This window comes from Scardinius erythrophthalmus (assembly GCF_964197995.2).
Source record: "Scardinius erythrophthalmus genome assembly, chromosome: 1".
Taxonomy (NCBI): domain Eukaryota; kingdom Metazoa; phylum Chordata; class Actinopteri; order Cypriniformes; family Leuciscidae; genus Scardinius; species Scardinius erythrophthalmus.
In genome coordinates, this window is record NC_138221.1 from 25,199,601 (window position 1) to 25,271,689 (window position 72,089).

A 72,089-nucleotide genomic window follows, 5' to 3' on the forward strand; every position below is an offset into this window, starting at 1 on the left:
AATATGACCGTCTATGGCCGAAATAGGTAAATATGTTAATTCGTTTTTTTGCCTTATGTGTAATTTATAAGAAAAACATTTTCAGTGAAAATACAGACACTTTTAGGAAAAGTCAGGTACCAGCAGGATTGTATTTATTTTTTCAACAAAGTTATTGCAGATATAAAATTCAAAACGGTCAAAATGACCGCCACGGCAGTTCGAGTGTTAACATCAGGTGTTTTCAATAATGCTCAATCATCACTCAAACAATCACTTAATTATCTCATTAACTTTAACACTCTTGAGTCTGGAGCCAAATAAACTCACAGGAGAGTTCATTTAACACTGGAGTTTTTGCTGTGTGAGTTCATGGGTGGAATAAATATATGGCAGGACTTTTACTTTCTGACCCCTGGAATCTCCACCTCTGGTTATAAAACAGGTTTGTACTGGCAACACTGTTGCCAGTAGTTTACTGTAAAATCTTGTTTTTTGGGTCACCATTGTGCAGAAGAGTAGAGCCTGTGCTTCAGTCAAGGAGAAGATCTACAAACATTGATGATGTGCTGCATGTTGCTTTGTTTAATAGGGGGTGCCTGTGTAGTTGCTAGTCCAGTGGAAATCTCTTTATTTACAAAAGTTTTTTAGTGGTCTCAAATGGAAGTTGTTCATTATAATACTTTGCTCACGTTAATGATGCATTATACATTTTAGTTAATACATTTAAATGACAGTTGGTCAATTTAAAGCAGTTGGTTTCTGCAAGTGAAATTAGTTTTAACTCAAGTTTTAATTTGGTGCATTTTTACAGTAACATACTGTAGATTACAGTAAAGAACTGTACAATTAACAGTAAATTGTTGCCAGTATTTTACTGTAAAAAAAACTGGTAAGGTCTAACATGCGTATTGGAAAGCAAGACAAATTTTTTAAGACATTCATCGTTTGCAATGGATCCAACATATAATGCCATAAATGATATGAATTTCAGACTTTCTGCTCTGATTTAAGACCTTTTTAAGGCAAAGACTAATTAAGATACATTTAATGTATGTTATGAAATGCACAGTATGTGGCAGTTTATGTAGTTTATCATGGTACAGGTATTCTATTATCTGGAATTTCTGTAAAGTCTGTCTCTCAAAGACCTTGTAATAAAATGTGCAAATTATGTCCACTGACCTATTGTTGAAATAGCTTTTTCTGGGAACATATGACAAACCACAGTTAACTAAGTTATTAAAGCAACAATGCACATTCATATTTTTATATTGACAATCAAGGCAAACGACTGTCTGATTCTGATCCTTAAAATTGCCACCGTGGAATTATAAGGCTCTAGCTTAATTCTGAGAAGTTTTGAAATATTGAGCTTCAAAATTTTGCATTCCATTCGACTTTGTAAATAGAACCTTTTGTTTTCTAAATAAAAAGTCCCAAAATGTACACAGCATAAAAAAAAACATCATACAATGCTCACAGAATGAAAATATGTGAATAATTCAATAAAAAAAAATAATAAAAAAAATCAGATAGAACCTTATAATTCTAAGGTGACGAAATGTAATCAAACACTGAATATTTGAAAACAAACTCATTAAGTCAAACCTGAGAGTGGGAATCTGTGTATCATCTGCCTGTTTTCAGAATTCCATACAGCAAATAAAAGCTCTTTACTGGTATTTATGTAGACGTGTATAAACAATGCCTGTGTTCCTTGAAATCACATGATATACCAGAAAGTGAAAGTTTTCTTAAATTGCGTACAACAGGGGTTAGACCAGAAATCATCACATGGGTGGCCTTCATAAAACAGGATGAAAGATTACAGAACTGCTTGTCAAATTGCCAACAAAGAAAATACAATGCAGCACAAAGCTTCAAACCAAAGCTAACAGACTTTTGTTATAAGAACGTTCTCCAGCCTTCTCTGGATCCTTTTGTAGAATTACCTCTGACCAGTTTGCATTTCTGACATCATCTTCATATTGTAAATGATTGAATCTTCTAAATTACCTTTTCATTATTACTTTTTGACCAGATTTAGGAACTTTTGTTTTCCTTACAATTGCAATAAGATTGTGGTCACTAAAACCAACTGGCACTGATAAGCAATTTGAGCAAACTTGTAGTCCATTTATAAACATGTGGTCGATACAGGAAGCTAATCGAGTGCCATCCCTTTTTATACATATTCTAGTCGGTTTATTAATTACCTGATAATCCACATGCTGTTGCTGTGCTCATTAATTTGATTTTCCTAGGACAGTCAGAAGAATTCCAATCTATGTTGAAGTTAAGTAAGTTTCCAGATTCATACTGCTAGCATGATCTAACATATCACATATTTTGTCCAAATATTCACTATTAGCATTTGGAGGTCTGTAACAGCACCCTATGAGTAGGGCTTTAGATGTTTTAACCAAATTACTTCAATACCAGAATACATTAAATCTGGCATCACTTGGACAGGTATATGATGTTGAATATAGATAACAACTCCTCCATATGTATTCCTATCATTCCTAAAAATGCTGTATCCATCAATCATTAAAGTTGCATCATCGAATGTTTCAGACACTGCCAAGATGTGCAAATTATTTGGTCAAGTCAAGTCATCGTCATTTATATAGCGCTTTTAACAATGTAGATTGCTTCAAAGCAGCTTTACAGAGATAAACATATAATTTAAGGTAAGATTGTTTGGCTTTATAGCGGTTCTTTAATAAAGCTATTTTCCTGCTAAAGTTAGTTTTGATTGATTCGCTTCCGTCGCAACGATCATTTGTTATTAAATTAGGGGCCGCTAAGACGACACCATTCTCTCTACACAAACTTTAAACGCGAACCTGTGAGAAACGCTGATGGCGTTCACATGTGCATTAAGAATTGGTTCTATAGGTATGTGCGTTTGAATATATGTGCGCAGGTTTGTAATTCCCTACAAACCAAGCCTAAACAAAGCACTGGTGTTTCCTTATAGTTTTGATTCAGAATTTTATTTTATTTTATTTTATTTTATCAATTCGGGGTAGATACGCGAATTGAGTTTTCCCGACGACGCTTTATTTGGTTGCAGTATATCTGTTAAATCACTTAATTTATTTCTGGGGCTGCGTATATTAATATGGGCAATTTTAAGACCTTTCTTTGGTAGTTTATGTAACATATTAAAGATCATATTTCTTTGGATTCATACTGTTAGATTCTATATCGGAGCAAAACAGTTTACCAAAAACGACTAAATTAAACCACGTATATACATTCATACACATAAATTCAGACAGACAATTTTGTATTGCCACTCTAGTTGTCAAGGTTGCAATAAGTGAGCTGAACTCCTCTTGACTTCCATTTCCATAACATAATTCTCAGCCTAATTAATACATACAAATGTGTAATTTCTTACTATAAGCTGTAAAATATTTTATCTGACACTTAATGCTAACAAATTAGGCAAAACATTAACAGTCCTTAGTGAAAGGACACAGCTGTATTTTAGTTTCCACTGTCTTTATATTTAAATAAATTGTTTTCCTTGAATTCCTGAATTTAACCATTCAATAATAGATAAATCAATATAATATGTAATGCTATGGAATCAGTAATTATATCCTCAAGTTTATGTCCATATATCAATTCCCAACTCCTCGAGATGCATGTCAGGCAGTTCTCAATTCAGTTCAATTCATCATACCTGCATCTGATGCACTTGTTTCTGGTGCGAAGTCCAATCATTAGACTACTTAATTGCCAGACAGCGTCGGTCCAATCACTTGATTGTAGTAGATGTCTCCCGATTTCTGATCTTGGAAATATTTTGTGTCTCCATTAAATGTTATAATCAGTGTCGCCGGATAAATCAAACTGTGTTTTATTCCTGCCTGATGTAGTTTCATTCTCAGATCTTTAAACTGTGCTCTTCTCTTGGACATTTCTGCTGTTAAATCCGGAAAAATGTTGACATTCATCCCTTTGAAATGTAGGACTTTTTCTTTCTTTGCTATTTGTAAAATAGCCTCTTTCGCCGCATACCTCTGCATCCTGACGATCATCGGTCTCGAACCATGTTTTATAACAGGCCCCACTCTGTGCGCAATTTCCACTTCAGGTTTATAAGGCAGTTTATCTTTAAATACCTCATTGAAGAGGGACTCCATGGGTTTTCCTTTATCCATATCCATGTCGAGGCCAAATACATCGGAGGTTAAATCTTCGGCTGTGACTCTCCAACTTTTCAGTTTTGTCTCTCAGTTCTTTGTTTGCTTTCTGGAGAGCTTTACACACACGCTCCGCTTCATCCATTCTGTCGTGCATGCCGGACAAGCCCGACTCCACATCAACGAGTTTATCTTTACAATCCTTCATTCCGAGTTTCAGTACATCAAACTGAGGTTGTAATTTATTCATTGCCTCGTTTATTTCTTCCTTTATTATTGCACGGATCAAGGCAGCTAATTCAGCTTTATTCACCTGTGCAGCGTCACTTTCCATTTCACTCTCAGCTGATCCTCTCCCAGCTGGAACAGGTGAGGTAACAATAGGGTTGGAGATAACCTGCTGTGCTTTTTTCCTCGGCATCCAGTGATCCTTTTCCTCGTCTTTACTGAACTGATTTTCCTTTATGTCAATAGTTCTTAATCAGGAGGAAACTTTGGAATCTTTAATTGTTTTAGGAGTTCAGCGTCCTTGGTGTTCCACGCACTCACTCTCTGCAACCGGACATGACGTCTGGACGTGTCACAAGATCATTATAACTAACTGCACATAAATAAATTAAATGCACACCATCCATATACTTAAAAACTTGATCAGATCAGCACTTGCTGATTATGACATCATCAAGAAACATCTGATCACATTTTCTCTCCATAACAAATGTATTTTATTAAAATACAGTTAAAGCAGCCAGAGAAAAACTAAAAGAAGAGTAAAGGGTCAAGAGCTCAAATAAAGGAGCCATTAATCACGATTCTGGTGACATCAAATGAAACATTCAATGAAACATCAACATCTAAACCTCAGTTAATTCTCAATAAGAGCTTGTCTATGTAGATTCATGATGTCTAAAACATCCAAATGTTCAAACAAACTCTTTATTAAATGTCACTGGACTACATAAACACAAGTTAACAATACGTTTCAGTGTTCGTCCAAACACTCAGTTGTAAAAACACAGAAAGTAACTCTGGCAAATACACACCGACTACAGTCACATGTGACACATATCTGACACAAGTTGTGTAATAACACATTTGTGTGTAAAAGAGTTCAACACACTTCTGTGTAAGAGGTATAACACATTAGTTGTGTTAAAGGTAATACAAAATGTGTAGTCCTTATAAACACAGAGATGTGTTAAGAGTCGACACAGGTTGTGTGTTAAATTTGACACAACATGTGTTGTCCCTGAGCACACACAGTACATGTGTCAAAATCTACACAACATGTGTTGAAATCCACACAACATGTGTTGTTCCTGAGCACACACACTACATTAGGGCTGGGCGATATATCGCACGATATTGTTATGCGCATCTCGTCAGTAAAGCCGGTTCCTTGATTAGTAGTAAATCGCCATCACCTCCTTCAGATGGAGCGGCATTTGATATATTCTGAATAATCTTGACGTCTGTGTGTGCCTAAAAGTAAAAAAAAAAAAAAAAAAAAAAAAACTTTTAAGAAATCCTTTATATTATATAAAAAATTCTGGGCATTTATGCAGATTCACAGTTATGCTGTAACTAACAACATAAATCTAAGTCAGAAAGAAGGATCTTAATGAGTTCACTGATCAAGTTCAAATGATGAATGTCATAATATAACCAACACAATCAGATCACTTTATTCTTTGTTCAACTGGCGGTTATAACTCAGATACAGCAGCCAAACAAAATTTAAAGTAAACATATAAGGGTCAAGAGCCCAACTAAAGCAAACAATGATCGCCATAACGGTGGCTTACAATTTGTGATTTTCTCCTTCAGTGATTCTGCTTGTTAACATCAGGTGTCTTCAATAATGCTCAATCATCACTAAATTAATCACTTAATTATCTCATTAACTTCAACACTCTTGAGTGTGGACTCATATACACTCCCAGGAGTGTTAATTTAACACTGGAGTTTTTGCTGTGTACAAAGAGCCGTAGTTAACTGACAAGCTGAGCCATATCGCATTAATTATCACTGGCGATACGTCCGCGATATTGATGCGATATGGCTCAGCTTGTCAGTTAACTATGGCTCTTTGTTGTGAATGCCGCTCCATCTGAAAGCAGGTGATGGCGATTTACTACTAATCAAGGAACCGGCTTTACTGACGAGATGCGCATAACAATATCGTGCGATATATCGCCCAGCCCTAATGTATGTGTTAAAGTACTTAGCAAGGAGATCATCACTGCATCAGCAACTACACAGTTACTGCTTTTAAATAAAGCAACCGGCAGCATAACATCAGTGTTTCTCTGCTCATCTTTGACTGAAGCACAGGCTCTACTCTCCAGCACAATGGTGACCCAAAAAACTAATTAATTACACTAAAAGATCTCTCCTATATCATCTTGTGCAAAAACACATAAAACACTTCAGTTTAATATTTACTCTCCTTATCAGTTATTGACTTTGCATAACTTTCTTCTATGAACTTTCACTAATGTTTCAGTGAAATTAACTTCTTTTGTTTAATAAATCTGACTGTTACGTTTTACAGTATATTACTGTTTTTCCTTGATTTTACGGTAATCTACTGGCAGCTGGGTTGCTAGTAAATTGCTGTTTTTCTACAGTTTTATGATGTAAATTAATTTACAGTTGATTACTGTTAAAATACACTTCACTCTGTTTTTTTATTTTTTTTGACACATTTTAACTCTTTTAACTCCACTGCAAGTTTTGAATGAACACTTGTGTGTCCACACTACAGAGTGTTGGAGTAACACTGAAGCAGTGTTGAAGTTAATGATATAATTCAGTGATTAATTAACTGATGATTGGCCATTAGTGATGAACACCTGATGTTAACAAGCAGAATCACTGAAGGGCAGAGGAACAACAAGAAGATAAAAAAGAGAAACACAAGAACTACAACTGACTTCAGCCACAGAAAACATTACCCCCTGGTTTCACAGACAGGGCTTAAGACTAGTCCTAGACTAAAATGTAAGTCTGAGCTGTTTCCACTGAAATAAACTTGCACTGACTGATCTTAAAAATATATCAGTGCCTTTTTAGTTTTAAGATGCACATCGGTAATGTTTTTTTTTCTAAGCATGTTTATAAAAATTACTTAAATGTCCTAATTGATCTATGGTCTAATCCTGGCTTAGTCTAAGCCCTGTCTGTGAAACCGGGCCTAAATCTCTCAAGATTTCAGCAAAGGATGAATAAACACCTCCAAAAAAATAGCATTACCAGGGGCCCGTTCTCCGTACGTTGCTTAAAACATCCGAGATCAAATGAGACATCCAAGATGATATCATCGTGCTACTCATGATCTGGCTAATTAGGTTCTTCGAACACACTTGCCGGATATGATTAGTATCGCTGGATTGAGTTATCTAAGATAATTGCGCGTTCGTGCAAAGTTTAAAAGGGGACATGTATCGATAGTAGAAACATTGATCAGCAACGCTGCTATTGGCTGCTCAGCGTGGCTAAAGAGCGCGCTCAGTTTTTCTCCTCAGCAGAGCAAGAGCTAATAGTCAAAGTTTATTCGGAATTTTAATGTTTAATCAAAACGTCGGGGAACACCTCAAAGTCTGCAAAAGCCAGGAGAGCGGGCTGGCAAAAAGTAGCTGACAATTTAAATCCGTTAGAAGTGGCCATGTTAGATGTTTTTATCACTTAATAGCCTATATTTTTGTATTTTAATAATTGCATAATTACTTTGTTCATTGTAATGTCAGTCACCACACTAGAACATGGGAACAAATAAAAGTGAAGTACAAAAATATTCTACATAATGGTAATTTTTAGTTATATTATAGTCTCTTTTATAAAAGGCACTGTTAAATAAATGGTTGTCTGTTTATAAAAGCAACCAAGATAAGATCTTAGTAGCCTACACTGTAAAATCATTTTTTTCTGCATTAAATTAAGGCTGTATAGTCATTTCAACTGTTAAATCTTGAGTAATGATGAATTGCTTTGACTTGTGAAAGTAAAAACTGATAAACTTATGTTAATGTAAAAATATTTTGCCATGAGTTATTGATCACATTTTTGAGTGTAGTTCATTGTAATGACATTGTGTTTTCCTCTTTTGTGCACTTTTACATAATACACCAACACTTGTATCTGTTCCCAAGAAAGTGGTGGCTGAAATATGTGCAGTAAGTGGACATTTTCTAACTTTCCAAAGGAAAGAAAGTATAAGACTTTGTAATGTCCATTTGTTTTCATTGCACTGGACAGTGAATAAACCCTCTCAGATAACTGTCATATGGAGGAACTAGCCTACCTGCAAGTGCATAAATAACTTTTACATAAATTACTTAATTTATACTTGTATGCTTTATGGCTGCAATATAAAGGCCATTGCACACTGAGTCCGAAATTTTCGTATGCGTTTTTTCGTGTTCGTCAGCAGTAAAATTCGTCACGCACAGAAACCTTGCACACTGAGTCCGATGCGTATTTATTAAACCTTTGCGGAAAAAAACGCAAAAAATACTAAATGGATTCGTCAAGCAGTGAGGATGAATTTGTTGCCCTCTTTCTTCTTAAAAAGAGAAAAAGAAAGAGGAAATATTGGGTCCATCCAATCCTGAGATTGCGCCGAGAGGAAGGAGAGTTTCACCTCTTATCAAGGAGTTGCGAAATTATCCCGAGCGATTCAAAATTTACCTCAGAATGTCAGTGGAACAGTTTGATGCTTTGCTACACTGTTAGACCTTACCGGTTTTTTTTACAGTAAAATACTGGCAACACTGTTGCCAGTAATTTACTGTTAATTGTGCAGTTCTTTACTGTAATCTACAGTATGTTACTGTAAAATGCACTAAAACTCGAGTTAACTAATTTCACTTGCAGAAACCTTAAATTGACCAACTGTCATTTACATGTATTAAACTAAAATGTATAATGCATTAATAACGTGAGCAAAGTATTACTGTGAACTTATTTCATTTGAAACCACAACAAAACTTTTGTAAATAAAGAGATTTCCACTGGACCAGCAACTACACAGTCACCGCCTGTTAAATAAAGCAACATGCAGCATTTCATCAATATTTGTAGATCTTCTCCTGGACTGAAGCACAGGCTCTACTGTTCTGCACAATGGTGACCCAAAAAACGAAATTTTACAGTAAACTACACTGTAAAAAAGAATACATTGATTTTATTGATATCTAATTAATAAAAATGAGGCAACAGATTACAAGCAATATTATTAATTAAATTTAACAAATTAGAATTGAGTAATAATTAATCAAATTAATTCCTTAAAAGTTAACCATTTAAAATGAGTAAAATTTACAAAATATATTTTATTGCCAACATTGAAGACACCTGATGTTAACAAGCAGAATCACTGAAGGAGAAAACCATAATTAAAGTCACCATTGTGGAGATCAGTGTGTGTTTTAGTTGGGCTCTTGACCTTAAATTATTAACTTTAAGTTTTGTTTGGCTGCTGTACATGAGTTATAACAGCCAGATGAACAAAGAGAAAAGGTGATGTAATGGCGTTGGTTGTGTTTTAACATAATCATTATTTCACAATCATTTGACCTGAATCACTGAACTCATAGAGTCCAATTTATGAGTTAGGTGAACTATATTAATTATAGCAGCACTGGCCTTGTACGGCATAATATTTTTTAACTTTTACAATGTAAGGCAAATAATTTCTAAAAAGTTTCTCTTACATAAAAAGGAGACACACAGACATCAATAATCAGCCTGTGAATCTCAACAATGGTGACATTTATAAAGCATGTTGCAGTGCATTCTGGGTTCCACCAATCAAAACTCATTCATGGCTCCCATCATGCATTGCTGCATGAATAAATAATGAGCTTATGTTCAGAGGTGATCTGTTCGTCACCATTGCTGAGATTCATACGCAAAATCTTGATGTGTGTTTGTGCCTAAAAAAAAACAACAAAAAAACATATTTATTTATTTTTTATTATTGATTTGATCATTTGGATTTCATTGAAAAGGCTAAAATTATTATACTGCTGTAATTAATAAAGTTAACTTAACTCATAAATTGGACTCTATATGAGGTTCAGTGATTCAGGTCTAATGATTGTGAAATAATGACTTTGTTAAATCACAACCAACATCATCAGATCATCTTTTCTATTTGTTCATCTGGCTGTTATAACTCATGTACAGCAGCCGAACAAAACTTAAAGTAAATGATTTAAGGGTCAAGAGCCCAACTAAAACACACACTGATCTCCACAATGGTGACTTTAATTATGGTTTTCTCCTTCAGTGATTCTGCTTGTTAACATCAGGTGTCTTCAATGTTGGCAATAAAAGATATTTTGTAAATTTTACTCATTTTAAATGGTTAACTTTTAAGGAATTCATTTGATTAATTATTACTCAATTCTAATTTGTTAAATTTAATTAATAATATTGCTTGTAATCTATTGCCTCATTTTTATTAATTAGATATTAATAAAATCAATGTATTCTTTTTTACAGTGTACTGGCAACAGTGTTGCCAGTATAAACCTGTTTCATAACTTACAGTTTATTACTGTTAAAATACATTTTGTGGGTGTGTCTTTTTATCTTACACTGTTAACCCTTTCAACCCCACAGGGAAATCCACACTACAAAGAGTAAAAAGTAACATTGAGACAGTGTTGCAGTGAGATAATTAAGGGAATATGTAAGTGATTGTTGAGCATTAGTGATGAACACCTGCTGTTAACAAGCAGAATCACTGAAGAAAAGAGAAACACAAGAACAGAAAATAGAGAAACACAAGAACTACAACTGACTTCCAGCCATTACACATTATTACACTTATTATTAACCAGTATGACTTTGTTTCTGTCATACAGAAATTGTTATTGAAAATGTTTGTTTGAAGTTACCATTATAGAGATCAGTGCTTGCTTTAGTTGGGATGCTGATGCTAAAACATTAATTTTACTTTTGCTGCTTGAGCTGTGTTTTTGCAAGTCACATTTGTGCGCACACACAGTTTATGATTATGAATGATTGTGGTTGTAATGCTTATGATGACAAAATCATCATATTGCCTGTTCATTCACTAAGGAATTAATTCTTATTCATTCAGAGTTTTATCCTCGATCAAAAGTGTTACATTAGCACCACTGTGAAACTACAGCAATAAATTACTATGACTCATTTTTTTAACACATCATGCATAAACCAAAAAAACAGAGCTACACTATATTTTAGAAACACAGAGATAGCACAATTTAGCACATTAATCTCAACAATGGTGGCAATATTTCTTTTTTTTTATTATTATTCATGCAGCAGTGCATGCTGGGAGTTTTATATTATCCTGGAACCCAGCATGCATTGCGACATGAAACTTTTCACCATTGTTGAGATTCATATGCTGATTGTGGATATCTGTGTGTGTCTGAGCCAAGCAGGAGTAAAATAAAATTGAATGAACTATATGATTGTTATTTTTCAGAAGACCTGATTATAGAAATATTGATTTCATTTTGTAGATTCACAGATTTATGCTAAAAATGACATACCCATAATTTCAATTAATATATACAGGAAAAATCTGAAAATCAGATAGTCCAAGATGATTGTGAGATCATCACAAAAGAATAAAAACACCTTATCAACTACCTCTTGACTTTTTCTTGCCATATCAAATGTGTTTTATAAACTCACTGTTACAGCAGTCAGAGAGAGACGAAAGGTAAGAAGTCAAGGGACAAGAGACCAACTAAAGCAAATACTGATCTCCATCATGGTGACAACACATTTTATTATTAACTAAATCTCTGTTAATTCTCAACAATAACTTTTGTACATGTATGAAAGAAATAATCATAAACTGGTTTGTAAACTGGTTTCACACTCAGTGTTACTGGAAGTCAGTTGTAGTTCTTGTGTTTCTCTTTTTTCTGTTCTTTTTTCTCTGTCCTTCAGTGATTCTGCTCATCAGGTGTTCATCAGTTTCTCAATTCACTCTCTTCTTTTCATTCACTCTGTCAAGTGGACTATATTAGTGAACTAATGTAGGGAATAGTGAATGAGGGTATAGGGTGTGATTGGGAAAACAGCCTCTGAGTGTCGATTTTGAGCGCTGTTCATTTACAGTATATTCTAGTGATGGCCGGTTCGTGAACGAATCGTTCTTTTGAACCGGTTCTTTTTAGTGAACTGGTCGAACCAGTACACTAAATCGGACTGAATCGTTCGAAACAGTTCGCGTCTTGCGTCAGCGCTGATCCACAAGTTAAGTTACTCACTTTCGGACATGAGTCCTGACTGTCCCTTCGACTCAAAATAAACCAATATCCCGGAGTAGGCATATATGTTACTCCAGTAAATCCAACAGTTCACTGAACTGAGATATGTTGTGCTGAGAGAAGTGATGAGCACGAGCAGATACTGAGCATGCGCGCACTGCCGAACGTACAGGTACAGCGGTTCTCGGATCACCAGTACAGAACTGTGAACTGTTTCTTTCGGACGCGTTCGATACGGAGAACCGATGAGCTGATGAGCTGAGCATGCGTGCAATTTTTTCAGAGGGACGAAATGCATGTTTCTTAAGTAGCCTATTTTATTGAACATCAAGAAGTGTAACAAAATAAAACATGTTAGAAACATGTTTATCACATAGGCTACTGCCTTTTCACTGTATTATTTTAAAGATTGGAAACAATGAATGGATTATAAAACTAAACATTTATTATTATACTAAAACATTATTTTCAGGAACAGATAATTTAATTTCTAAGTAAGGTGATATACGTTTTTGACGTAGCCTAAACTCTTTCCAAGGTTTTAAAGGGTGCAAATGTTTATAATGTGTTAATCAAAACGTAACGTATTAAACATACTGGAGACATGCATCGAGTTTTTAGTTTTGTCGACTGACCTATCCAAGATGATTATGACGATGAGTACTGAAGTTATGATTACAAATGCCTTTATTTGAATGTATATTTATACGCCGGGATGATAGAATTGACGTCATTACGTGATGACGTAAAAGAACTGGTGAACCGGTTTTTTGAACCGGTTCATTGAAACGAACTGTCCGAAAGAACCGGTTCGCGGAAAAGAACCGGACTTCCCATCACTAGAATATTCCTGTAGGCTAGTTTTGTTTTCTAGGGTATATTACTGTTTTAATGGAAAATGGTATGATACTGTCTGAATTACGGCTTTTTTTACAGCAAGGGTTAACAGTGTAGCGATACTGGAGCCACATATTAAAAAGAAGACCACCAATTTCCGTGAACCAATCGATCCTGAACAGAAACTGGCAGTATGTCTATGGACGGACACACACACACACGCGGCCGGCAGAAGCGCTGGGCAGACAGAACAGCTGTATACAGGTTATATTTTATTCAGTGTCTTTGTAATCCGCATTTTGTTTTTCATACTTGTGCTGCGAGACGAAGTGTATCAACTTGTCAGACGTCATTCTGGATTTTGTCGTTCGCTTGTACGGTGGCTCTGAATTTTCAAAAAACCTCACAAAACACTGGCTGTGGATGCGAAAAACGCAGAAAATCGAACCCAATCCGATTTTTTTTTTTACGGACGAAAGTTTCGTAGACAGTGTGCAAGCATGATTGACATAACGTGAGGTCGAATTTTTTTTTTAATGTGCGAAAATTTCGGATGCGAATTTCGGACTCAGTGTGCAATGGCCTTAAGTTGCAGGATTCCACATCTACAGAAAGGCCTACAGAAGAGTCTGCACAGACAGAGGAGACATAGGCCTACAGGTGGGCAGTGTATAGCCAACTTTTCCTTTTTATTTGTTGCATGAAGCATGTGTCTAATATCACTTGACCACTGGCTTTTCTTTACAAAGAACAATTGAAATAAATGTAACGAATACGACTCTGGGTAAATATGAATTAGCTCAAGAATATGGGGAATCTTGGGAATATTAATATTTATGACTCATGGTCATAATTCATAAGTCGCATGTACATTTATTTTATCAATTATCGAGATTACCTTGTTCTATAACTATCTGACCAACATTTAATTCGTCCAGCGAAACAAATGTAAAATCATTACAGTCAAGAAGAGGTATTCACAAACTTCAAGAGAGTTTCATGTCCTGGCCACGGACACCCAACTTTCTGAGTTTATAAATTAAAACTACTGAATGTAGTCTAATTTCGAGCTTGTAGCTTAAATAAGATCTTTGATTTCATTGACTCATAAGGTGGATTCTTCAAACACAGAGGCAGTGAAAAGTATTTATGAATTTTAATAAATGCAAAACTAGAGATTATATGAGCTACGAATATAAACGTACGTAACAATGCAAACAATAAACAAACAACATATAACCAAACAATAACATAAGTGATCAGAATGAAATGAAAGAAAGAAAAAGGGAAAAGAGAAGAGGAAGAAGGGTAACTTAATTCACAGACCTAAGAGATAGACACCCGGAAAACAGCTTTTATCAACTCAATATAGGCCTACTTGCAGAATTCTGTGCTCTTTCTGGTGAGGCTGTAGAAGAGGCGCGCGTGTCCGGCTGGTTTGCGTCTGGCTTCGTCTTCTGGGTCGTTTCGCAAAACGATGTAAAGGCTTACTTGAATTTAAGTTACCGAGAAAGTTAGATCATTTCCCTTGTCGAAAGGCGATAGGAACTTAGTTGCAAAGAACGGCAGCTACGACTCGAACATGTGTTGGTCCGAGGAGAAGGCCTGAGCCTTTCAGATGTTTCTTGAAGCCGGGGAGAAGAGGAGATCGATGAGAGAAGAGAGGGATCAGAGAGTGTGATGAGGGGGTTTCTGCCTTTTAACAAACATCTGTTTACGCCTTCTCTTGGAACGACAGCGAATCAGATTGTCTTTTCTGAAGCGGGAAAATTCTCTTTGTGTGAAGAAGAAAACGCCTACTTTCACCATATGTCTTATGAGAGAAAGAATTCATATTTCTTCTTAAGATTGTACACCTTGAACAATACATCTTACTGTAATACTATGTGCGGGACTGGTTGAATTAAAACAGGGCGGTCAGACAGATACCAAGAATTACAGGTAGATATTGGACACACATAACATTATGTTCATATGCATCATTACACACAAATAAAGCTTGCTTAAACACACAATAAAATGGTCAGTATTTCCGTTATGGCATGTGAAGACACTTGAGAAACACAGGAATACATATCAAACATTTGAAGAGTTTTCTCTGAAATGTTCCATGTGTGTTAAGGTGTTGGAATGTTGGCTTGCAAAGGAGCTGGATGAGCTGCAGCTTTGGAGCCATAAAAGTTTATGACCAGGTTCGAGTTACAAGACACTATGGAGTGATTTCCTTTCAATGAATCTTCGGAATTAAAGATTTTACTCTAGCAAACCACACCTCTATTATAAATTTGTAATGAATGGTAAAATGAAATTTTACTATGTGGAAGTCCATATATGGAAATGTGCTTCAGTTGCATCTCGTGGTGGGTTTCTGGTTGAACGCCCACGTGTGTGTGTGTGTGTGTGTAATGTGTGTGTCTTCTGGAATGTCACGAGGCCAGCCGAACTGGCGCTGGCAAATTGCTCCTTGTGGGGCAATTATTAACCAGTACGGACACAAGACGATGTGTCTTCCCATATGATCACTTAACGCGAGAAGCAGATGTCGTTGTGGCTACATAAAACTCAAGGAACTAAGCATATTTGTCTTTTATTAAACATTTAATGAAAAGGTTTTTTATTTTTTTTTGGCAATGTCGTGTAATATGGCACATGCAACAATGTCACAGGCCCTGTCAGGTGTGCAACCCCTCAGACTTTTCAGACACTGAAATCTTCCCTTTAGTTAGCCAAAGTTCATTTCATTGTGTGCCCTTGTCCTGGCTAGAGCTGCATTGTAACTGGTTTGGGTCAGGGAATGGGGTCGGCTGCAGACTAATAACAAACACATAAATGCATTACATTACAAGTTTATGTAATGTATGTTAATGAATTAAATTAAGACAAGGCACATTTTGTAAAACAGATGTACAATAAGTGATCTCTGACGGATCCGTGAGCGTCATGTTTCCTGCCGGCGGCCAAACCACATGCTGACAGTGGACCGGGCGACCCGATGAAGGAGCCGGGACAGTGTGCACATATCGCCGGGATTATAATCATTCGGTCTATAGTGAACACTACACACTACCGCATTTTTCAAAGCAGAAGCAGAAGTGAAGTCCCGTCTCTTACCCTGCACAACACGCACACAGGCACGGAAGATCGCACCGTCCTTTTTCTTATTCGGAAACCTGTGGACTCGATGTCCTGACAGGCCATAATTCACAATCATTTACCACGACGATGATTAATTGAAATACAATAACCAGCGAAAACACACTGAATCACGACCGCTCCAACTGAACACCAACGATACCAACCTACTCCACACTGAGCGAACGCAGACCTGCAAACGACTCCCTCATGTGACGTCATATGACGCGATGGTGAAAAAAAGCGGTTTTTCAACACGGTCAAGGAAACTGTCACGTTTTCTATTAAATTTGAGCCCTTACGTCTTGCAAAACAATTTTTAATCCTGCATTTACTTTTCATATGGTATTTTCATACAAGGTTATATTAATTTTGAAAAAAGAAAAAAACCTACAACATGGGCTTTAAGGGCCATACACACCTGGACGAACATCGGTGCGCGTTATTCGCCAGCGTTTTTCAACGCGTTTTTTGTGTTCACACCCAAGCGATTTTCACTGACGATGAGCCGAGTGAACATGCAAATTCATTCCCTGACATTAGATGGCGCTTATGTAAAACAGAAATTAACTGAAATGAAACTCACCATCAAGGCCCATTTGCTCTGCAATACCACTCTATAACAGTTCTCTTTTTATCAAGATTTTTGTAGTCGCTGTCGCGTTTGTCATATAGTTCTTTATGTTCCGACACCAACGAGACCAGTAGCTCTACATTCATCTTGCCTTGCATCTTCCTTGTCTTATTTCTTCCCGGCAGTGTTGACGCTACTTGGCGTATATCTTCTTCGCCGTTACGCATGTGTGCTCAGCAAGACCGTTTTGTGTTTGAGCACCCCCAAGTCATGTTTTACTGTAACTTCAGAAGCTCCAGACACGTGAGTAAAAGCGACAATCTCATTGGTCAGATAGTTTTAGATGCGGCGCGCGTCAAACCAAAAAAACGAACCCGAGGCGTTTTTAAAAAAAATATGCTTTTACGCATGGCGTTTTTCGCGTCGGTGTGCACAGTCACATTGGCGCCCTTTGTTTAGTAACGAGGCGTTAAACGTCGGCGAATATCGTGCGCGAAATTCGTCCCGGTGTGAACAGGCCTTTATATTACTTTTTTTTTCCCACAAGAGGTCATACAAGACACCCAATATAAGATATTTTGATCTGAATTATGAGTTATTTTGAATTTAAGAATGTGAGGAATGTACTGAAATTACTATTTATTTATTATTTATTTATTGATAAAATCTAGTAATTTAAAGGTGAATAAAATAAAAAATAGCAAAAAATCTCCCCAAAAAATTTTTGCATTAAAAAATTTAAAACATATTATCAAAATGAAATAAAATAATTTTTCTGGAAAAAAAAAAAAGAAAAAGAAAAAAATATTATAGTATATAATATTAGGGCTTTATAATATATTATATAATATATTGTATAATATTAGGGCTTTGGGTCATTTTGACCCGCGAGGGAAAGTGCGAGAGAAAGATGAAGGTTAAGTCATGGGCGTTTGTGACCAGTCCGTCAATCATTTTTCTTCCAAATTAAGCCAGTTGAAAACCATGGAGTGATGCAAATTATTCTGGCCCAAGCACACTTTTAGAGGTCCACCCCTCATCCACTTTCTGCGTCCGCCACTGCAAAGATATTCTGCAAAAGTTTTTCTTCCAAGGTAAGATAAAACTTCACCATGTCCCTTCCACAATGAATCACTTATTGTCCTTTTACGACTGTTAAACTTAATGTATACCATTGCTAATAAACATTGTGTCATGCAAGGTCATATTGCAAATAATCTAGATAAATGTGAGAGTAGGTTTAGCGGGTGACGGTTGAGACACAATATCAACTGTACCTGGGTCGGTGTCCTATTGCGTCACATGCTGTTTACTTGTACAGTGTTATGAATAATAACAATTTAAAAGGCACATTTAGACACATACTACGAAAAGGAATTTAAAACATGATTATGAGGATACATAGCATTTTGTCATTTTACAAAAGATTCCATTTCAAATAAATGCTCTTCTTTCTATTCATCAAAGAATACTGTTTTTTTTTTACACTGTTTTCAACATTGATAATAATAAATGTTTTTTGAGCATCAAATCAGCATATTAGAATGATTTCTGAAGGATCATGTGACATGAAGACTAGAGTAATGATGCTGAATATTCAGCTTTGATCACAGGAATAAATTACAGTTTAAAATATATTAAAATAGAAAACAGTTATTTGAAATTGTCATAATATTTAACAATATTACTGTTTTTTTTTTTATCAAATAAATGCAGCCTTGGTGAGCAGAAGAGACTTCTTTTAAAAACATTAAAAATCTTACCGATCTAAAACTTTTGACTGGTAGTATAGTATGCAGTAACAGAGTTCAATCATAGACAATAAAATGCACAGCCATGTGTATGTGTGTTAGGCTATGTTGTGTAGTCTGTGTGTGGACTTTGTTTGTGCTATTCCTGTTGTAGGATGTCCTGTTTTAGATTTAGGACCACGGATACGGGATTGGCAGCACAGCTCTTAGAGAGGGCTTGAAATGGTAGAGGCAGGTCAATAAAGAAAGGTAGCTGAGGAGGTCCGCATTTCTGTTGCTACACTGGCCCGATATGTGAAAAGAAAGGGAGAGTTAGCTGAGCAGCCCAACATGACCAACATAAACTTCCCAGATGTGTATAAAATAAATAGTAATATCTGGGAGCTGCAGTTCTACATCTCACCGCCAGAGGACAGTGTGCCGATTAACACGAGAAACGACTCTATAGTTACTCTGTCATCATTTACAACTTAAAACACACATTTAGAAAATTTACTTTTGGTTTTTACTTGGATTAAAAAAGTATTTGTAGAGGATACTAAAGCTTTTAATGTGGGATTTAGATCAAGTGTCCCATACAAAAAAAAATATATAAAGGTTTGCGTTTATGATACTTTCCATTCTGTTTATGATACTTCCCATGCTGTTTTCAGGTTTAATGGAAAGTATTTAAGGATTATTTTACTCCATCTGTTTTTGTTGTTATTTTTATGGTTCAGTTGCTGTTTTATGTGTCATTTATTCACATTATGCCTCATTTTCACATAAACTAGCTTACATTTTTACCCACTGTTGTCAGACAAGACAGACAGAAACCAGTTTTATGTAAAGTGAAAGTGACTTTATTTGAAAAATGCCCTCCTGCTTTCCTGTTGGCAATAAAGCAAGTATATAGAAAGAAGCAATAAAGAAAGAAGCATTAATATATTTCCAACCTGGAGGGCAAAACAAGGTCTATTATTGTTTTTCTTCTTTTGAGAGGTGATCTGTATGTCTTGAAACGGATTGACAGGCCTGTGCTGCACTTCTGTGAATGTCTTGCCCTCCAGGTCTCTGCGCCAGTCATGTGACTGAAAACTATGAATAGAAATATGTTGACGTGAAGTGTTCAGTTTGTCCTCTTGCTACAAATGTAACGCACAGTTTAAGTGTGAACATGATGCATTTAGAATTGCCATGAAGTTGTTCATGTTGAGATAAAAGTTCAGCTCCAACCAAAGTCAAACACACCTGAACCCAGGGCTGGACTGGGGCTAAAATTCTGGAAAATTCAAGCCCAGCCAGGCCTTAAACTGAGTAATTAAATTAATAATAAAACAGGACAGAAACAAATAATAATAATAATATGCCTAGATATTATTGAATATACTGCATTGAATATATTATTGAACAAATGCATTGAAATCCAAATTTGACTGTAAGCACTGATTTTGAGCTTTGCAAAAGTACATTCACTGTTATTAAAGGCCAAAACCTGTAAGACTTTATTTATTTTGCAGAGCAAAAAAGGAAATGCTTTGAAGAATGTTGGTAACCAAACCACTTTGGTTACCATTGACTTCGATTGTATGGATATATAAAGGACACTAGAAAGGCACTTACGTATCTCCTTTTCCCCTCTCCTTCCCTCTCTTATCTTATTGTTGACATTAATCAACATGTGCTTTCAACACATTACTGTTATCTCTCGCCAACGCCCCTTCATCGCGCGCAAAAGACAACGCAATACTGCCAATCTGCGTCCAATTCTCTCATCCTCACACACTCCACTCTCTCTTTCCGTGGGTCTATGGAATTGTCAGTCAGCAGTCAATAAAGCTGACTTCATTCCAGCCTTCGCATCTCATTCTACTCTTAGTATCTTGGGCTTGACTGAGACCTGGATTCGTCCAGAAGACTCAGCAACCCCTGCTGCTCTCTCTAGCAATTTCTCCTTCTCTCACTCCCCTCGCCAGTCTGGGAGAGGTGGGGGAACAGGGCTCCTCGTTTCTAACAATTTCAAATACTCCGCGCTCTCTTCTCTATGCAACAACAACTCATTTGAATATCATGCTATTACACTTACAACTCCCATTAAGATCCATATTGTAGTCATTTATCGTCCCCCTGGTCAGCTGGGAAACTTTGTAGATGAGCTGGATGTGCTGCTGTCCACTTTCCCTGAGGACGGCACCCCACTTCTAGTCTTTGGTGACTTCAACATCCATCTCGAAAAGCCGCATGCAACAGACTTCACCTCTCTCCTAGCCTCTTTCGGTCTCAAACGACTCATCACCACAGGTACTCACAAATCAGGCAACCAACTGGACCTGGTTTACACACGCAATTGCATCACAGACAACATCCTGGTGAGACCTCTCCATGTTTCAGATCATTTCCTCATTACTTTCAGTCTACATCTCTCTACCCCTTCACCACCAACACCCCCACCAGTCACTTTCAGGCGAAACCTGCGCTCACTTTCTCCCTCCCATCTTTCCTCTGCCGTGTCATCTTCTCTTCCCCCACCCTCACAATTCTCATCTCTGGATGTGAACACAGCAACGGACACCTTATGCTCCACTCTAACCTCTTCTCTAGACATTATCTGCCCTCTGTCCTCCAGGCCAGCACGTGCTACTCCCCCTAACCCCTGGTTATCTGAGGTTCTTCGGGAACACCGGACTGAACTTAGGGCAGCGGAGAGGAAATGGCACAAATCAAAAGACGCATCTGACCTGAGTATGTATCAATCTCTCCTCTCTTCCTTTTCTGTGGATGTTCATGCTGCAAAATCTTCATACTTCCACAACAAGATCAACAGCTCCTCCAACACACGTTCACTCTTCAAGACATTCAACTCTCTCCTCTGCCCACCTCCACCACCACCCTCCTCCTCCTTAACTGCTGACGATTTTGCGAACTTCTTCACCAACAAAACAACATCTATCAGCAGTCAGTTTTCAGCTCCACACACACAGGAACCCAGACTGACCGCTTCCACAGCCAATATCCCACTGTTCTCCTTCTCCTCGCTAACCGAGGATGAAGTATCTACACTTCTCCTCTCCAGTCATCCTACCACCTGCCCTCTAGACCCCATCCCCTCACACCTTCTACAAGCCATCGCTCCGACACTTCTACCATCACTCACACACATAATCAACTCATCCCTCCATACTGGCACCTTCCCTACAGCATTCAAGCAGGCTCGGGTCACTCCACTGCTTAAAAAACCAACACTAAACACATCATCTGTAGAGAATTACAGACCTATCTCTCTCCTACCATTCATTGCGAAGACACTTGAAAGAGCTGTTTTCAACCAAATAACATCCTTTTTGTCTCTAAACAACCAGCTGGATGTCAACCAATCTGGCTTCAAGAAAGGGCATTCAACAGAAACTGCATTACTGTCAGTCACAGAAGCCCTACGGATCGCTAAAGCTGCTTCCAAGTCCTCAGTCCTCATTCTCCTGGATCTGTCTGCTGCCTTTGACACTGTGAATCATCAGATCCTTATGTCCAGCCTCTCATCACTGGGCATCACAGGAACTTCACTCCACTGGTTTGAGTCCTATCTCACAGGTAGGTCCTTCAAGGTCGCATGGAGAGGTGAGGTATCCAGAGCACATCAACTGACCACAGGGGTTCCCCAGGGTTCAGTTCTTGGTCCCCTCCTCTTCTCCATCTACACTACATCACTGGGACACATCATACAGGCACACGGCTTCTCCTACCACTGTTATGCTGATGACACACAGCTCTTCCTCTCGTTTCAACCAGATGATCCCACAGTAGCTGCACGGGTCTCAAGCTGTCTGGCGGACATCTCCACATGGATGAAGGAACATCACCTGCAGCTCAACCTGGCAAAGACTGAGCTTCTCATCCTCCCTGCCAATCCATCTATACAACACGACTTCACCATCCAGCTAGAGTCATCATCAATCACCCCATCAAGGTCGGTCAGAAATCTCGGAGTAACGCTTGATGACCAGCTGTCCTTCACAGATCACATTTCAAAGACAGCTCGATCATGCAGGTTTGCACTGCACAACATCAGGAAGATCAGGCCTTTCCTAACTGAGCATGCAACACAACTTCTCGTCCAGGCCCTGGTCATCTCTAGGCTTGACTACTGTAATGCTCTTTTGGCCGGACTTCCAGCATGTGCAACAAAACCTCTACAGATGATCCAAAATGCTGCAGCTCGCCTTGTCTTCAACGAGCCCAAGAGGGCCCACGTCACTCCTCTGTTCATCTCTCTGCACTGGCTACCTCTCGCTGCTCGCATCAAATTCAAGGCATTGACGCTTGCTTACAGATCTATCACAGGCTCAGCTCCCTACTATTTTCACTCACTCCTACGAGTCTACATCCCTACCAGACGCCTACGATCGATCAACGAGCGACGTCTCGTGGTTCCATCACAGAGAGCCACAAAATCACTTTCCAGAACATTCTCATTCACAGCTCCATGCTGGTGGAACGCTCTCCCCGGCCTCATCCGGAATGCAGAATCACTGGCAACATTCAAAAAACAGCTGAAAACCCATCTATTCCGTGAGCACTTAAAGGAGAACTCCGGTCAATTTTAACATTGAGCTCATTTTTTTGTACAATTGGAGTGCTGTCAATACAGAGAACAACGACAAAAATCGGTGTTGCCTACACCGAGTTATTCTATTTTTAAAATTTGCACCCTATTGACTTCAATGGGGCAAGTAGTAAGCCTGCTTTTTAGCCTCTTAACATCCTTTAAGTGTCATTACAAGTGCACAGAAAATGTGAGTGATTCCTTCCGAGTGAACACGAGTGGATCTGACTGCAGTAGATGTTAGAGATATTAATAAAAATGAAGTTAATTCAGCCAGCGCTCATACCTTTGTTTACATCCTGTTTTCGGTGGAAGGCCATAGTAATCGATTGTCGAGTTCACGCGCGTGATCATAGGTACTAAACCTATGCGCGTGAACTCGACAATCGATTACTATGGCCTTCCACCGAAAACAGGATGTAAACAAAGGTATGAGCGCTGGCTGAATTAACTTCATTTTTATTAATATCTCTAACATCTACTGCAGTCAGATCCACTCGTGTTCACTCGGAAGGAATCACTCACATTTTCTGTGCACTTGTAATGACACTTAAAGGATGTTAAGAGGCTAAAAAGCAGGCTTACTACTTGCCCCATTGAAGTCAATAGGGTGCAAATTTTAAAAATAGAATAACTCGGTGTAGGCAACACCGATTTTTGTCGTTGTTCTCTGTATTGACAGCACTCCAATTGTACAAAAAAATGAGCTCAATGTTAAAATTGACCGGAGTTGTCCTTTAACCTCATAAAAAAAAAAAAAATAAAAAAAAAAAAAAATTCCTTTGAAACATCACTTATCAGACTTATGCTACTCTGAATAATGCCTGAACTTTGTATTCTGAGCACTTCTTGCGTTGTTGTTGTTTTTGCCTCTTCATGATGACTCGCTTTATTTAGTCCTAATTTGTAAGTCGCTTTGGATAAAAGCGTCTGCTAAATGACTAAATGTAAATGTAAATGTGGATAAAAAGAGGAAAATAAAATCTCAGTAATTTCTCAAAATAATCTTCTTTTGTGTTCCAGAGAAGAATGTCAGTAGTCTAGATGGAAATAGGGGTCCACGCGCACCCCCCGGCTGTCAGGATACAGACCAGGAGACAGAGGTAAGTGAATCAAACACAGCTTTATTTACAGATGATCAGAGTGCGAGGTGAGTATTCACTCAATTTAAGTGCAGAAGTCGTGAAGGAAACTCGTTGTGGGGTGAAAAGCAGGTAAGCACTTTCACTTTGGATAAGTTGACGTCAAGCAATCTCAGTTCAGTAATCTTTGTCTCTTCTCTTTCAGATGCAGATCGGCAATCAAACAAACTCAGTTGAAACACTGGAAACTCAAAGGAACACAGGATCTCAGGCAGCATGGACTCAGACAGGATTTCTGAAGACAGCACAACAATGACATAAAGGTGAGTGTTTCAGGTAAGTATACATTACAGCTTGAAGTCTGGATGTGTCAGAGGAAACGGAGACAACGGATTATGGTCTGTTCCTGTTGGAGGCTTGACCCAGACTGAAATCACAGGGAATGTTTTATGCGTTGACTGATGAGGTTAATGATTGGGAACAGGTGCGGGTGATTAATGATCCTGAGAGTGAGTGCAGGTGTGCTAGAGGGAATCTTGGGTAATGTAGTGCAGAAACCAACGGTAACCGTGACAGTACCCCCCCCTCTCCGAAGGCGCGTCCTCGCGCCGTATAACATCCAAAGGGGTGGGAGGGTGGGCATCCTAGATTCCAGGACGTTCCAGGCGGAGCAGGCTGGTCAGGGGACCAGGGCGGAGCAGGCTGTGGGCGTGGCCAGGGCGGAGCTGTCGGACCCTCGGGTGTCCAGGGCGGAGCTGTCGGACCCTCGGGAGTACAGGGCAGAGGTGACCCTTCGGGTGGCCATGGCGGTGAGGACCCTTCGGGTGGCCATGGCGGTGAGGACCCTTCGGGTGGCCATGGTGGTGAGGACCCTTCGGGTGGCCATGGTGGTGAGGACCCTTCGGGTGGCCATGGTGGTGAGGACCCTTCGGGTGGCCATGGTGGTGAGGACCCTTCGGGTGGCCATGGTGGTGAGGACCCTTCGGGTGGCCATGGTGGAGATATTTCTTCAGGTGGCCATGGTGGAGATATTTCTTCAGGTGGCCATGGTGACACTGGGAACCTTGTCGTAAAGACCTCCGCGGTCCCCCTAGCAGGTATACTGCGCCCCCCCAAAATTTTAATGGAGAACTTGTCAGGTTTTGATACATGGCTAGATGAGGCAGGGGGAGAAAGCAGCTCTAGGCTGGATAGGACCAGCGACGAAGGCAGCTCGGGGCTGTGCAGGATCAGCGGCGAAGAGGGCTTTAAGCTGGGTGAGACCAGCGGCGAAGAAAGAGCTTTTGGGAAGACTGGCTCTTGCTCGTAGGCTGGCTCTGGCTCTGGCTCTTGCTTGAAGACTGGCTCTTGCTCCGGAACTGGACTCGGAACTGGACTCGGAACTGGACTCGGAACTGGACTCGGAACTGGACTCGGAACTGGACTCGGAACTGGACTCGGAACTGGACTCGGAACTGGACTCGGAACTGGACTCGGAACTGGACTCGGCTCATCTGGGCCGACAACTGGCTCTGGCTCTTGCTCGAGGACTGGCTCTGGCTCTTGCTCTAGGACTGGCTCTGGCTCTTGCTCGAGGACTGGCTCTGGCTCTGGCTCTTGCTCGAGGACTGGCTCTGGCTCTTGCTCGAGGACTGGCTCTGGCTCTTGCTCGAGGACTGGCTCTGGCTCTTGCTCGAGGACTGGCTCTGGCTCTTGCTCGAGGACTGGCTCTGGCTCTTGCTCGAGGACTGGCTCTGGCTCTTGCTCGAGGACTGGACTCGGAACTGGACTCGGAACTGGACTCGGAACTGGACTCGGAACTGGACTCGGAACTGGACTCGGAACTGGACTCGGAACTGGACTCGGAACTGGACTCGGCTCATCTGGGCCGACAACTGGCTCTGGCTCTTGCTCGAGGACTGGCTCTGGCTCTTGCTCGAGGACTGGCTCAGGCTCTTGCTCGAGGACTGGACTCGGAACTGGACTCGGAACATCTGGGCCGACGACTGGCTCTGGGGGCATGACGCTCTCAGTCTCGGCGGGCATGATGCTCTCAGTCGCAGGCTCGGCTGGACTGGCGTGAAGTGCAGGCTCGGCTGGACTGGCGTGAAGTGCAGGCTCGGCTGGACTGGCGTGAAGTGCAGGCTCGGCTGGACTGGCGTGAAGTGCAGGCTCGGCTGGACTGGCGTGAAGTGCAGGCTCCGCTAGGCAGACGATGTGCTCAGATTTAGCTGGGCAGATAACAGGCTCTGGTTCGGCTGGGCTGATGAGAGGAGGGAGATCAGAGAAGTCATCATCCCTGGAGATAAGTTTGATTGAACTGATGAGATGAGGATAGGACTGGATGTGAAGATCTGGTTGAACACGTAGATGTTGGCTCTGGAGAAAGTGTCCGGCCCCATATCGCCCACATCCTCCTCTGTGACCTCCACGGATCCCCCTGAACACAGCTTGGCGGGTTCCCACAAAAGCCTGCTTATCCTTCTGGTTGAACATAGTGTATTTCATGGGGTTCACGGAAGCACGGTCTGCGGGCTGTGTAGGATCCATAACGGTATGCGGTCAAGCCTTCTGTCAGGATACAGACCAGGAGACAGAGGTAAGTGAATCAAACACAGCTTTATTTACAGATGATCAGAGTGCGAGGTGAGTATTCACTCAATTTAAGTGCAGAAGTCGTGAAGGAAACTCGTTGTGGGGTGAAAAGCAGGTAAGCACTTTCACTTTGGATAAGTTGACGTCAAGCAATCTCAGTTCAGTAATCTTTGTCTCTTCTCTTTCAGATGCAGATCGGCAATCAAACAAACTCAGTTGAAACACTGGAAACTCAAAGGAACACAGGATCTCAGGCAGCATGGACTCAGACAGGATTTCTGAAGACAGCACAACAATGACATAAAGGTGAGTGTTTCAGGTAAGTATACATTACAGCTTGAAGTCTGGATGTGTCAGAGGAAACGGAGACAACGGATTATGGTCTGTTCCTGTTGGAGGCTTGACCCAGACTGAAATCACAGGGAATGTTTTATGCGTTGACTGATGAGGTTAATGATTGGGAACAGGTGCGGGTGATTAATGATCCTGAGAGTGAGTGCAGGTGTGCTAGAGGGAATCTTGGGTAATGTAGTGCAGAAACCAACGGTAACCGTGACACCGGCTTTTTTATGCCACCTGATTTTTTTGAATCCTTAAAGTGTCTATTTTCAGAATCTGCCAGGTGCCAAGCTGAAATAATGTCCCAAAGGCTTCTTTTTTAACCCTTTGCTGCACCCGACCGGAACCCGAAAAATAAAAAAAATGATATAGAAAGTGGCATAACATTAGAAGTAAACAATATACAGAGACAAATGAACACATTTTCCCATACAATTCTGACGCCAGGAATTTAATGGAATGGTTTTTTTTTGACATTTGACAACATATTGACCCTATTTCTGGACAAAAATAGCAAAAAATGGCCAAAGATGTGTAGAGGATCAACTATTTTTTCGTTTTCTCAAGCGCATAGGGTGATTTCCCCCCCCCCCCCCCCCCCACAACCTGTTATTTCTTTATCAATCAAGTGTCTATTTTTAGATTAAATTGGGTACCAAGCTGAAATAATGTCCAAAATTCTTTATTTTTAACCCTTTGCACCAAACCTGAAAAATCTATATATGATATAAAGTGGCATAACTTTTGATGTACATAGACAAATGGACACATTTTTCAATACAATTCCGACCATAGAAATTTAATGGAATGGTTATTTTTGACATTTGACAACATATTGACTGTTTTTTTTTAATTTATGACCAAAAAATAATAAATAATAAAAGTTGACCTAAACTACTCATCTTCCTCATCATCACTGAAGAGATCTTCTAAGTCTATTTCTACCAGCACTTCATCCTCATCATTGTGTTCATACTCTCCATCCTCTTCTCCCACAGACAAGTTGTTGTTGTTGTTGGAACCAGCTGGAACCCAGTTGTTGGAACCCCCCCCCCCACACACACACACGCACATTATACTCTCAAGACACTCCCCCCCCCCCCCCCATGTCATCCTGTTATGATGAGGATGATCAACAGAGTTTGTGGAGTTTGTGGATCTAACAGAGTTTGTGGTGGTCTGCTAATCCTGCCAGTATGAGTCCACCAGGAAACCTTGGTTTTGATCCATTTTGTTCTGGAACATTTGTCCAGTGATTTGTCAGCACTCTGCATAAACACTAACTCTGTTAGTGTGGTCTTGTGCTCTGAGGTTACAGATGTTGTCATTGGTGGTTTTCATCTGGCACTTCCTGGAGGTGGCGTCTGTTGCGGCGTAATTTACCCCCTAGCTCTGTCTCCATTAGATAAGTTTGTGGAGTGACACTCCCCTTGGTCACCATTTTTTTGAGTGTCCAGTTTGGTAAGGACTTGATCCCCAGGATATAGGAGAGATAGGGTTTTCACACCATGATGACGGTTGTAGTAGTAAGCTTGTTCATTTTTCTTGGCTGCATAATCTTTCCTAATTACTTTTGTGTTCGGCCATTTAGGTAACAGATTTCTGTCAAGTCTTTTTGCTTTAGAATTCTCTTTGCTGTTTGTGTGTCTCTTTCAGCATGCCCATTCCCCTGTGGGTGATATGGGCTGGAGGTTATGTGTTTAAAGTCTAGCTCACAAGCCAGTTCTTTAAACTCCACACTGGTGAATTGTGGCCCGTTGTTGCTGACTACCTCCTCAGCTATACCATAGCGGGCAAAGGGGGACTATGGTTTTTGCACCACCTGTGTACTGGTAGTTGTGGGCATGTGTAGTAGGCTACCACCAGAAAACGTTGAGTAGTTGTCCGAGATGACTTGGTAGGTCTGTTTGTTGTATTGCAGAGATCAATTCTAATCTTCTTCCATGGCCTTTCAGGAAGTCGCATGGAAATCAATAGTTCTCTGGGCTGAGCTCTTCTCATTTCTTGACAGGACTGACAAGATAAGACTTTGAGTTTAATTTGGCACGATATGCCAGGCCACTATACTGAGGTGTTTGCTCTTTTCCGGCATTTGCTCAGACCCTGATGCTCATAATGTATGCAATCTATGATCTTAGCCCTCAGTATTTTTGGGTATGACCATTCTGTTGCAAAAGAAGTCTCTGGCCATCTGGTGAACCTTGACTATGTGTTCCTTTCACCTTCGACAGTGCTGGACCTGATGATGTCCATCCTTTGTTTTGAAGCCAGCATGCTGCCAATGATAGACGCCACGTAGCACTTCATGTTTGGTTGGGTGTCATTACAGTCCTGTACGGCATTTGAGGGACTCCTTTGCAGAGCATCTGCCACTTTGAGAGTTTCCCCGGGTGCGTATTACTTTTCCAGGTAATTGGCCATCCCAATAACTCTTTTTAACCCTAGGGTATTGTCTGGTGAAGGCAGTTTGTTAATAACTGATACTTTGACCGGGTCTGGCCACACCCCGTCTGCACTGATTTCATGGCCCAGGAAGTATAGCTTTTCTTGCTTCATCCTACATTTTCTTGTGTTCAACCTCAGCCCTGCCAATTGTTGTCGTTCCATCACAAACTGTAGTTGCTGGTCGTGCACCGGCATGTCTCTTTCATGTATGATAATATCATCCATGTAAACGTCCACCCCTTCGAGAACTTCTAGAGTTTCCATAATTTTCCTTTGGAAAATTTCAATAGGTAGGCATTTGTAATAAATTGGTTATTGGAGTAATAAAGGTTGTCAGTCTTTGCTGGTATTTGCCAGAACCCTGCAGTTGTGTCTAGTGTGGAAAATACTGTTGGCCTGTTCAGCTTTGCTGTGATCTCCTCTGCGGTGGGTAAGACAAACCTTTCTCTCTAAACAGCGTTGTTCAACTTCCTGAAGTTGATACATACACACCTGTCTAGACATTTTGGGAGCTGGCACCATTGGCATACCCCACTCTCTCTATGATGTCCTCACACCATCCTATTACATCTTACCTACATACATAACTAATCCTCATTCTATTACACTCTTATTGAGAATTAACAGAGGTTAGATGTTGATGTTTTATTGAAAATGTGTTATTTGTGTGAAGTCACCATTATGGTAATTATTGTTTGCTTTAATTGGGCTCTTGGTCCTTGACTTCTGTTAAATAAAATTTTAACTAGTGCAATAGTGCAGAAAGAGACTGAAGGAGAAACAGATCAACAGAAGTCAAATGTTTATGGACCACTAGTGTCAAATACGATTGACTGTTAGCATACAGTTTGTATTGGCGGTATGGTTCTGTTCTGGGCAAGAACTCCCTGCGCATCCTATAGGTAGACGTGGATCAGCTGAGAGTCAGCTGATGCGAGCTTGACTAACGTGATCTGCCAGTACTGATGCTACGCTTGATTTGACTTCAAATCCTGCAGCATATTACATGACATTGCTGGATCTCATGCTGTTGTCTCACAGGATTAGTGATGCAAAACTAACATGTATTAATGACACAACTATCCTAATCTTTGTTGTCTAGATTGGATAAGATCAGTGAATTGGGCCACTTCATGATGATTATAGTACCATCGTAACTGGCTAACATCACCTGATCACATTTAATCTCAGCTTTCTGTGCCAAAGCAAATGTGTTTTATAAACGCATTTTTAAAAATTCAAAAATAAAAATTCAAGAGTTCAACTAAAGCAAACATAATCACAATAATGGTGATATCCACAGAACCTTTCAACAAATTTTCAACATTAGTCATTACTTAATTATCTCAACAACTGCAGCACTGCTTCAGTGTTTTCTAATCTTTTCTAATAATTTGCTAATAAAGGTGTTTAGGCTTAGTTTAAATTTTTGATTGAGGTTTGAGCTCTGTAATGGATTATGGCTATAATTATATGTATAAATCATATAAAATAATTATAATAGATAATCATCATCACTAAAAGCCAGGCAATTTTGTCTTTTAAATTCTATTCCTGTGAAGTGACCCTTAATTTAAAGCAAGATAATTTAAAGGAGTGACTTTATTGCATCAGACAATGGTCACTTAATGCTCACAACTGATTGGTTTCGGTTGTTTTCGGCCAATTTCGGTTAGAGATTTATTACCTAAAACAAAACCTGCTCTGGAGCTTGTTAGCCACACACACAGAGAGGTAAACAAATTCACATGAATTCATTAAGTTTATTTTTGTTTTCTTCTTGTGCATAATCACAAACACATGCATTCATACATACAGGTCTACAATTTGCACATTTGCACATTTTCAATTCCATAGAAAGTTAGATGGGCAGACACAAATATACACATTTGAAGGAGTTTATTGGATGGTACTGAAAGTACTAATGGGTATCATATTTGTGTTTAAGTTTTAAGCAGATTTTAGAAAGCAACTTTAAACTAAAGTAATTAGTAAAACATTTCAATCACTCACAATTTTCTCTAAAATAAACATAACATTAATTTTTGGTTAAGATACACAGTATATCGTATTCATAAGTTTGAAACCTTGACATCCCACCGCCTTTGCCACTACATAGTGATAACTGTATTAAAGAGTGGCCTAGTGTTAAACATATTCAAATCAACTTAATTCACAAGTTCACATACTATTTTAATCCCATAGAAAGTTAGATGGGCAGACACAGGAGTTTATTGGAGGATACTGAAAGCACTAATGGGTATCATATTTATGTTTAAGTTTTGATTTAAGTAATTAGTAAAACATTTTAATCACTCATAATGTTCTCTAAAATAAAAATGATAACATGTACATTTTTGGTTAAGAGCACAGTATATATCGTATATTCATAAGTTTGAAACCTTCACATCCCACCGCCTTTGACTTCCTTGACTTTAGTGGGAACCATCTAAGGAGGCGTTGGTGTGGAAAACTGTCACAGGACAGTGGTAAGCAGTGGCTTATACAGTATACGCTGATTCTAGCACTGATTTGTTAGATTAAATGAATATGTTCCTCCCAAACGTTTAAGAACTTAATTTAAACAATTAACTTTGACACCCATAAAGTACTAAATCTAAAATAAAATGAAAATATAGGTAAAATTTAAAAAACTTAATTAAATAACTATGCAAAATAGTTGCCAGTATCTTTGAAATGACACTTCTCACTGAAGTCCAGGCTAATTGAGCTGCATTCCAGTCATTATTTTGAAGTAGAAGGTGGGAAAACTTTGAGTTCAGAGCTGTCTGGAACAGAGCATTTAAGTAGAGATCACTTCACAGATACTGATGTGAGGAATATATTTTTAAAACAGAACCCTTCAAATCTTTAACTCATCTCTCTGATGTATTCTGTGAACTGAGGTATGATTTCAGACTCACTGAGGCGACAAACAGATACTAATTTCAAAGTGTTCTCTGAGTCGAAAACCAAAAGAAACGTATTTTACCTATACATTTACATGTATTTATCCAAACTCTCAATAACTTCTTGTTTTGAGTATTTTCTCCATTCATTTGGAATCTCTCCTTCCCCCTCAAATGTTTTCTTGTGGTATTTTTCTAGATCTTTCTGGAATCTGCACACAAACCACTTCCAGTAGGGCAGTTCAGTGAGATCAGGGGTGATGCTCCAGTCTGCATAAACTCCTCCTGCTCTTCTGTATTCTCTCCAGAGGACATTATCATCTGAATCATTGGGATGAAAATATAGAGTGCTGTTTGCTACTGCTGATGTGCAGATATGAGTAGACAAGTTAGATGTATTATTGTAATATATTCCATTCAGACCAATACTACGATGAAAAGGAGCACTGTGATCTCCATAATGGTTTTCTATGCTGTTGGTGCAGACGGCTCCACAGAACGGACACTGAACCCAACAGCACTGACAGAAGTGATCAATCAGAAGCTGATATGGTCTGAACTTATAGTCCAGCCTTACTGGAAATGTCTCTGTGTTGAATCTACTGCTGATTTCAGACATTATAGTTGGAAGTTCTTGTCTTATCACATCTTCTAGGAGTTTGAAATCATTCACATCATCATGTTTCACTCCACTGAGGTCTTTTTCAGAGAAGATCAGCACATCTGAGAGCTTCTGTGTGAAACTCTTCAACCACAAACCAACATCTCCACTGTTCACTTGAACATGTTCAGTAGATTCATGTGCTGCTTTCATGATCATCTGCTGCAGGAGTTTAATGTTCTCCTTCATCCTGGGTAAAACGCTGACACTGAAGTTATCAGTGATGTACCGACTGACTTCATCTCTGATGAAACTCTTAAAGTGATGGCTGGGATAATTAATGTAATCCATGTATTTGACAAAATCCTCCTCTTCTGCCAGTGTCTTCAGGATGTGTTTCTCCAGTTTTGATCTGTTTCCATTCAGTGATTCACAGTTTTTCATCAATTCATATGTCAGATATCTGGCAGTCCTCTTGTAGACACTCTGCTCAATGGGCTCTTTAAGTTTTTGACAGATGATCTTACCAAAAATGGGAGCTGATGTTGCTTCATGACAGTATTTCTGGAAAATACTATAGTACTCTTCTCTCTTCTTCTCAACATATATTGCAGGATCATTGGTTTCCTTAAACAGTGTGTGTTGATCAGAGATCATCTGCTCTGCTCTCTTACAGATGGAAAGAACCAAATCAATGAATAATTCATTCTTGAACTCATATTTAACTCCTTTCTGATGTTCTGTTACTCTATTCTTGATGTAACCTGTGATTTGTTGAATGCAGCTGATGTTGTAGCCCATCTTTGTAATGTTAAATGACTGAATCATTTTGTCTGTCTGCTGTTCAACATCTGTGATTAATGACTTGATTTCAGCTTCCTTCTTTGGAGACAGAGTTCGACTGTATCCTAATGTTTTTTGAACTTTTCTGTAAACACCCTTTACCACCTCTGTAACTGTCTTTTTTGTGGACTTTTTGAAATGAATATATTCGCAATAACTCGACACAGTGAAAATCTTGGTGAACTCACTGTTCTCTTTAATGTGGTCTACAGGAGCACTTTCATAGACGTCACTGAGGATATCTCTCACATCTCTCATTATGTCAATGTCTTTGATTGGAGGAGTGTCTGAGACAATCCTATTCACACTCTGTTCCCAAAACAATTCAAACTCTTTCTTCAGTGTTTCTTCATCACTTGTTTTGTCTTTGAGTTTTAAGGGAAGTTCTTTGCTCTTTTCATAGAGAGTGTTTTCATGATGTGTCCTCTGAGCATCAATCTTTTTCTTCAGGTCTCGCTGCTGAAGAATCGCAGTTAATTTATTTTTTGTTTCTCTCACAATATTTTCCTGAACTTCTTTGATTTTGATTTCAAATGATGTTTTCCACTGAATCAGTATATCTGCATCTGTGTCTTTCTCAAAGAATTCTGACATTGATTTCTCCACTTCTTCACTTGTCTTCTTCAGTTCTCTTTGAAGAATAGTTTCCTCAACCTCATGAATTGCTTCATTTTCTATTTGGATGTGTAGTTTGTTCTCGGTTTCCATCATACCACTGCGAAGACTCCAGGACCACTTGCTGTATTCAGTCTCCAGTTTCCTGTAGGCTGAAATCTCCAGAGAATTTCTGAAGCTGAAGACGAATCGTTCCTTCAGTAAAGCCTCCCAGAGATCTTTAATACGATCTTTTAAATCTATCAGCTTCATTCCATGTGACTTTGAGGCATGAGACATAATAGTTTTCTTTAGTTCTTGAATATTCTGACAGTAGTTTGGGTTTGGTGGTGCCATCGGTGGACTGCCCTCCCAGAGCTGAGCAAAATACTTTACATCATTCTGAACATCAAAGTCAATGACATCACTGAAACATTCTGCATCATAGTCTTCCTCTTTAGCAGCAAGTTTTGTCATCTCATCCAGTGTCTCCTGCAGTCGTCTCCTTCCCTCCATGTTTTTCTCTTTAGCTGTGACGTCTGAGACATTCTGATGCACAAACACACAGCTGGGATTCAGTCTGACCTTCTTCATCCTCAGGAAGGCCTGAACAACAATCTGAAGAATGTCCTGCATCTCAGATGGGTTTTCTCCGAAGATGTTGATCAAGGTCAGATTTGCAAGACCAACAACAAATGTGGCCAATTCATTGTCATGATGTCTTGTTGATCTTCCAGACAGTTCCAGAGCACGAAGACCCTCAGTATCAACAACCAGAATATAGTCTCAGTTAATTTGTGTCTTCATTTCATTTGACACTTTGACCAGCTGCATGAAAGCTCCTCTGGTGCACCTGCCAGCACTGACGGCAAACTGGAGTCCAAACATGGCATTCAGCATGGTGGATTTCCCAGAGCTCTGAATCCCTAAAACTGACAGCACAAAGACTCTCTGATCACCCAGTTTCTGGAGGAGTTTATCTAGAACAGCAGAGATCCAGATCACAGGAACATGAGCAGCATCTCCATCCATCAGCTCCAGTGGAAATCCAGAGATCATCATCTTTGCTGCAAGACTCGGGAGAGAAGAGAAGTCAAACTGCAGATCTTTCTTGTTCTTCTCCTCGGATGAACATGATTCATAGATCTGACCGATCTCCCTCATGATGTGCTCCAGACCAAAGGCTGCAGCTTGAAGATCCTCAGATATTCTCTCAAGTTCTGCTTGTTCAGCTTTGAGTTGTTCAGATTCATCATGATTCTCTTTCATTTTTAAGACTGCTGACCATTTTTCATTACACTTATGATGTAGATCAGAAAGGTCAGCTGAGATATATTCATCCATGATGATTCCGAGCCATTTAATGAAATAGATCTTATCTCCAGAGTCTGTGTTCATTTCTTTAATGAAGAACTTCATAAACTCACTGATGTCAGATTCATGCTGCTGTTCACGGAATTTCTTCATCTCATTTTGTTTTCTACTGATGTCCATTTCTGTCTCATTTGCTCGAGGTCGATGTAGTTCTTTGTTCTTCTGACTCCACTGATGCCACAGTTTTCCCTGATGAGGCAGAAATGATTCTTTGATTTCTGTCAGATCTTTCTTCTCCAGTAAACTCATCATCTGCTGTGCTGATTCTCTTCCTCTCCTGCATTCTTCATCATCTTCCTCATCTACTCTGATATCTGAGTGTTTGGACAAATCTTCAAGTCTGAAAGAGGAAGATGATTCTGAGAGACAGTCATTTATAGTTCTACTGAGTTCTTCGCGTACATCTGACTGACTTCTGTCTTTAAGACCAATTTTAAATTTCCCTTTCTTCATCTCAGTTATAGAAGATTCATCCTCAGTAAAAAGACAAATGAGTGGCTTTCTGTCCCTGTACAGGTTTTGGATTATTGTTGCGTTTCTGTCATTGTTTTGAAGTTGTGGTAGAAGAACAACATTGACGGAGGCCATTTCAGTGAGGATCTGCAGCTGTTTCTTATGTTCTCCTGCATCACCGTGTAGATTACAGAACGCAACACAGTCAGTGAATTTATCATCATATGATCCAGAGGGGCAGAACCAGGCGATCTCCACCACTCCATCTATCAGGACTCTGGTTCTGCTGCTGCCTGGGCAGTTCCTGTGGAAGAACGTGTTGTGTTTCTCATTGATCAGACTGTTCATCAGCTGAGACTTGGATGAAGACACAGAACCAAACCTGAAGAAAGACACCATTGGAGTTTGTGCCTTATAGATCGGATGGGTTTGACTGATGATCTCATTGTTGGTGTTTCTCATCTTCCAGCTCTTGTTGATTTGTCTGAATGTCCAGAGAGGAAACTCAATCTGTTGTGTGTCTGGATCAGGAACAAGCAGAGGCAGAGCGTACTGACACTGGGACAGTTTAGTGACCATCAGCTGCTTCAGGAAACCATCAGCACAATGAAACACAGCCATCTGAACATCCATCGGGTGGATTCGCTCAGATTTACTTATACCTTCATTAGACACTGACCTTAAATTAAAAAAAAAATCATCAGAATCTGCCTCTTGTCTAAATGAATCATTAGTGCCTTGTTCATTGTGACTTTCTTCATTGGTCTCTTTAGATTTAATGTTTCTTGTTCTGTAGTTCATCATCAGTAGTTTTTGAATGAAAGTCTGAACCAGCTCCTCTTCAGCACAAGACTCATGGGACTGTAAAGAATGTACAGAATTTAACTGAAGAACATCTGCAGCTCTCAGTTTATTGTGATGTCTGCCCTCAAGATGAAGTCTGTGAAATAGATTCATTTTTTTAGTCAACACTTCCTGTTGTAGGTGTTGATCTGTAGTGACTTCTGATGTTCCACAGTGCTTGTTTTCTGCCTGCTGAAGAAATAAACAGTTAATTTACTTTGATTATTTTGTTTTTGTCTTAAAGTGCCCCTATTATGCTATTTTAAAGTTTCCTGATGTTTTTTTAGAGTCTCCTACAACATGTTTACATGCATCAAAGGTAAAAAAAAAAACTGTTTAATTTCTTCATAATATACATTTGCACATCACCACATTCTCATTGATTCTCAAACGACTCGTCATATGAATCAATCTCTCTAATTCCCACCTTTCCGTGAGCTACTCTGCTCTGATTGGCCAGACAGCTCAGTCTGTTGTGATTGGTTTACTGTGTACAGCGCTAGTGTCGAAAACAAACCCCCCCATTGCCATAACAACATCAGCTCTGCCGTGCGTGTCCTGAGGCTTCCTACACCGCAAACTAAACACAGTAACAAACAATGACGCCGATTTGACCATATCAGTTCGAGCGCGAGTTCGATGATGAAACAATGGAAGAACTATTCATTCAACCCGAAACTCCATCGCAAGGACGATTCGAGCAGGACGTTTCTCAGTGATACGCTACTCAGTTTGAGGTACATTATGAGATGTTGCAACTGTAATTCCTCAGCATCAGCATTAACAAGTGGATGTCCATCAACAAAAGCTATTTTGTTGAGTTTATTTACCGAATATTTTTCTAAAATATTGCGGTAAATACGTGGAAACTGTATCAATAACAGTGCATGTATACAAGAAAATGATCTGATGTAACATAAACGTTGGTAAAACAAATATTTCATTCAAAGTAGTTAGAACGATAGACAATCTGCATTAACAGACACAGTTATAGGTAATAGTGGTCCACAACTGATTAGCAGAAGTATTTCAGTAAGACAGTGATAACGTGAGTTAGCCAGTTAGCAGGAGACCTACACAATATAATACTCAAAACTAAGTATTTTGAACACCATCTTTCAAGAGCAAGCGGTTTGTGAATCCTGCATTGAACTCTGAGATTTGAGAAGCAGTCGTCAGTAAAATAAAGGGAACACAGCAAAAGTTTAGGATTATACTGCTGTGATATCTTGGTAAAGATTAACTTTAACCACTGATTCTTCACATGCTCGTCCTTGGGTAAAACTGGCTTTACCTTCACATTGTAGAGCACAGCGTCTTCTCGACATGATGCTCTCCAGTATCAACAGGAATCAGCTGCCGGATTGAGGTTCAAGTTTTCCCTGGTGTCTGCGCACGCAATAAGTGGGTGGGCAATATACCAATGTTTCGTCTTGATGTCACAACGAAACGGCTTATGACTTTACTTGGAAAAACGATTCTTTTAATTGACTCAGAGTCGACTCTTACTTTTGAAAAACAATAACTTTATATTAGATTTATTATAGATTTAAAACTTTGCAGGATGTTTTCATTCACTTAGAGCTATGTTACACACTACATGAAAGGTCATTTTCAAAAATCCATAATAGGGGCCCTTTAATTAAATAATATCACTCTAGTCTGAACTTTTACATGTTACAGTTGATAGCATTTTGTGGATTTTACTTTTAACCTGTTAAGTGTCAGTTCCATTTTTTAGCATCCCAGATAACAGGGAACATTCTCAGCCTAACACTCTGGAAAGTTTCTCTCAAATTATGAACATACGTTCTTCCAGTAACATTAATAAAACATTCGTTCAAAGTTATCTGGTCGTAAATAATATTCTTGAAAAGTTAACACAAAAATATTATTTATACATTGTTTGTTGAAGGTTTTTTAAATGTCCTCATAATGTTGGAAGAAAACATTCTTACAACAACATTCTTGGAACATCCTTTAAAAATGAGAATAACACCTAACTTCAAATGAATAAGATTGTGTTTGCCGTTTTAAAAGAACATCCTTGGAACGTGAGAAAGTATTGTAGCTTGTCCCATAGTTATTATTCCTAACTCTTCTTTTAAATTTATGTAAAGTTTATGCAGGTGTTAGAATTAAACACTTTCAAAACAACCACATAGGCCTACTGTCATTTAGTATTTAGAAAACATTTTTTGAACAACATTCTTTGATTTTCCTTTAAATATTAAGGATCACTAACTTTCTAGCTTAAAAATGGCTGAAGATCAGATGTTAACAGCAAAATCCCATGAGTTTCATAAACAGCACTCAGTGTTCATATGTGTCCAGACTACAGAGTGTTAAACTGAAGCAGTGTTGGAGTTAATTGGTTAAATAAGTGATGATTGAACATTTGTGATGACACCTAGTTATAACATCATTAGTGATCTAATGAGTAAATTCTCTGAAGGAAAGAGAAACAAATGTTTGGAGTCACCATTATGGTGATTAGTGTTTCCTGTAGTTTGGCTCTTGACCCTTGAGTGCTTATTCGATTATCCTCTGGCTGCCTTAACAGTGTGTTCAGAAAACACTTTCACTGTGGCAGAAGTTTTCGAGACTGATTTTAATGATGACATCATCTTGAAGTGGTCTGATTCATTGGTTGCACCTGAAGTCTAATCACTGATCAGAAGTGTGTTTTGCTATTAATACATTGAAATGTGCTAATGACCATGTAATACTATAGAGTGATTTATGTGAATGAATGTAGAACCAAATGTATATTGCAGCACAGGGTGAAGTCATTAACAATGATTTGAGACAAATATAATGTAAATTTAATATAAAACTATGTAAATGGTGCTGTCGCGGCCGGATTTTGAGCCGTTGCTGGGCGCAGTTGCTGGGCGCTGCAGACAGACGCCGAATGACACCGCCGGTGTGTGTACTGTACACTCATAGAGAATAATGCATTCGAATTTTAAAGACGTGCGCTTCTCGTAAGCTTCTCATACCCCCTTTAAGGAGATGTTTTCTTTAGGAGATGTTGTGAGCTTAATTTTTTAGGGTGTGGACCAGTGTTGTGGGTAACGCGTTACAAAGTAACGCGTTAGAGTACTCTAATTACCTTTTTCGTGAAATGTGTAACTTAACGCGTTAGTTTCTTGCGTTAAGTAATCAGTAACTTCGTTATTTTTTTTTAAAAGTAATCCGTTATTTTAAGGAAAGGAAAATCCCGACTGCAGCCTGCTTTTTGTCAGACAGTAGGCTTAGGTCTACTTTGCCACCTGCGGGTATATCAGCCGAGCCGAAGCGCTGTGATCGTAAAGTCAATGGCTGTGATACGTCTGTGCCCTGCATGCGCCTGAGTCTGACCCTGTGTGTGTGTGTGTGTGTGTGTGTGTGTGTGTGTGTGTGTGTGTGTTTTTTTGAACTCCCGGCAAGATGGCAGAGAAGACAGCGTTTGGATTATGGAAGTACGCACATCATGTTCAATTTGTCAACGAAAAGGAAACGAAAATGCACACTCTGCATTGGTGAAAAGCTTCTGTCGACCGCCAAAAATTTAATTCGGTTTGTAATCATTTTTGTTTGACAGGCAGCTGTTAATTTCGGTTAGATCGTTGACTGGTTGTTCATTTCTAAATGGATTTAAATCTGCAAGCCTGTTTACCTCAGGTTGTATTTACAAGTAAGCACACTTGATACACTTTGATAACTGCATTAGATTTAAAGAAAAAATCAGGAGTTATCTTGTATGGTGCTCATATACAGTAGCCTAGGCTACCCGGGCTGGGTAGGTGCGAATTTTGATTAATATGTTCTGTGATAATAAATAAATAAATAAAACGCCATGTGGAATAGCCTATTGCTGACTGTCTTTCCTGTTATTGTTATCCTGCAGTGTTAATTTAGTCGGATGACTGACGTTATTCATTGTCAGGAGTCACGACTTCTAGGTGCATTTAAAGGGGCCGGGGGCTGTGTCTGTCATGTGTGAGCCGCTGCAAACGGCTTTTAATTTTTGGTAACGCATGAGTACTCTAACGCGTTACTTTTATGAATAGATAACGCTGTAACGTAACTGATTACTTTTAATTGATGGTAACGTTGTAACCTAATTAACTACTTTCCAAAGTAACTATACCCAACACTGGTGTGGACAGAGTGTTTCACTCTCTCGCTCAGACGACATTCTTCTCAGTTTAGCTGCGCGGGCGCGTGCTGCGTCGTCCTCTTATTTGATAGGTGTTAGCGGGTGCAATACAGCCACCTGAGAGATCAACCAGGTACTGGTACTGGCACTGGAGTATTTACATGTCATGTTATCATAAGAGTCCTGTTCATTTTAAACATCATGGTTATCGCCAATACAGGTATATTGTCACACTCTAAATTAACACGATGTCGATATTTCATGCTTTGAATATCACGATTATCATCAACACCGGTATATTGCGACACCCCTACTTCAAACCAAACTATTATTTTCAATAAAACATCCATACCCAAACCTCCCAAACCTTTTAATTCTCAAACCTTCTGTAGAATTTTGACAGAAATAAAGTCAAACTTTAATCCCTTAATTATCTCATTAACGTGTAGGCCTACCACATTGCTATAATGCTTTCCATTATATTAATTAGTAAAAGTTTTTGAGGAGGACAAATAAAGTTCAGAGAACATTTCAGGAACATCATACTAACCTTTCAATGACACTCTATTAACATTAAGGAAACTGGAATTTTTTTATGTTCTTGAAATGTTTCAAATCAAAGTTCCTAAAACAGTTGAGTTGGTAATAAAAATTAAGTTGGAGGAATGTTTAAGAATATTATATTAACCTTTAATAAACATTCCACTAACATTAAAGGGGCATTCCACCCATTTGAACATTGTTTTTTATTTAAAGTGGGTCATATATGTAGTCGAAATGTAAAATAAATTTTGAATTTGGTGCCTTCGTGACCGAGGAAAGACAAAAAATAACTTCAGGATGCATTTGTATGAAAGACAACAACTCCCACAATGCACCACATTGCACAGCTCCGCAAGCCACTCCCACTAATCCAGAAAGCGCATATCTGCCTATAAGAGAAATCACTCTTCCGTCTACAAGGCTAGCTACCACCAGAGCTTGAAATTCATTTCACATTCACACAAAATGTCTAGTTAGTTGGCGAACTCATTACTCCTCGTTTGTATTTCTTTTGAAAAGGTGAATTATTGCATGGTACCTGGATGTTCAGTCAGAACATATGCGGTGCGAAACTAGGATAGTTCTCAACACAAACGTCCATGTCCTCGTCTGATTCAGAGATTTCGTCCAGGAGAAATTGTCATCGTTGAAATTCTTTGTCGCAGATGGTCTCTATCTCTGTGTTCGTAGTTGCATAGTGAGATCACCGGCGCCACCAGTCCGCCCTAACTCGAGTCAGTCCGGGCTCCTCGTCCGCGGCAGGCAGGTCTTCTGCCTCGGCGGCTCTTCGCTATAATGCGGCTTGTAAAGGTAGCCACAAACACCTGATTCAAGCATCAGACTTCCGAAATCCTCTTCTATATCATATTGAGCACTCTCCTCCGCTATTGTCATAACTTTACATCTGTCTCCACAGCGCCTGTTAGCTTAGCTTCAAACAAGATGGAGGATATTGCTTTCAGTTTCAGAGAGTAAAGTCCCACCCACTGATCTGTAATAGGTCTGTAGCGTGAGCGGGTCCCGCCCCCTGGGAAAGATGAGGAACTAGTGCTTGTAGTCTCAACAGAAATCCCCCCCTCTTACACTTCCTCCTACAATGACGCAAAATGACGATTTTTGCGTCATTGTAGGAGGAAGTGTTAAAGGTAAATAACGGATTTCTCCCATCTCAGGGGAAAATGAGAGAGTGTTGCACGACCATTCAATAGTATGACTGGGTTTCTAACAATGCAAAGCTTAATGCAAATGGGTGGAGTGTCCCTTTAAGAAAACTGGACATTTTAACATTTCCAAAACCAAAACAGAATTTTTGGAAAATGAGCTGGGATACTCAAATGGTTGTAAATCATGAATGCTTTGAAGTAGAGAATGTTGGTCTCTTTTAAAAGAGAAGAAACTTTGCAGATTATTGTTGAGGTGAAACATTTTCTGAATGTGAAATAGAAAAATAAATAAAGTTTAAGTTTATGAAAATGTAAAATGTACTGCACTAACTTTTTTTAAACATTTATGAAAATATACATTTTCTAAAACATGTTTTTCTCTAAAATAGTTATAAAATGCTCAAAGCCATATGTCTAACCAAGCTGTGTCCTACATTTTAGGTGGGTATTGTAAAAAAATAAAATGAATAAAAACGTTTGCAATAAAACTGTTGAGCACAGCACCAAAATTTTCCACAAGATGACATCCAAGCGCCATTGGTGACCCAAATAAGGCCACACCCACTTCCCACATAATTTGAAAATGCGTAGCATTTCACGTTAAAGATATGTTGCATTAAAAATGAAGAAACTCTGTATTTTTAACCTCTTTTAAACATTTGGCATGAAAAATAAGATTTCTACTGATCTTTGCATGATTGTTCCCCGATTCACGATTTCATTATAAAGGTCTAAACGCCCCTATGCATTCACTTTACAAATTAAATTACTGTTGCTATTTAATTTCTTTTTAGTTTTTGAATATGAAATATAGAGTCTTAGAGCTTTCCAAGGATATATAGGGCGTTTCTCAATGCCAAGTATGCCAAGTTCGACTCGGAACAAACTCCTGAGGACGGGAGGACGCAAGTCCAGTAATTCTACAAATGGAACAGCAGCGTTCTTGATAACGTCACTCAGCTCACTCTGGCTACTCCAGTTATCTCTGTATGTATATATTTGAGGCAACCAAAAAACTAAATATGCTATAAAACATCTATTTTTGTTTTCATTTTAAAAATCTTAAACATAATAGCCACACAAATGTGGTTCCGGCAATGTGTACATTGTAACAAAACAAAATATAAAACACAACCCTGCCTTTTCAACCCAACGCTTTTTGTTTAAATTTTGAAAAATATTAAACTTATTAATATATGGTTCAGGCATATGTATTCTAATTATCTTCACTGTAATAAAATTAAACCTGACATAAAACACAACCCTGTCTCTTTTTTTGTTAAAGCAGCACTCAGTAGCTTCGGGATTTCTTCGCTGTATTCTCGCTTTTTGCTCGCAGGTTTCTCTCTAGAGCTCCCCCCACAGCTTCGGAATAGATATTTGACAACACTGTTGTAAAAACTCTTTGGTGATTCTCAGACACTAGAGGCTAGTAGATCAACGACATTAAAGCAGATGGGACATTCTTTAAAACGTCTTCTTCCTTCGGGTTAGGACAGCGTGAGGGAGCGCAATAATGACAGTATTTGAGCAGATTTCTTTTGGCCGTAAACCAATTGTTTACATCGCGAGACCTGATATCACGCGATACTTCCTGCCGCGGCGGCCGGCGGCCCGCCGTCTCAAAGTTGCAAGCTCACGGGCACCAGGGGGGTGCGAAACGACCACCATTCAACCCGAAATAAGTAATATAACCATTCCAATGACTCCGAAGCTGTTCAGTTAAGGTAAAAAAGTTACTTAGTTCACCTTTAAATGTCAATAATAGCCATTACAAAAGTATAAGTAAATGGTATAAGAACCTATACAATACGAAATAAAGCAAACAATTCATTCAGACGTGCAAAGTCAGTGCTAGTAGGCTACAATGGTAAAAATAAAAATAGCCTAAATAAAAAAAGTTCTATTTACCCTCAGCCAAACCGATATACAAAGGAACAAATTATAAATTCATGAAACCGAAGATGACCTGTTAGATATAGCCTACACAAGATTAAATATATTTCATGTTTAACCGCTAGACTAGAGACATCAGAGCCAGCGGCAAACTGTTCTAAGGTGAGGCCGTTCTCAGCAGGGTACATTAGCGTTGAGTGCCCGCTGATCGACTGAATCTCACAACTCCGAAAACATCAGATACAATTTTCAAATAGATAAATATTTGTCAAATAAATAAATATCTTTTTAAAATAAACCACATATTTGAGCTTTAAACAACTAGCTACATTCTCGCCTGAAAAACTCCCAACTAAATTTTGTGACACAAAAACTAGGCCTAGTAAATTAAACGGGTTTTCTCCACTGCATGCTGGTTGGTGCAAGATGCATTCTGGGATACCTGGCTGTCTCTCAAGTTGGCACAAGTCACCTCTTGATGCATCTTCGATAAAAGGGGCAGATCAAAAAAACATCTGGGGAGTTGAACTGTACTTATGGTGCGTTCAAGTCCTCCTGGGAAGTTCATACTTATGAGGTGGGAAGTATTGTTTACGACGGTCGTCAGTTTTCTACAGAGCGGCTTTATAGTTAGATTGAACTCATTTCATATTTGATTACACAGTTATCGAAGAGAACTGAATCAATACTGAACTGACCTCAGCTGAACAATGATACTATTGTTTTTTTTTTTTTGTTTTTTTTTAAGAGCTGCTTAACAGCAGATACAGCGCTTTAGAAATAAAGCTGACTTGACATCTGATAAACCTTTAAATTTGTTTGTCATGATAGAGTATTTTAATAATTTATATTTTTATCATTATATACTTAATGTATTTAAAATTAACATCTGACCAGAGGTGACACAACTTATATCAATCAAAACTATATAAACATAATATTTTTCCTCTAAAAGTATTGGTGGTAATTTGTCCTATGTGCATGAATATTTATTCATTCGTTATTCATTATTGTACCATAATTGTCATGCTCCTTTACTGTTAAGTATTTGTGTGGAGATAATCTAAATGCAAATATGTCAGTGATTTCTGTGTGCCGGGGAGAGAGCTTGGACACGAGCTAAAGCAGTGGTTTACAAAGTGTGGGACAACTACCCTAATTGTTAAATCTCCTCTTCATTCATTCAAAACGTACTGCGGCAGCGATATGTGGAAGAACCAGTGAGATTTGTGTGCAATTTCTTCTCCTTTACCCTCTCCTTATGGTGAATGTCCACTACAGCGGCTACACTCACTCAGTGCCGTTCAAAGCAATACATCGCCTCTGCATTTGGGGTGTATAGCAGGTGTTTAATCTAGGTTTTTTTCAACACAGGAAATATAATCAACGTAAATTTTATAAACTTTTGTGAACCCAGCCAGTATAATCACACAATATTTTGTGAAGTTACTGTATATTCCAGGTCAATAATTGCATTACTTTCACAGTAGGACTTCTCTTGTATATAACTGCACTCTCAGAAATTTATTTAAAATCTACATGACTTTACTGCCAATTTCAGTCAAGTTTTTAAAATTGTCCTGTAAAACAATGGTAAGTCTTTAAAATGAAATAACGCTAAAACGAAATCGTCATATTTATGCTAAGATAGTTTGACTAACTTGACTTTGAATACCTGTCTGATATTCTTTCCTATCATCAGACAAATAGGCCCTTAAGGGGGATTGTGCATTCTCAGTGGCAGAACCCAGATTGTGGAATAATTTGCCATTGTATGATCTGCCACTTTTCTTCTGTATCAAAATTTATAAGGAAAGACCAGTACTTTGTTTAGGCTTGGTTTGTAGGGAATTCCAAACCTGCGCACATATATTCAATCGCACATAACTATAGAACCAATTCTTAATGTGCATGTGAACGCCATCAGCGTTTCTCACAGGTTCGCGTTTAAAGTCTGTGTAGAGAGAATGGTGTCATCTTAGCGGCCCCTAATTTAATAACAAATGATCGTTGCGACGGAAGCGAATCAATCAAAACTAACTTTAGCAGGAAAATAACTATTAAAGAACTGCTATAAAGCCAAAGCAATCTCTGTTACCTTAAATTATACGTTTATCTCTGTAAAGCTGATTTGAAACAATCTACATTGTTAAAAGCGCTATATAAACGAGGATGACTTGACTTGACTTCAGGTTTTTAAATCAATGCTTAAGACGTATCTTTTTAAAACGGCTTAAGGGCTGGAGTAATTTGCAGTATAATACTTTACTATGAGTGAATTTTATCATTGAGTATATTTACCTTTGCGCAACACTTTGGTCGACTCTGTCGTTATTAAATGTGCCATAAATCAATACCAGTTAAAATCAGCCAATTAGCTTCAGCTACTTCTCACTAAATATTAATATGAATATACAATTTCCAAGATCCCAAGCAAATGGAACACTAATCACCATTATGATGACTTCAAAGCAATTACAGAAGTAAAGAATAAATGTATTACAGTGACATGGTTAAAGACAACTTTATCATGTGAATTCACAGTAAAACAAGAGCAGTAAATTACTGTTGTGTAAGTATCATTTTGCTGTTAAGTAATTTCTTAAATAATTCTTAAGAAAATGACCCAGCATGCAATAATTTCACTGCAAATATCTAACTATAAATTTATTATAAAGTAATACTCTTTAATCCTGTAAATTCCTGGCAATATTTTACAGTGCACAATGAAAGCATCCAAACTGCAATATTTAGCATATACTGTATATGACAACTGCAAAGTGTCATATGTCTAAACAACATGATTTACACACTAAATCCAGCATAAACTCAGGCGTAATCTGCATATTTTATATGCTCAAGGCAGACGTCACTACCTGAACCTCACAACGATTGGCTGCCCCCGCGTTTTTCACTTCTCAACACAATTTATCACTTGAGCATGAAGCTCAACTTCCATTGGAATTGATTGAAAATGCTCATTCTGCACCAAATTTCTTTTCACATTTTGGCATAATGTACACACACAATGTAACAGTAATATTTTTAGATGTAGTGAAGTCAAACCTGAGTACTGTCGTCCCCCATCTCTGTATCATCAATTCGGTCATGAGCAGCATCTGTAAACTTCTCTGTAAACTGCGTTTATATACACAATGTGGAAAATGTTTTGCATTCTTAACATCACCTGTTGTGGCAATAAGAAAGTGAAAGAGTTTAAAGGTTATTGACTTTTGTGGGGAAGTCTTTGAGCTGAGGTCACCTTTTTGCATGTATTAAGATGTGAATGTTTCATTTCTGCTAATTCTGTCTTTATTATTTTAATAATTCACAGACTACATGCAATGATTGTTTTAATTATTGATAAGAACAGAATGATTTAGAGGATACGGAAATCTTGAAAAGTCTGTTTATCTGGAATGAAATGTTGAACTAGTTCTCTAGAAAATTATTTCCTTATTTATTTTTTATGGAAAAAAACAAACATCTGTATTTCCTTCCCATCCAGTCAGACAGCGTTTCCAAACATTCTATTTTATTTATGGGAACATGAAAATATCCAGTTTTAAAAAAACAAAATTTAAGGATGGTATTTTCCTAAAACATTTTCAACCTATTTTTTATGAATAACTCAATATTCTAAGAATGTTGATTTGTAACAATAATGATAATAATAATAATAATAATAATAATAATAAATGTTATTTATATTGTGCTTTTCTTACACCCAAAGCGTTACAATGAGTACAGTACAAAATAAGTAAAAAAACTGCAACAAGTAGAATACAATATACATCCAGTGTCTCCAATTAAGACACAAACACCATCTTAAAAATATGGGGTTTAAACTGTTTCTTAAAACTTAATGTTGGGGCATTCCTAACTGTTAAAGGAAGTGCATTCCACAACCTAGGGGCTGCCACAGAGAAGGCTCTTTCACTTACAGTTTTTAGTCTGCAAGAGGCTGTTTAAGGAGAAAAGAGTTGACAGAGTGGTGAGATCGAGAGATCATTCCAACAACACAAAATGTCCTGTTGCCTTAAAGGGCCCCTATTATGGATTTTTGAAAATGACCTTTCATGTAGTGTGTAACATAGCTCTAAGTGAATGAAAACATCCTGCAAAGTTTTAAATCTGAAAGTGCACCGTATGTAAAGTTATTGTCTTTCAAAAGTAAGAGTCAACTCTGAGTCAATGAAATGACTCATTGAAACTGATTGCTTCAACCCATTCAAGTTTTAAAATTAATATTTAAATAGCATAAGTACTGTGAACTTATTTCATTTGAGTGCACTAAAAAGGAACATTTCTTAATATGAAATTAAACTGCTAACACTGCTTAAACAATGTGTAACAACAAAACAGCTAAAAACATGACTTTAACTCAAATCTCATGCAGTTCATCTTTAACAAACAACAGCACGTATGTATGTGCTAATGAACTTAGCAAAAAGATTCACTGCATCAGCAACAACACAGTCACTGTCTTTTTAATAAAGCAATAGGCAGCATGGTGTTTTACTGCTCATCTTTGACTGAAGCACAGGCTCTACTCTTCAACACAATGGTGACCCACAAAACTCGCTATACACTTCGCTGTTTTTTATTTTCATCTTTCACCTTCTTTCACCTTCAACCCTTTTTCATCTCAAAACTTCATGCTGCTGTGCATACAAATCAAAACTCATCCATGACTTCCAGCACACATTGTGGCGTGAATACATTATTCAGATGAATTGTCTTAGTTTTTTTGTTCTTACCGTTTGCTTTTATTTTTAGTTGTTGCGACTTTATTAGCTTGTTTTGTGTTCATAGTTGATCTGTTTATCTGAATATTTTGTTGATTGTCAGCATTTTTGAGATTTATACGCTGATTATTGATGTATGTGTATTGAAATGATTGTTTCATATTTTTTATTAGTCAATAATGTATTTAAAAATCCTAATTCATAATTTCTGATTGCCACAACACTTCTGAATCGTTTGCAGTACTATCTTAGTGCAAATTTTAAAAGTCTTAATGACTAAAATATACTTTTGATCAGTGACTAAACTTGGAATGAGATCTGTGAGTCAGACCACTTCACGATGATGAAAATAATGTCACCGTCAATACACCAATGAAGTCAAACTAATTAGTAATAAGTGAAGCTGGTAATGCCATTTGTGGAGTTGTTTAATCCTCCTCTGCTGAGATCTTCACAGATTTAATGGCTACTTTTATCTTCAGTTGATTCCAACTAAGGCTGTGGTTTGAAGTCAGTTGTAGCCTAGTTCTTGTTTTTCTTTTTTCTGTTCTTGTTGTTTTTCTTTCTTTCAGTGATTATGCTTGGTAACAGCAGGTGTTCATCACTAATGGTCGGTAATCACTTAATTATCTCATTAACTGCAGTTGCTTCAGTGTTAATTTAACACTCTGTAGATTGGACCCATATATACATTAAGTAGTGTTCATTTTACACTGTAGTGACGTGGTACACAGCAAAATCCTCAATGTTCTCCATGGGATTAATAAATAACTTTTTTGATAACTTTTGTTAATAATTAATTTGAAAGAATGTTTCAGAAACATCATACTTTAAATTACATTCTATGAACAATAAGGAAACAGGGCATTTTTGTGTTGTTGGAATGTTACAAATCAACGTTCCTAGAATGTTAAGGAAACAGGAAATTGTTTGCATTCTGAAAATTTCAGAAATGTCCTGTTGCCTTAAAGGGCCCCTATTATGGATTTTTGAAAATGACCTTTCATTTAGTGTTGTGATGACGAACCTATGTGATTGACGTCATCACCATTTCAGTATGTCTCTGTGAGTGTTAAATGTTGCTATATTTAGTCTGTCAAGTACATTGTTTAAGGGCTTTGTTTACATTTTATTTCTTCATCCCGTATAATTAGCTATGGACGTTTGCAAATCCACAATTCATATATTCAGTAACATCATGCAAGTTCAATTTCTTTGTTTACTGTTAGCGCTTGCTGAAGTGTAATAAATCACAAGGAGTCTTTGAGGTATAGTGCCCAGGGGCACCACACTGTCTTAATACGGCCCTGCCCGGAACGCGCTTATAATAGCAGCAGTCATACCATTTTTCACAACTGGGGGGAGGCAACCTAGGTGGGGATTGTGATGTTTGTTCTGTTTAATATTTAATGTATGTTTGTAACGTTACTTTGCTTAAGCTGCACTAATTTTATTTATTTGGCTGAGTAAGATGAGGTTGTTTTAATGTCATTGTTGTAATGGACATTGTTGAAACAAAGGTTACCCTGTGCAAATGGTACTTCCCATTTCCATTTGGCGGGAAGTTTGTGTATTTAACCAGAGTGTTCCTTTATTGAAGGAGGGTTGGTGGTTTGCTCTGTTACTAGAGTACAACATTATAGTCTATTGTTGATAGAGCACTGTTTCAGCAATTTTCCTTTGTCTTTAATATGCAGAGGTTACAGTGCTGCTTCATTAGCATTCATCATGTATTTTATTTTATTTTTTTATTATTAATTTGTACTTTACACGGATTATCCTTGGATAATTAATAAATGATCTATTTTCCACCGAAAACCATCTTGTCATGCCATACCTTCCTAACTCCTCTCTAACTCTCGGACTACAACACCTGGCTTTGGACAGTCCCAAAGGCAGTCCTTTGCGACAAGTGTGTAACATAGCTCTAAGTGAATGAAAGCATCCTGCAAAGTTTTAAATCTGAAAGTGCACCGTATATAAAGTCATTGTCTTTCAAAAGTAAGAGTCGTAAGAGTACTCCTAATGTACCTCAAACTGAGTAGCGTATCACTTAGAAACGTCCTGCTCGAGTTGTCCTTGCGATGGAGGTTCGGGTTGAATAACAGTTTTTCCAATGAATGTTTCATCATCGGACTCGCGCTCACATTGATATGGTAAAATCGACGTCATTGTTTGTTACTGTGTTTAGTTAACAGTGTAGGAAGTCTCAGGACACGCAGAGCTGATGTTGTTATGGCAATGGGAGTTTGTTTTTGACGTGCTGTACACCATCATTAGTGAAACAAATTTTTTGCATTCTTTGAATGTTACAAATCAACGTTCCTAGAATGTTGAGTTGTTAATTAAATTCAAGTTGAAAGAATGTTTCAGGAACACACCATCCTTTAAAAAAAAAAAAAACATTCAACTAACATTAAGAAAATTGTACATTTTCACGTTCCCATAACCAAAATAGAATGTTTGGAAAACGTTCTTAGAATTTAAGAACATAATTTGTTTGCTGGGTTTCTACCAATATTTTCAGCAATCTTGAGAAGCTGTCTGACTGGATGGGAAGGAAAAACAGATGGTTTATTTCCCCCTAAAAAAGGATTAAGGAAATACTTTTCTAAAGAACTAGTTAAACATTTCATTCCAGTTAAACCAACTTTTCAAGATTTACGTACACTCTCAATCATTATGTTCTTATCAATAATTAAAACAATCATTACATTTAGTCTGTGAATTATAATAATAAAGACAGAAATAGCAGAAATATTAGCAGAAATGAATTCACATCTTTAAGTGAATAACCTTTAAACTCTTTCACTTTCTTACTGCCACAACATGTGATGTTAAGAATGCAAAACATTTTCCACATCACATCGTGTATATAAAATGCAGTTTACAGAGAAGTTTACAGATGCTGCTCATGACCGAATTGATGATACAGAGATGGGGGACATCAGAACTCAGGTTTGATTTTACTACTTCACAACTAAAAATATTACTGTTATTGTATATGTATATAGAGTACACACACACACACACACACACACACACACACACACATATATATAGATAGATAGATAGATAGATAGAGAGAGAGAGAGAGAGAGAGAGAGAGAGAGAGAGAGAGAGAGAGAGATGGATATAGCTATAGATATATAGATATATATAGATAAACTATGTGTGTGTGTGAGCTTGTCTGTGAAAAAAATCACTGTCATTTATGTATATGTATTCTGTCATTTATTCATGTACCATATGACTTGTTCATTAATGAAACAAGGATAAAATTATGCCGATTGTAACTATCAAGCTCTATATACACATTAGCAAATTACAACACTAAACAACACAAAAACAACACTAAATTACACTGTATACTCTACCAACAATGACTATTAATTTAATTTTTTTATTTCTGACTTATAACAAAACAATGATCCATAGTGGTTAGACAAAAATGCTTCCATTTTCAATAAAATATATTAGCCCATTGGTTATTATTCTTTCCACAAGTTTACACATATTTGAAGTAAGTGTTGTTTGTTTGTAACTTATATGTATGCACGTGACAGAAACTATTTCCAAATCGACTTACACTACATTCAGTGAAATTTGAAGCATGTCGCCTCCAAATGTTTCCAGCTTGAGAGAAGTATGACTGTTATGTAGAGTTAGTTGAAGAACTGCAAAATTACTGTACGGACTTCATCAGGACAGATAATTTCATCAAACTATAGCTTTATCATACTATAGCATTCCCTGTAGATGCTTTCTTTGCCTAGCAATATCTCTTAAGTTTAGATAAAGAAAATTTAATTTGGAAAGAGCTTTCATTTGTCGACTTGACATACACTTCTCTAACACACATTTCCTCCTCTTACCATCTCACCACATTTCCAAATATCACCTGTCAAAATACAATCACTGGGCACCTTATCAAAGACTTTAGCTAACATCTCTGCTTGGTCCTTGTTAGAAATAGCAACCTCCTCTCCAGTTTTTTTGAAGAGGAATATAATTGTCTTTCTTTCCAACCAAATAAGGGAGGCATACTCACAGTTTTCTTTTAATGTTGTTTTTTAATAAATCGTACGTAAAAGACGTACTTTTCATCTAATCATAATGAGCTAATATAGACCCCCTCCAATGCAAATCACGTTTGACACATCGGCCGTGAGGTTATTATTTTTATTTATGTATGAAAATGCAAATGAAATTACAATATAAAAGAAAAACAACCAACAATAGAAAAAAATCTGGACATCAAAGTTTCAATCATGCAAGAGTAGGCAAAGTTAGCAGGAGTCTGCAGCATATGTTTTGTTCTGTGTGAAAACATGACGGAAAGCAGAATGCTGAGAGAAATTATTTGAAAATGTATGAATTAATTAATTATTTGAATGCATTTCTAAGGGGGAACCAACTGTATTTAATAAAGTTTCGATGGCATTTGCTTTTTATCTTCCCACTGTGTAACACTAAATGTAGTATTTATAAGCATAGCACTGCTGTTTACAGAGGTTACCAGGGAAACTACTCTATTTCTGCTGTTCCATAAGAGTTAAAAACCAGCTCCTGAATTTTTCGGTGTCCGCGCAATTTCTTTTCTTTACAAAGATAAATATAAAGTTCTCACCTAAATACGTCTGACTCAAAATACAACATTAAAAAGCTATTCTTGTGATTAAACGTGTCGTCCTCACCTTGTGGTGGCTTGGAATTCAAAGGGGAATCAGATATGTGTGTTTAGACGTAGGTCGGATGTCCAGATATCGGATATGTATCTGATTTCACATTTGGAAGTGGCTCAGATCAGATGCGAAAAAATTCCGAACTGTGTCAGATGTGAGTAAAAGATCGGATTTGTTGTGCTAGTAAAAAGCAGCCTAGGAGACTCAGGAGTGAAGCTGCTCTCTGTTGGACTGGAGAAACTGGAGAATTTGAGGTTACATATAATGATTTTGCATGAATCAAATTCAACATAATTACAGTTAATGTGTTTGATATCTTAAGCTAATGCTGATTTCATTCATCTTCACTCTTATCACATTACAGCAGTGGCAAGGCTACATAAGGTCTGGGTGGCACTGGCTCACTGAGATTGACGGCTGCTCCACCCAATCAACTGAGACACAAAATAAGCTATTTGCGGGAAAGGAGAAAAATCACACATTAATTAAAATGATAATTGCTCAAATGCATGGATTTAGCAGATGTCACTTCCAGAACTTTGCAGTGCGTACATGGCTGTTGTTCAAGCAGGAAAAACAAAAGATTTATTCAAATTCTGAATGGATTATATATAGTCTAGGCAATAGTATGAATTTCTGAGTATGGGTGGGCATGCAGCGTGGGGCACCCAAAAAATGAAAGCCCCAGGGCTGCTGGGTTACTTTCTGTTTAGTCTACTTCGTTTACAGGGGTTACCAGCTGCATTTCTGTGGTTCCATCAATGCCATCTACTGTCAGAGAGTGAATTTGCATTTTCATTTAGTACTACTAGCGGAAACCAGGGATAACACGGATATTACGTCAATGACGGGCAACAAGTGACAAGGTACAGGCACTATGTAAAATTGTGAATTTCTCTGAATTTACAAATTCTTGGAAACATTTAGGATAATGTAAGTACACAATTGACAGAAATATATAACAGTGCAAGTGTTTTTTTTGGATATTTTGATTAAAAAAATCGTACATATTACGATTATATAAAGATTTTCCCTTTAAAGGAAAAGTATTCTAAAAATGCATTCAAAAAATCTAAATAATTCTTAATTTGCCTTCAATCCCATAGTACCCAATTTAGCCTAAACGTCTTGTGGCAACCATCTCAGAAACTGATCATCTTCAAGCCAATGAGAGTTATATTTGCAATTTTTGTCTGCTCTCTTCTCCCAATGGACTCATCCTCCCCGACTCATCTCTGGCGAAACGCACACTGTGACGTATTCAAATTCATAACATCAATTGCTCAAAGATTAATCTAAGAGTGAGAAATGCATACCTGGCAGCAGAAAGACACCACAGTTATGTGAGTTCTGAGTGCAGGACTCAAGACACAGCACTGTATGGTGGTTTTCTGGTTACAGAAACAGCGCTGTTGACTGTTTTACCAATTTCCCTTAAATACCCAGACCAGAACAAAGAAATCTTCGACTCAACAGAATGCTTCTAATTTTCAGTCTTTCTCATTATATAAGTGACTGCTGTGAAATTGAGACAATTTAATAAGACACCAAACATGAAAGAGTAAAAGCAAGAGATGCACAAGATACATCACATGTGGTATATAGACCTTCTTATTGAACTTTTTAGCCAGGTGAAAGGAAATGGTGTGGGGAGAGGGTGGTTTAGGATGGGTGAGGAGAGAAGATTAGGAAAATGTTTTTCTGTGCCCTTGCTTCATGATATTTTCTTCAGATTTGCAAGTTTATTGTTTAATTGTATGGTCTTTTTTTGTGAGAGCTCTAAACATTAGATTGACAATAACTTCAAATGAATACGATTTTGTGTCCCATTTTAAAAGAATATCCTTGTAACATGGGAAAGTATGGACTTGGAGCCTGTCCCAAAGGTTTTAGAATTAAACACTTTCAAAACAATGTTCATGAAATTGCAACATATTGTAATTAGTAGGCTATTTGATGAATGTTCTCATAATGTTGGCATAAAACATTCTTTGGAAGTCCTTTAAATATTAAGGGTCACTAACTTTCTGGCTTAAAATTGGCTTAACCCTCTGGGGTCTAAGGTGTTTTTGGGGCCCTTGGGATGTTTTGACATGCCCTGACATTTGTGCTTTTTTTCAGTTATTTATAAACATGATAATGGCAAAGGTGTAAATTCACTCTATATAGCACAAACAGGGCAACCATAATATGCGAGCAACATGTATGTAGATGTTTGTATTTTTAAGAGAATAATGTTTATGCGTGGTTATTGAAAAAAATAAAAATGAAAGTTGCTGAAATAAGACCAAAAAACTCATACTAAATATGTGTCCACAAGACTTTTGACTAATGGATGTTGTCGAGTCGAAGTCTGGCTTCAAAATTATGTGAAAACAGTCTTGCTTTATCGTTCACGTAAAACAATACATTGATTTAAATTGTGTAAAACAGGTTTTGCTTGGAAAGCCAATATGCGAGGGGGGCGTGAAGGAGGAGTAGTTTACACCTGAGAATACAATGTCCCACCCATTATGCGTAATGACTCTGTATAATGAGCCATTCATTCAAGTGTGACACTGACTGAGCCAAGAATGAATGCAAGGACAAAAGATATATTTAGAAGAAGACTTATATTGACCATTTAAGATTTTGCTTACATCTATCTTGTAAATATGTTTTGCTATTTTATTAAAAAGGTTACAATTACAACAATAATTACAATTTCAACAATATTTCAAGTGTAATCTTTCTTTGTAAAAAAATTATTATAGGCCTACATTTTATCATATGTATTCATTAGTTTGAATATAGCCAACATTGGAACATTTAACATCTTAGTTTATGACTTTATTTTTGACAGAAATAGTATTATATATATATATATATATACAGGGTGGGCCATTTATATGGATACACCGTAATAACATGGGAATGGTTGGTGATATTAAAGTCCTGTTTGTGGCACATTAGTATATGTGAGGGGGCAAACTCCTCAAGATTGGTGGTGACCATGGTGGCCATTTAGAAGTCGGCCATCTTGGATACAACTTTTGTTTTTTCAATAGGAAGAGGGCCATGTGACACATCAAACTTATTGGTAATGTCACAATAAAAACAATGGTGTGCTTGGTTTCAACGTAACTTTATTCGTTCATGAGTTTCTGACCACTTATAAAATGTGTTCAATGTGCTGCCCATTGTGTTGGATTGTCAATGCAACCCTGTTCTCCCACTCTTCACACACTGATAGCAACACCGCAGGAGAAATGCCAGCACAGGCATCCAGTATTCGTAGTTTCAGGTGCTGCACATCTCGTATCTTCACACCATAGACAATTGCCTTCAGATGACCCCAAAGATAAAAGTCTAAGGGGGTCAGATCGGGAGACCTTGGGGGCCATTCAACTGGCCCACGACGACCAATCCACTTTCCAGGACACTGTTCATCTAGGAATGCTCGGACCTGGCACCCATAATGTGGTGGTGCACCATCTTGCTGGAAAAATACGATACGAGATGTGCAGCACCTGAAACTACGGATACTGGATGCCTGTGCTGGCATTTCTCCTGCGGTGTTGCTATCAGTGTGTGAAGAGTGGGAGAACAGGGTTGCATTGACAATCCAACACAATGGGCAGCACATTGAACACATTTTATAAGTGGTCAGAAACTTGTAAATAACTCATGAACGAATAAAGTTACGTTGAAACCAAGCACACCATTGTTTTTCTTGTGACATTACCAATAAGTTTGATGTGTCACATGGCCCTCTTCCTATTGAAAAAACAAAAGTTGTATCCAAGATGGCCGACTTCTAAATGGCCACCATGGTCACCACCCATCTTGAGGAGTTTGCCCCCTCACATATACTAATGTGCCACAAACAGGACTTTAATATCACCAACCATTCCCATGTTATTATGGTGTATCCATATAAATGGCCCATCCTGTATATATATATATATATATATATATATATATATATATATATGTATATGTATATATATAACATATGAGCAGAAATTGCTAAACAAAAGCTTATTTGATGTGGCAGTATATTCTACAGTAAAAACTGTACCCAAATCTAGTCAACAAAATCTTGTCTTTCATATTTCGCCTGACTGTAACGTTGTTTTTATGAAATATTAGGGCATATAAATGTTAATTTGCAGTTTAATACGTTGCTTATACAAAGACATTTTATTTCAACATATTTCAGTTGATTTTTACTCATCTCAATATAGCAAAGCATTTTAGTTTATTAAAGCGGTTTATTCTTTCACACACAGACACGCAATTCATATTTAGGCTAAACAGTCTTTACAAATATGTACCCTTCATTCAGCTCACAGAAACGCGAATCATATTATAGAAACGCGATTCATCTTTTTGCGGTTTACATAGGCCTACACTAACGTTATTCCATAACGTTATTCCACAACGTTATTCCACATTAACACTTGAGAAAAGATAACTTAGCCTACCTCACTCCTCAGCGGGATCTATTGCTTCTCATATCAGCACTGTTCTGAGGAAACTTTTCTCCAGGATTATTAGGTAGGCTATATTATGCCTCACTCGCGGCGCGCTGTGTTTACAGCTGATGTGGGCGTTTCACAGGTCTGAAATGGTTCTCAGAATTTGCGCTTGAATAGCGCGCGCTCTCCGGGGCGTGGTCACATTACATTTGAATGAGCTCTAATGAGCTCGACTGGAATCGCTCTCTTTTAATACAGATTTCACAAGATGAGAATATTTGTTTTTTATATAAATTACTTTTATATGAATTCAAGCTGCATGCCTGTGCGTCTGTATGCCTGTTTGACTGAGTATTCGCTGAGTTACAGTTCATTTTCGGACGCGTTTCAGAATGGACTTAACTGACAGAGAGAAGGCAGCACTCGCATCACGTTTATTTTTCTTTATTTGGCAAAAAGCACAACACTTTGTTTTTATTGTGAGTATACACAAAAATAATACACATTTAACAGAATCGATTGATGTATGAAACTTGTTTGTAATATCAAAGTCAACAGAGCAAAATGAATTTCTTTTGAACTGATAAGAAAAAAAGCGAGCTGGTATCGCCGGCGAATAACCGACCCCAGGGGGTTAAAGTTGGATGATACACAGCAAAATCCCCTGTGTTACATTCATGTGTCCACACCACAGAGTGTTAAAATAACATTGTAGCAGTGCTGGAGTTAAGTAATGACTGAGCAAGCATTGATGACGACACACTGAAGGAAAAAGGAACAAACACTTGAAGTCCCCTTATGAAAAAGAAGTATACTTCAAATTAATTTTATGAAGTATACTTAAGTAATGTTCAAGTATATTTTTAAATATACTTTATGTATTAAGTATACTAATATCAATGTGTACTTGTAGTAAACTTGTAAGTGTACTATTTCAATACTGCCAAATTTTAGTAGTAGTAGTAGAGTAGTAAACTTTTAGTACACAACTAGGTTTCTCATTTGTAATGCATCTGTACTACAAGTAAACTTATAAGTATACTAGTAGTTTACTATTTTAATACAAGTAGTACATTTTTTAGTTTATGAAAGTACACACTGAAGTGTACTCTCAGTAAACTACCTGTTTAGTAGTTTATACTGCAAACATATTTGTAAGTTTTCTTTAAGTGAACATAAAATTATACTTATAGTTTACTATTTATATATTATTTTTGCACTTGCAGTATGGGTAACTGCTATGTTCAAATGTAAATATAATTTTTTATACTTGAAAAATACCTTTAACTGTACTTTAACCCTCTTGGGTCGGCAAACGTGCCTGCGCGTTTTGCTGGATATTCTTCACATAGTAGCACAATAAACTTAAATTACTCCGTCATTTATGGTCATACAGAAAAAAGAAATACAAAAAAAGAATCTGTGATATTTCTACTTTTGTATGTGTCCACTTACAATCAAATCAAAACATTGTGCTTTTGTAATATAAAGAAAATAAACAGGGTGTGCTTTCTGCCTCCCCGTCGCGGTGAACTTTTTTATCTTGAGCACGTCTATAAACTGAAACAAAACTCAGCGAATACTTGTCACACATTTATGAGCCATATACCTTTATAAACATTTAAGTGTGTACTTTTAAATGATAGGATTCAAACTGAAAACAAATATTCTCTGTTTAAGTAATTTGTATAAAACCAACAAGATGTCCAGTATCTCAAACGCTTGCTCATTATTTTTAATTTGACCACGCCCACATCAAAGAGTCACATGCAAATCTCCACATGGAACGCGAACGCGCTCGTTACCTCAAAAACAAAGCACGAAAAAACTTCACAAGTCTCTGCTTTTCGTCGAGTTTGGAAGACGCGCATGAGCTTACATTGGATTTACCTCAGAAGAAGAAGAACGCGATTTGAAGACAAGAAAGATGTAAGGTAAGAAATTCTTACTTATTACTTACTTCTTATGTTATTGTTGCATAAACTTCACATTGCAGTTGTACTGTTGCTAGATATATGTGACCCGATCTGGCGAAATGAGTCGGAAGTCGCAACGTTCCATTTTAAGATATGGGCCGTTTATGTGGAAAAACAATAAAATAATATTTTTTATTTTATTTATTTTTTTTGTGCTAAATTTCAATGAACAGACATTCAAAAATAATCTCCTAAAGTTTCGTAGTCCAGATAATTGAGTAAAGGTATTTAAATGACTATTAAAGTTTACAAAGTTTTACTAAATTCGCTGGAAATGAATATTGCTTTTCTCAACTCCTCTCCTCACCTCTGAGCATTTCCCGGGTATCCCCTGAAACGTCTCTGCTCTCCAAATATGGTGTTACACGTTGTATAGAACCAATCAAAAAGCTTAGAAATGTACACAAACGCTGATCATTTGTCAATGGGAAGCCCCATTTCGACTGACCGGCACGCGATTGGTCCAGCCATCCTCCTGTCAGACTCGCGGCGCTCTGTGTAAACAAGCTAGCAGATCTCCTCAGAAAGATGAAATATTATTAATTTGAGAAATGCTGTCAAAAGAGAGCAAAGTCGCCAAAAAGTCGCCAAAAGCGTTGAACTCACTGGAGGCTTCTAATCTAAGCTCTGCTGCTGGTCATCAAGAGTGGCTAAGGATCAGTGATTGTTTTGAATCTGGAGACGTGTCATCCTCTGATGACAGCGAAAGTGACAGCCCTGTGGTATTTATCGTGTATGGATGTGAGTGAGTGCAATTATTCTGTGAGTGTATTTATCTGCAAGGAGAATCCATTACAATGTGTTTGATTTATTTTTACCCAATATTTAACTGTTGGTATATCCGTTATGAATATGTTACACTGTTATTGTCAACTAGCCTACACAGAGATATGATTGCATAGGCTAACATTATTTGTTCTCTGTTTCCTTGTCTCTCTGCCTCTCTCACTTTCTCTCTATCTCACACACACACACACACACACACACACACACACACACACACACACACACACACAAACACAGAGAGAGAGAGACACACACACACACACACACACACACACACACACACACACACACACACACACACACACACACACACACACACACAGACAGACACACACACGCGCGCACACACACACACACACACACACACACACACACACACCCTCTCTCAAGCAAAACTGTAGCACCTCTGTTCAATCTTTCTGATTTTAGTAAATGTTTGTAAAAGTGCCTTTTAAATTATTTATTCAAATAAAAACTTTAAAATAATTTGAGCTTCAGCCTGGCATAATAGCATATATTAATGTCTTTGGTCAAATTAAGCTGTACAATAAATAGTTCATCCCTTTAAATGCAATGGATTTTGAAAGATATCAACAAAAAACGGGCAAAAAACTTTAAAAGCGATTTTCTCAGGATTTCAATTGGAAAAAGAGGGCAGACGACCATAATTCAAATGTGTATATATTTACAACCATTCAAGGTATGACTTTGACTAGGATATCATTTGAAAGCTTATGGTCTCCTCTTTCCATTAATACCAAAATATCAGTTTTGAAATTTGGGTCACTGTGACTCATTTTGCTGGATCAGGTCACATATGGTGAATATTATAATATTTAGACCCGTGTTTACTGTGTTTGTGGATATCTGCTCAAATGTAGATACAGATGGTGGACAACCAAAATGCCTATTACCGCCGCGCCAGCTGCCGCGGCGAAATCACCGCGGCGAAAATAAACCAGCCGCATTTCAAAGTCGTTCCCGAAATGACCGCCAGGTGGCGCAAAGGGACATTGTGCAAAACAGCAGCAATTGCCGCATTTTAAAATGTAAGTGGGTTAAATATAAAACCCTAAGCCTAATAGGCATATTTTTCATATATATAAATAGGCCTATTAGGCTACAACAGAATAGAACCAAATATAGAATAAATTTTAGAACTGAAAAAATAGAATCAAAAGTTAAAAATAGAGACGATATTAGGAGCAATGACGCAGAATATTTTTACTATTCTATTGAGGAATTAGATAAATGAAGAGCTCTCGTGAGCGATACAATTGCATAGTAATTTATAGTGATTTCAAAAGCAGTCCTTAAAAAAAAATACATGGAGTAGTGTGGCATAATTTTTGAGAGATTACTCGGAACGCGTTTTAGTTAAGATCCTGGTTTCAATGCCCTTAATGTATATAGGCTTGGCTACTGCTTTAAAAAAATGTCACAACGCGTTTTGAGATTGTTTTGAATTAAACATTGAAGTTTAAAATGTAGTGTTTTGGCACACCAGGCCGAGTGGCGTTACGCATTGTTCAAAAATCAGGTTTTATTCTGGCATGTTGAACTGGCGTTATATATATATAGCCTATATATATATATATATATATATATATATATATATATATATATATATTTTGATTTATTAGATTTAGATTTTAGATTTCGTTAGATTTATCTTTCTCATAACAGCTAAAATAACTAATATATGCCTTGTCTTAATATGACCTAATATAGGCAATAGGCATATAATAGCCTATATAATAAATTAGCAAAACTTGGCCACTAAATATTTAATTTTCAATTATTTTAATTATCACAATTAAAGTTTTAATTTTATTAAATTGAACAAGCGCAACAATCAGCATTTAATCAAATATTCTAAAAGATGTATTATTAATAATAATGTTATTTCAACATAATATTTCGTTTTTTCGACATAATGTGTGCGTGCAACAAGCAAGATGTGTAGCCTATTTGTAAATCCGGTGATGCGTGCATTGATTTTTATCAATAAACTAGTGTTTTCTGACAGTGTCGACTACAAAGATGAAGTTGACGATCGCCATATTTGTAGTGAACGCACCTAGAGAGGAATGCACATTTAGACATAGTCAGAGAGTAGCCTTTTTCTTTTCGTTTTGAATTATTTCGTTTGAAGACATTTCAAGCTTTGTGTATTTGATGTATGTATCATGTCTGTGTGAGGCATACGCTGAGTTTCGTTAAGTTAGGAGGATGAAATGCGCTCCAGCTGACGTGCAATGCAAGTGACCGCACGGGCGCCTCCATGATTAGTGTCTGTTATATTTGCTTCTCTTACTTATTTAAATACAGGCAATTGGTTGATGAAAAATTGATTAAAATTAAGATACAATTTATAGAAAACGAAATTCACTTTAAAGAAAGGTTTTCTACTAAACAAAACGTAATGAAGTGGTCAAAATCATGTCTGACCCACTCCATATCCATCTCTCGATATAATGCATCCTATCTTACTCGTGCTGTTCACTTTTCATATTCAACATAGATGGAAAAAAATAACATTATAATATTTTAACAAATATGATACTAAATGAGATTATTTAATGGCTACAACAGTATAGTAGGCCTATAGACTTTTTTTTTTTTAGAATAGAATTTTGCTGTGCACTTGCATATTAGTGTCAGCTGGGAAGGAAATATAGAGACCAGACCTCTTGGAACTTTAACTGAATAAATAGCGTTGGTAAAGCATACTGAAATTACATCCCTACAAATTTATTAGGCCCTTCTGAAAATAAATGTATCGAATTTAAGCAAAGTAGCCTAAATGTTAAGACTGTAAGCCCTTTGCTTTTTTACGTAGCCTATAAAGGACTCTTATAGCCGACTTTGTGTTAATTTAATTTGTAGAGGATTTTTTTTAACTCAAACATTAACACTGAAATAAATGAAACTAAATTATTGTACATTTTTTGGCACACCACGACGAGTGGCGCTATGCATTGTTCTAAAGCCAGGTTTTATTCTGGCATGTTGAATTAGTGTTCGACAAACACGGCGGCGCGTTCATTTGAATGAAGAGCGTTTGAGCGAACACACACTGGAACGTTAGGCCATGTCGCAACGAGTGAATCGTGGCCGAGTGGTTGAACTTACGTTACGATCATTTAGATGACACGGGTTCGAATCCCGAACTAACTTGGACTACTGATATTTTTATATTAGCCTATTAATGCATTAATGCGTTTAAACAACAAACAATAAAATCAGAACCAGTATTCTGTTGCGTTCATGGTTTCAGTGACAGTAATGCATCCACGGCTTTTCAAAATGTCACAAAGCGTTTTGAGATTGTTTTGAATGAAATATTTAAGTTTATAATTAAGTGTTTTGGCACACCACAACGAGTGGCAAACTCTTTGTTTTGTTTTGCAAACTCAGCTAGCCTGTGGGGGGTTTGGAGAAGGCAATAGTTGCTTTATCGTGGGGGTGCAGGACAGAGGTGTTAATGTTCCGTCTTTCATATGGAGAGTGTCGGAGCCAGCCTGATGAGCAGGCAAAGGCTAAATTCTTTTAAGGATTAATCTCAAAATCTCCAAAAGTCCATAGCCTATGTACAGTAGGCCCTATATCTTATTAAATTATATATTGTAGTTTTATTGATTGTATTTAAAGGTTTTCCACACACAATTTCAATTTAGCAGATACAGAGCTCTTTAATTCGCGACCCACCTCGTTTTATTGTAAGGTGAATTCAGCAAGGCATGTTGTATCTTTGAAGGAACAAAAGCTATTTGTTACTGCCACTGAAACCATGAACGCAACAGAATACTGGTTCTGATTTTATTGTTTGTCGTTTAAACGCATTAATAGGCTAATATAAAAATATCAGTAGTCCAAGTTAGTTCGGGATTCGAACCGGTGTCATCTATATGATCGTAACGTAAGTTCAACCACTCGTCCACGATTCACTCGTTGCGACATGGCCTAACGTTCCAGTGTGTGTTCGCTCAAACGCTCTTCATTCAAATGAACGCGCCGCCGCGTTTGTCCAACACTAATTCAACATGCTAGAATAAAACCTGGCTTTAGAACAATGCATAGCGCCACTCGTCGCGGTGTGCCAAAAAAATTACAATAATTTAGTTTCATTTATTTCAGTGTTAATGTTTGAGTTAAAAAAAAATCCTCTACAAATTAAATTAACACATTTTTTCGATTTTTTCTTTCGTGATTTGTGTGGATGACACACATCGACATATACAGTATTATCAGCTGTATTATTAATGCTTAATTTCAAGAAAGACCCGCCGCGCGCAGTGAGGGAGACCAAACTTAGTAAAAAAATATCCAGCGCGAGAGAGGCAAAGAAAAACGCCTGTTCTTAATTTGTTGCTTTGAACTTTTTTCGTTTTGTACCGTTTTGATTTTTTAATTTAGCTGCAATTTCTTTGACAATAGAAATTTAAAATGTTGCAAGAATAAGATTCTGTGTTTCTTATTTTGCATTACAAAGGGAATAAACTCTATCGATGCAACCCTGTTTAAATAAATAAACTGTCCCGACACTTTATTCATACCTTGAAATGTGCGATGGGTTTTCAAACTTAATTTATTTTCTTTTTCTTTTACATTTTCAGTTTATTTTTTAATTGAAAGTAATACTGTATTGAAAGTATTTTTCTGATTTTTTCGATCTGTTTTGAATAATGTCTTCCGTTGCTATGGCCGGGTATCACTGTCAGTCATCTCAATCTCGTGAATGATTCACACACACAAAAAAAATAATTTAGCAGATTAAAGACGAGCTTCATCATCTTCATTTTCTGGTGCGATCGGCTGACAGTCTTCCTTCATCAGATGTGTCGTCTTTGCAGCGGCACAACTGGAATGTTGCAAATTTATGTTGTAATGTACAATTGATAATTAAACAAGACGATTGACTTTAATAAACAGATGCATTTTTACGCATCAAGAACGGAAAAACATAAACACTGTAATCTACACTGATATTCGATCTCAGATCGTTTGAAGCTCCGAGAGGCTATGTTAATGCATTGACCACAGAGCTATGGTCTGAATACCCTAGGTCTACTACTGTTTGTTCGGTTTTGAACCGATTTGAATTCGGTTAACCGATTTGTTAACCAATTCTGTTGTAGCATAATAGGCCTATATTTTTTCCCTAAAAGTTTGTTTTATTCTCTACTTTGTTTGTTTATATTTTTACATATTCAATCAGTCTCATTTTTGTTCAAATAATGATTTTTTTTTTTTTTTTTTTTTACAAGATCTTGCGCCATGTTTAGCCTATTTATTTATTTTTTCAAATTTTTTTTTTAAATAAACAGATAGGAAACTTACCTTTTAAAATGCCGCAGTTGCTGCTGTTTTGCCCTGTCACTTGCGGCACCCGGTATAGCCTAGTCATTTCGCTTCGACTTTGAAATTCGACTGGTTTATTTTTGCTGCGGCAGTAATAGGCATTGTGGTTGATTATTTATTAAATAATTCAATTGATAATCATAACAACATGTAAGCCTATTTAATTCTGAATATAACAAAGAATGCTTAAACCGACTAACATCGGTTAGTAACTGCAAGTCCTGAAAATGTTTTAATTTTATGTAAGTAAATGACAAGTAACCTATTGACATAGCCTTTCTAAATTATAGAAAAACTGGGCACACACTTTTAACGTGTCTACTTTGTTTAAATTTAATGAATTTGAATTCGTTTAACCACAATATTTATCTTGAATTTATCTGTGGCCTCTCAGCTCAGATTACTGCCGCGGCAGATTACGTCATAAAGAGAATAAACTGACACTTTTCAAAGTCTGTGATTACAGCGCCACTCAGCGGTAAAAGGCAGCAAATACACATCCCAATTTTGCCGCCGCGGGAACGGCGGCGGTAAAAGTCTCATTCTGGTTGTCCACCATCTGTATGTATTCACCTTATTTTTAACGGAAATACGGACGCAGCCAGTTGACGGTATTTTGTGCGAGACTTCCGGTAAGGCACTTCCGGTCACTGGCGAGCGTTGTTCGTAACAACAAACTCATCGTTATGGCTTCGAGGAAGACCGGGATTGTTTGTGCAGTTAGAGGTTGTCATAATAACTGGCACAAAAGAAAGATTTACTTGGAGCAGGAGTGTTTTAATCATCGAATTATTGACATTTTAATAATCAGGCGCCCTATACGACCGGCGACACACTGGCTGCGTGGCGTTTCTGTTGCGTGGTGTTTTCTATGTCTTTGCACACCAGAAACGTCTCTGACGAGGCGTTGCTGCTGCTAGGTGACATGATAAGCCTCATTGGTGATATATTCGACATATGGGGAGAGAGTTGTGGAAGGCACTTAATGTTAAACATAATAGCAGCAAAGACAACGTCGGCAGTATTGACGGCAAAATAGGCTACAGAATATTTCGTTCTGTATTGACAGGTGCAATATTTGAAAATCGATAATATATATATATATATTTTTTACATTTAGGCTATATCTGCATTTATGTCAAACCCTAAATTCAAACATCAAAATGTCATTAATATGTATTCATATCAAAATGACATACAAACATATTTTCCTATTCTATTTTGCCTGGAAACGCTTCCGAAACGCTTGCGTGTCGCGTGAAAAATAGGCGTCGATTCTATTTCTAGCATGCACGCATTTTCCCTGAGACGCGCGTGTCACGCAGGCAGTGTGCAAGCTCTAAATAACCGGTTAACATGGGAGCCGAAATAACGGACACGCCACGCAGCCCATTTGAAGAAACGACCGTATGTTTGTTCTTTTCATTTCGTGAACACAAGACCTACAGAAGACCACCCGATACCAGAAAAGTGGCTGGGCTACGAAGTAGGGTGACCACCCGTCCCGCGTAGCGCGTGCGCGCACAGCGTTTGAAGCCCAATTCATGCGTCCCGCAAATTGAGACCGTGTCACGCATAATCTATGCTTGCTCAAAAAAAAAGTTGGTCGCTCTATATCCTCGAGCCCCAGGCAGCCAAACGAACATTACTTGACATTTCAGCACGCTACTGTTGCCACACCCACCCCTTAGTTGAACGGCTGACTAGGTTGTTGTCAACTTTTTCGTTGTTGTCATGACAGCGCACGCACGCGGATACCAGACACAGTGGGAAGGAACTTTAAGATGCGTGCGCTTTCCAATTCGAAAAATGGAGAAAGAGACCGAGTCTGAGAGGCACCGCCATCATCAATTAAAAAGAGAAGGTGTGGGTACAAGAAAGACTGGGAAAATGAATATTTGTGGCTGAAAGGTGTTGAGGGGGATACCGAGAGGGCTTTTTGTGACCTTTGCAAAACGTCCTTCTCAATCGAACATGGAGGGGAATACGATGTCAATATATTTTTTTTTTTACTGTTCCTGTGGTGTTGAGCAACTACAATTCCTGTTAATCCTATAGTTTTATATTATAATTTATTTAAAGTGAATAAATTGTAATGAAAAATAAATCAAATTAAATAGTAAATCGTAAGTGGAAGTGCATCTGTCAATTCATTGAATGTTCAAAATATTATGAATCTTTATTTAGAAAAAAATACACATTGGTTGGCCTATTCATGAGCATACATGAGCAATTACACATGTTTAGGGGAATAGGGCATTATTAATATCATGTAAGGTGGTATGTGCTTGGGTAAACCAGTGAGTCTGCCCGTGGGGTGGGGGCACCGCCGCGCCAGGCAGTGTCCCACATTGTCCCTCAGAAACATACCCCTTGTCCCCCCTTGGGCTTATTAGCAGGTGGTCACCCTACTACGAAGTCTGAATAAAAACTCCAAGGAGAAACAAAATCATTATAGTAACCCCTGTATAAAATCTAGTCATCATGGCATGATCATCATGGCATTTATTTTGTATGATTTATAATTATTTATAGCCATCTATGATCTACTTATTGCTATCATGTGCTTTGGTTGCATTCTGATGACATTATTAATACATTTGACATGACAAAATAGCCTACCTCCATAGATATATTAACTTAGTCCAGCGTTGGCTCGACCGTGTTTAGGGCGGTGCTGAAGGCGCCGGCGAAGTTTTGGCAATCTACCAGCTAGATGCATGAGTGTTTTCAACCAGGTCCAGAACCCGACCTGGGTGAGGCGGGGCTTTAGTTCTTTGTTGTATTCATCTGCTATGGCATGTGTAACATTTTTCTGTCAACTCTGCATAATCCTTCGCAATCGATATCGTTAGTTAGCCCAGAGAAGCGAGGAAACGGAAGTGCCGCACAAAAACCGGAAACTGGACCCATATTTACTTCCGCGTTCGAAAATAAGGTGAATAATATGGTAACCATAATGTTTTATATTTTGGAGCATGCTGTGCGTTTGAATGTATCATATTTTGCAGCATGCTGTGCGTTTGAATGTTTCATATTTTGGAGCACGATCGCGTTTGAAAAGCAAAATGCACCAAACATTAGGCTTCATGTTTTTACTGTTATCTCATTTCATATCATCATAACGAATGGAAACATTTGAAGTAACATATGATAATCAATATATCTCTAGCGTAGTTGTTACTGAAATCTTTTGGAAGATTTATAGGCTGCTATAGGTTATTGTTATTATTATTTTATGCAGCACTGCGCATAGCTTATGCCTACAAGGCACAACAAACCTGGTGTTCATTATATTATATATTGTTGGAAACATTTGTGTGTGTGTGTGTGTGTGTGTGTATTCTTTGAATTTTAAAAAGCAATTTTAACCAGAAAAATCTAAAATTTATTCCCAAAATCGTGCAGGCCTATAGCTTCTTTTGATATCAGTATGTTCACTTTTTTTTTTTTTTGGGGGGGGCCAGATGCAACTGAGTCCTGCTGACTTCAACATTCACATGAGTCTCTGTACATGAACATGGTAAGGTGAAAAGCAAACACCTTGGAAATGAAAGGTATGTACAATGTTTTTAGGAATGGCACAAAGGTCTCTGTCTTTGGATCATTGTTTTCAATAGTGTGCTTTTTTGTCATTTGTTGTGTATCTTTGGATTATGTTGTGTTGTAAATAAATCCAAACAATCAAAAAGCCATTCTTTTTTAAATCTCCTCATTCTTTGTGCAAGGTTGCTCAGAATGGCAGGGCCTGATAGCTCCTAATAGGGCCATTAGGGAGGGTCTTTGTCTTTCTCAGGTGTGAAAGGCTTACATATTAATGATGTGATCACGCCTCTTCGAATAAATATCTACAGAAAACACTTCTTACAGTTTTTAAATCAATATATTGTCGTATCTGAATGAGCAGTCAGGATTATTTTCACATAGTTTTGGAGCAAATATTCTAGGCTACGTGATACAATTTTCAAAAGTCTTGTGAAGACATAATCAGTAGGGGTTTCATGGCCTTATTTCAGTGACAATTTTTTTTTTGCATTTTCACAAACCACGCATAAATGTCATTATCTCAAAACTACAAACTTTTACATACATGCTGCTGATATATTATTGTAGCAGAGTTTGTGCTAAATGCATTGTAATCAGACTTTAGCCATGAAAACAGCTCAGATCCCAGAGGGTTCATTTTAAAAACATTTTTTTATTATTATTATAACCTTTATTTTACCAGGAAAGAAGCACATTGAGATTAAGAATCTCTTTTACAAGAGCGTCCTGGCCAAGACTGACAGACACAGCACGTTTGAGTTTAACAAACATCCAACAATACATACACATATACACACACAAGCAAATCCAATCAAATTTCAATATCACTACATAGCTAGCTAAAACATCTACAGCCCGATGTTTCCTTCTCCAAATCATTTAAAAATACTTTAAAAGTGTCCAACGAAACCAGTTTCTTCAGTTTCAATGTACTTTGTAAACAATTCCAGGCAGAGGGAGCAGCAAATTTAAATGCCTTTTTCCCAAACTCTGTACGTGCCACTGGAACAGACAGTAAAAATAATTCCTGTGACCGGAGGCTATAGCTACAAGCATACTTTTTACAAATGTATGTACAAAGATATGAAGGAAGTAAACCGAGAATAGATTTATAAATAAGAACATGCCAGTGTTTTTGTCTTCGGATGGACAACGCAGACCAGCCAACCCGAGTATACAACACACAATGATGAGTGAGGGTTTTAAGATTTGTTATGAACCTCAGTGCACCATGATAAACAGTGTCTAAAGCATGTAAACACTGTGAAGATGCATGCATATATATAACATCACCATAGTCCAGTACAGACAGAAAAGTCGCTGCAACAAGCCTCTTTTTTGCCTCAAAGGAAAGACAGGATTTGATTCTAAAGTAAAAACCCAATTTTACTTTCAATCTTTTCACCAATTGCTGGACATGAGGGCCA

At 37.8% G+C, this 72,089-nt stretch overlaps 1 protein-coding gene across 1 annotated transcript; it reads right to left on the bottom strand.

The window, feature by feature from the left end:
- Positions 1–32,734: 32,734 nt before the first annotated feature.
- LOC308695452 (interferon-induced very large GTPase 1-like) lies at positions 32,735–37,465 on the bottom strand (the record flags this gene model as incomplete). Its single annotated transcript, XM_081373603.1, is given in 2 exon segments — positions 32,735–35,467; positions 35,471–37,465. Coding segments are annotated over 2 exon segments (4,728 nt in total).
- Positions 37,466–72,089: the final 34,624 nt, after the last annotated feature.